Consider the following 72,089-nt stretch of genomic DNA (forward strand, 5'->3'; position numbering starts at 1 on the left):
GTATTACTCTACCCAGCATTCACATTTTTCTCATTGCTGTCCTACCAATCATACTTAGCAATAAGGCAGAAAACTCAAACCCAAGTAATTTCTTTTTCCAACAAAACTCAAATCAGTAGTTTGAAAATGGGAATGAAATGTTGGTTTTTCCTTTAATTTTGTGTTTTAATGTTGGAACCTAACAGGAGTTTGAGGTGACCATCTTTGCCCCCACTTAGAAGAAGCTAGTCTGAGACAGAAAGCTTTAGTAAGAGAGGAGACACCATTGTACACCACTTGGGACAAACAGAAATAAATTTCCGCTCAGATCATCAAATCTGCAGGATCTAGATGAACCTGAAACTTTCTAGTTTCTAAATATTCCAGAGAGGTCAGACAATAAATAAGTAAATATATTGTGTTTCAGCAATAGGAATTCAGGTTCTAATCCTTCAAATTGAAAAATTATGATGGCTATATCAGTCTGTTCTTCGCAGAATTATGAAATGAGAAAGGAATGGAAAGGAAAAGAATCAGTAGTCATCCTCCTTGGGAAAACAGTCATTTAGACTGGGAATTTACGTGGAGTCTAGTTGTCTATGTACACACTCCCTGCTTACAATCGCTCTCAGAAGCAGGGCCTGCTTTTCCAGACCCGACACATGGACAGTGAATTCAGGGCCTCCTGGAAGTGAAGCCACAGCTGACTTGTAACGGACATCACACGTAAACGAGGAAATCCAATACTCACCACCAAAAAGCTGCACTTGTCTAATCTCTGTTGATGTTTAAACCAAGAAGAAAAGTTGTTCAAATAAACAAAATTTGAAAATCTTTCTACAGAGATCACAAAGAATGAAACCAATGTCCAGTGCACGCCAGGGCAGTACAAGAAGAGCAAAACCCTCTTGGTCTCGGACTTACTCTCATCTTAGAATCAGGCTCTAGTCCTTTTCAGGTCATCCTTCCTGTGTTCCTTGCTCCTTCCTGCACAGCAATCAGTCAACATATTCCCATGTGCAACTGAATAGGTTTCAGGTACACTTCACTAAAGGTACATCTTCCCTCACCCCTCCCTCCCCTGCTCTCTTCCTCCCTCCCTCCTCCCCTTTTACAGAAATGGTCCATTTACTTTAGAGAAAACAGTTGAGAGCCTTTGAAAGAAAAGCTAAATCAATTCAAATCATAATTAATGGTGGTCTCTACTTTTTGCTTCAGTCTGTGCTCTGGGTAACCTCAACTTTAAAGGAAACTCCATAGGAAATCCGTTGCCTATGCACTGTGTGTTTATTTCAGGTCCTTAGATTTAACTACTCATATACTGATGACCACCAGATGAGCTGGTGCAGGAAAAGAAAATTAAAAAAACCAACAACAATAAAAACAGCTATTAGGACCACATTTTAAAAGCATGATCATAGACATATTTATAGGTAGCTGTTGCCAGAGTCACCTCTAAAACCCTGAGCCTCTCACCACAACCCTGCTTCTAGTCCTCTGTAACACCCCACTTCCTTGAACATCTAATCCAAGCTTACAGGTGTTCCATGCCTGCAACCTCTCCAGCGCAGCCCCATGGAGTGTGTCTCACTGGCACTACTCCAAGTACCCCAACTCTGGAAGAAGATTAACATATCCATCTGTAGTCTGGGGTACTGCACAAAGCTGCTCTTATAAACACAGATTCATATGGACTGTGCATGCTTGAGTGGAAAAACTCACACATTCTATCCAAATATCCAGAATTGACAGTTCCTGGTGAGTTTCAATATTATCTAACATACTCCTCTATTCTTACTGCTTGTGAGAATGCCTATCATTGATTAGTTGTTTAGTAAGTACCACAAATGTATGAATGAAGCCCTGTCTGTTCTGTGCCTTTATAGGAGCCTGAGAAGCAGGGCCATGGCCGATGCTTGCCATATCCCAGCACCCTCCTCCAACTGTAACTAACAGTCCTCTGCCTGGAAGTGTCCTGAACTAACAACCCAGGACTGCTGTACTCTGTAAGCACATGTGGGAAAAAAATGTGTATTGTATGTTATGTCTGTTTTCCTGCTTTCCCTTCTTCCACGTAAGATGGGAAACTCCTGAGGTTTCATCAGTGTTGGGCTCCCTCAGTAGCTCCAGCTACTCAGTGTGAGATTTGAAAGAACACAGCATTCAGTGGGCAAATGATCGAGTGAATGAGTCTTGAAATAGACACATGGCTGTCACCACTGGGAGTCTGTTCTGATCTGTACTAAACACATGTCGCAGTAAGGAAACAAAAACCAGGTCTGTGCCTCTGCTGAAGCCTCACTGGTGATCTCTCCAGAAAAATGGAACATTAGTGAAGCTATAGCCAGAAAACCTCTGATGCAAAAAGTCAGTTTTTGAAATTCTGTTAGCAGGGAGACCTCCGCAGCATTAGGATTTCTCACTGCTCTATGACTCACACTTCAGCAGTCACACACCAGAATGCTCCCTTCCCCAACCTTCCCCAATGCCAGGACTTTCACAAAGGGATTTCCAACTTTATTTTCAGCACAACTAAGCATTGAAGCATCTTGAGAAATTAAACACCAATGAATTACTCTGCCATCCCCAATATGTTCTCTTTTAGAAATATCAAAAAGTTTGAACAGTGACTGATGTGGTGTGGGTTACAGTACATAGACTAACAGCCATGCCGAGTGCAGAGTGTAGGACTCAGCAGTCAGAAACCCCTCCAGCATTCCTGTGTCCTCCATAATCTGCGACACTTTGGGGAGTCTGAAAATTGTTTGTCTGCCAAAGAACAGGGGGGAGGGGGCCGTATGTCTGCTCACCTTAGAGCAAGCACAAAAGCGCTGTTCTCTCATCCAGTAAAACACTAAGATTAGCTCTTTTATCGCTATTTTTCCACTCTCCTCGCCTACTTTGTAAACACGGCATGGATGACTTTGCTTCTTATCAGCAACAAACTGAATCTGCCTTTGTTGAAGCACTGTCAATCAGCAGGCTTTCTGTGCGTAAACTCGGTGATATGCCCAACTGAGAAAAGACAGACTTTACACAGAGAGAGAGAGAGAGAGAGAGAGAGAGAGAGGAAGAAAATGAATGAAAAACCAAAAGACCCTTACATATGATATAACCTGGGGTTCATTTATTCTGCCAGACATTATGAGGTTAAAAACCAATGGAGGTCAAGACTATTAACATCTGGATGAAAGAGCATTGTGCCTGTTAGGATCTAGTTCGAGTAGGTGTCTGTAATCACCCTGTTTGTCTCCACCATGTCATGTAAACACTAACATTAGCCGCAGCCAGGGTGGCCTCCCCTTCAGTCGACAGCTGTATCTTTGATTAGAAGCAAAAACGTGGAATTGGAGCAATTCGAGTTGTCAGTGAACCTCAGGTTTTCACAGGTACTGCTTGACCGTGACATTCCCAAAGGGGCTTTGACTTGACTTCCCTTTAGAATCCTTCTGCCGTTCATTTTCAAAGTGTATGACTGACAGCTCCCTTGCACACGAGGGCACTTTCAGGACCAGCACATTACATTTAACAAAGGAAGCCCTTGATCATCTCTGAAGAAGGAGGCAATGTGAGCGTTAGTCCAAAAGACAGGCCTTATGATCAAAGAACCGTCATCACACGTGGAGAAGTTCCTTCCTCAGACTCTGGCAGAAATCCTTCCCTTTCTCAAAGGTTGACTCCACATTTTTAATTCTAAAAGCATTTTCTAGTCGAAATTTACCATTGTCCATTCTTATTGCTGATCCAGGTAAATGATAAATTGGAAAGTTATATGAAGCTTCGAACGTGTGCCTTAAGGCCATAAATTTGAGAGAGGGAAAAGGGATGTATGAGAGGAGGTAGAAAAAGGAACAGGAAGGGGGACTGATGTCATCACATTACAGTTTCAAATAAAATTTAAAATCGTTTTAAAATGCTGAGTAAAATTTACGCACCTGTCTATCTTCCCGTGTAAGGTAGGTGCTTCTCTTTTCATGCCCCACTTTCTTCTCTACCCACACCCATGTCTGTATCTTCACATCGCAAATCCCCCCAATCCCAGCAAGTACAGCTGCGTTCCAGTGTCATGTGTGTTCACACCACTGCCAGGCTCCACGTGCAGGTGTCTGTGTTGCCGTTGTTTCTGATTCACTTAAACTAATCTTACATTATAATCATTTCTTAAAGTCCACCTCTCTTGTGGACCCTGAGCTTACTCTAGGAAGATTTTGTCACCATCATTCTGTCATCAGGATCCAGCCTGGGACAAAAGCACGGAATTCGTGAATCTTTAGAAGAATAGAGAACATCTCTAAAGAATGTTACTTACTCCCAAGGACACTGCAGTAGTTATATTAGGCATTGCTGATTTATGCACTAGCAACGTTTTATGCTAGTCTCATTAAGTCACTTGAGAATTTTCCATGGAGCTGACTTAACCTTTGGGTTAATTTTAAAATCAAATGTTATTTATTGCATTGTTCTCACCACCTTGTTACAATTATATTATTTAGTTTCAATGAAGGAAATCTCAAATAAAGCTATATTTTAAAATACGATTGTGACTACAACACATATGTTTAAGTGAAATTGGAGAGGAAGAGCCTGGAGCAGTATGGACCATATTATTCATGCTTCAGTCCAAATGTGTTTCCTATATCAGTGCTACGTATGGGGGTTTCTTAAGAAGACACCAAAAGAGAAGATGGTCATGTTATTTTTAAGCCAATAGAAGTGTTGGGTACTAATCCAAACTTGTAAAATGGATTTCCAGATACCAAGACAACTTGTAGAATCGGTGTTAAGATAAATACAAATCTCCAGTAGGAAACAGGTAAGGAAAGAGTGTAGATGTAACCAATCGTCTTTTTAAAATAAGAAACACAGAGCCAATGTAAAAGAGAAAGCCTAGAGGTCAGAGCTCAGAGATAAAATCTTACCTCCTGCAATGCTCCTAGCTTCCCCGAGAGAGAGCTACTTCCTGTTTGTCTGTGTTTAAATAGTCTTTCTATTCTGCCTTCTCATTGGTTGTAAACCCAACCACATGACTGCCTCATCACTGCCTGTAAGTACCGCCCTCCAGGTCTTAAAGGCGTATGTCTCCAATACTGGCTGTATCCCTGAACACACAGAAATCTACCTAGCTCTTCTAACCATCACACTCTTGCTATGGCTCTAATAGCTCTGACCCCAGGGCAACTTTATTTATTAACATAAAATTAAAATCACATTTCAGTACAAATAAAATATCATCATAAAAGAGATCTCTAAACTTTGCTGTGAGGTGACAGCCCTCCCACCACACTGTGGGAATAGAAGGTGGACCAGCCTTCCCAAAGCCCTGCTGGGATAGAAGGTGAACCAGGCCTCCCAAGGGCCTGCTGGGATAGAAGGTGGACCAGGCCTACCCCATGGCCCTGCTTGGCTAGAAGGTGGACCAGGCCTATCACAGCACTGCCAGAATGGTTAGGTATTCACATCCAGAAGAGAAACTTCAACCCAGAGTTTTTTATACAAAAACCAGCTCCAAACAGATCATGGAGCTAAATATCAAGTGAAAAACTATGAATGCTTAGAAGAAAATGCTGAAGAAAAAAACGTCATGGCCTTGAGTTGGAAAAGAGGTATATGAGATACCAAAAATATGATCCATAAAAGATAAAGTTAATGTTGAACAATGAAAGCTTCACATGTCTGAAAATACCATAGTGAAACCTATTATTTTGTATGTTAACTTAAAAATAAAAAATGTAAGTCTAAATTAACAAATGGAATTTTCATTTTGTGATGACTAAATATATGAATGTCGACACCACTTACCATTGAATGTACTTACCATTGGGGGGAAAAGTTGGAAAAAAATCATTTTTCCCTCTTTTGAAAAAAATAAATAAATAAAAATTTGTTTTAGCCGGGTGGTGGTGGCGCACACCTTTAATCCCAGCACTCGGGAGGCAGAGCCAGGCGGATCTCTGTGAGTTCGAGGCCAGCCTGGGCTACCAAGTGAGTTCCAGGAAAGGCACAAAGCTACACAGAGAAACTCTGTCTCAAAAAAACCAAAAAAAAAAAAAAAAAAAAAAAAAAAATTGTTTCAATTCAATATACCTTCACATTACAAATGCTTTCTAAATCAGAATTAGAAAGACAATCTGATAACAACTCTTCAAGTCTTCAACAGAAAATATACTTACTAAATATTCAGATCATTTTCTCTAAAGATCATAAAAACCCATTTCTCTTCTCAGGATTCAGCCGTTCAACTTTGACCTGCAGATCTCAGCCAGAGTCATAAAAACTAAGCATGAGACAGAAGAATTACAAACAGGAAACCAATCACGACCAGTAACAGATAAGGAAATTCTCTTTTGTCGTCTTCGAAATACTTTGAATTCTCATTGGTTGAGCCTAGTGCTTGGACCACTGCTGGCGTTTTTCACTGTTTGTGTCTGACCTACCCATCAGTCTTCAGCGAATGTTAGACACTGTGCTCCCAACACGGTGAGACACTCAGCATTCATTTCTGGCCAGTAGTCAGAGAAGATTGCTTTTATTGCATTAGTGAAGAAGGTGTTACCGTCTCAGGCTTCCTGGCTTTGAGCTTTTGCCCAAGTACAGACTTCAGACCTCTTAATGGAAGCACAGGGTATTTATTCCCCAGGACCCCTGGTGGCATTCTCCTGTAGAACCTCGTTGGCCTATTGTATTCTTTTTTTTTTTTTAGAATACTATTCAGTTCTACATAACAGCCACAGATTTCCTTGTTCTCCCCCTTCCTGCCCCCCTCCCCTTCCCCCCAGCCCACCCCCCCTTTCCCACAACCTCCAGATCAAGCCCCCCCCCCCCCCCCGAGGACTGAGATCAACCTGATAGACTCAGTCCAGGCAGGTCCAGTCCCCTCCTCCCAGATTGAGCCAAGCGTCCCTGTATAAGTCCCAGGTTACAAACAGCTATCTCATACAGCGAGCCCAGGACCTGCGAGAATTGTTGAAACCAAGGTTGGATAAAGCACAGGGACAAATAGCCAAACAAATGGAAAAACATGAACTATGAACCAAAGGCTGAGGGGCCCCCAACTGGATCAGGCCCTCTGAATAGGTGAGACAGTTGATTGGCTTGATCTGTTTGGGAGGCATCTAGGCAGTGGTACCAGAGCCTATTGTATTCTTTATGGAAGGTGGTAAAATTCTAATTGTTATTCAGTAATAATAGAGATTCTTTAAATGTTTGGTTTTCATCTCTGTTGCGTTTTAATTCATGCTTTGTATTTTTCCAGGAGTTTCCCCACATACTAACAACTTTAAATTGTGCTTAACATCATAATATATCTTATCTGTCTTCTCCTCTGGTTCAACCTTCTCTTCTTTCAAAGTTGTGATATGTCCCACTGGAGGCTGTGTCCCACTGGAGGATGTGACCTAGTGCTTGTGTCCCACTGGAGGATGTGTCTCACTGGAAGCTATGTCTTTTCAAAAGACCAGTGTCCCCCGTTTCACTATATTGTACCTTCATTTCCCATCTTATTTTAAAAAGTCTTTCCATTTTTTCCATTCAGTTTATCTTATGATTACTTGGAAATAACCTTACTTCTAACATAAGAAACGTAGTTCATTAACTTTTCAATATTTTCTATTAAATAGTTAAAGTATATAAACCTATAAAGTATTTCTTGAAGCTCAAGCGATCCCCATAAGTTATAAAATACATCAATGCCATCAATATTCAGTTCAAATTTTGTTGATTTTATGTCTTATAGTTTATACATGACCTCTTATTTTTTTTATTTTTTTTTTGAGGCATTTTTAAAAGAGCACTGTGTTTTTAGCAGTCATAGTATAGACTTGTTTGGGTTATCTTTCTCTTACAACTTTAACTTAATTGTTTTCTGTCAGTTCCCTCCACATACGGGCATTTTGTTGTCCATTCTTTCAGAGACTTCTAGACTGTCATGTGTCCTGACCGTAGGAATGTGTTCCAAGTAGATTAGCAAACCCTTCTGCCTTGGGTGGAAATGGAGACTCATCTCTACAGTTCTGCTCTTAGGCCCTAGCATCCCACCATCCTCTGTGCTTATGTTCACAGAGCTGCATAATTTTAGCTTTTCAAGTTTTCCAAATTTGACAGATTTTTCTTAGCTTCCCTGTGAGCTAAGCTATACATTTAGATGACATTTGCTGTAATATAGTCCAGTCGGGTAAGTAAGAGTTTTTATGGGACTCTTTCTCTGTCAAGCCAGGAGCAGTTATGTGAGCTAAGACATCTTTAAGATTGTCATGTCACTGGTGTCTTTAATTTTTGTTGATATTCCTTGAACAATTAAAAAAAAGACCTTTTCTTTCTTTTGAGAGTTTAGTATCTACTATCTGCTAATTAGACTCATCCTGCTTATTTTGAAATCAAGGTCTCCTATGTTGATACTTCCTATCAAGTTGACTAATTATGGAAAGAACAAATATCTCCTTCTATACATTCTGTACATTACTCTTTCAGCTTTTTCTCAACTGTGTTTTACTAATGTAGGTGCTATGTTATTTGGTACATAGATCTCAACTACTGGCTTATAAAAAACATTTCTTTGTGTAATGATTTCTTTAAATTGAATGCAATCTAATATTGAATTTTTTTTTAAAAAAAAAAGCTTTGAAGAGAAAAAATTCTTTTTTATTTTGTAATTTAATTTAATTTTACATATCAGCCATGGATTCCCCTGTCCTCCTCCCCCCACCCCCCCCCACCTTCCTCCCAGCATACCCCCCATTCCCATCTCCTCCAGGGCAAAGACTCCCCTGGGGATTCAGCTCAACCTGGTAGATCCAGTCCAGGCAGGTCCAGTCCCCTCCTCCCAGGCTGAGCAAACCCAGGCAGTGGGACCAGGACCTGTCCTTAGTGCATGAGCTGGCTGTTTGGAACCTGGGGCTTATGCAGAGAAAAAAATCTTGATGTTGACTTTTTTCTTTTAGAATTTTATATGAAAGACATGATGATGATGATGATGATGATGATGATGATGGTGTGTGTGTGTGTGTGTGTGTGTGTGTGTGTGTGTGTGTGTGTGTGTGCTGTGATATATTATATACTCTGACCTGGTGAAAAAAATTATTTTTAGTACTGATTTCCTTCTCATTATCTTTCTTAATTTTATCACTTCCATAGTAACTATCTGCTAACACTTTCCCAGATGTGAGACTAGAAAAACAATAACGTCTCCATTTACCATTCAGCTGGTTTTCAATATGAATACAGAGAAGTCACCATGCTTTAAAGATACCACTTTTAAATTATATTTTATCTTTCCTGTTAACATAATTAAGACAAGCCAAATTTAATCTCTTGTAAATCCACGATCATCAATGAAATAGTCCAGTACCTCTTGTCTTTATTGTGTTATAGATCGTGATGGAAAAGTTGAGACCACTGTTCTGACCCACAGGAATTAAGATCATTCTGAATCCAAGAGGTCCAGCCTTGTGATGTGCCCACGACACAATAATTAGCAAGTTAATTCTAGGTTACTGATTAATTGAAACAAATATATTCCGAGGCATTTGTTCTTTTCAGTTACAAGTCCTAGGCTGTTTTTAGTGTGTTTCATTTGCCCTGTCTGAGAATCTCCCACTTTAGAATGTCACCTCTCTGTCTGACTCCTCTAATTTATTTTTATGCCTGTGATTTCTTTTACAATGTTCCGATCATTCATTGTCTCCATTTTAGGCCGCTTATGTTCTTTGCCTCACAAATGCACTGAGAGCTTTACATTTCTGCCGGAGAATAGCGTATGACTAAGTGTGGCTGCTGGGATACTTCCTAGACCATTTACCCCCAAATTTGTTTAGGGTTTTTTTTTTCTTTCTTCAGTTCTCTAGTCCACAGCCATTGTTTTCTTTTGCCCAGTAAGTCAGATGGAGCTCATGAAATTTATTGACCAAGAAGTACATTTAAAGGTACTGACCCATGTAGAGCCTATATTATTTTCTCATTATTCCTTCCCTGAGATATCTGTGGCCAAGATTCTAGGATAGATGCTAGCTAGTAATGTAAATTGCAACCTGGTCCATCAGAGTTGGAAATATTGAAAAGGCTACTGCATCTTGACAAACTGTTAAGTCAATTGGAATTATAGGTTTATAGAGGAGACTGGTCTAATTTTAACTTACCTTCCTACTGGGCAAAACAAGGCACAGTAAGAACCAAAAATAAGCCTGTTTATCCCTAGTCAATATTTCTTACATGAAAAATAAGGATTTTCTTCTTTTAAATTGGAAGTATTTTCTAAATGATGTTCTTCAAATATTTAAACAGATCTGTATGTTAGCAACTCAAAGAATCCTATGTAATCATAGAATAGTCAGAAATTTGAAAAGAAGTAAAGGACATGAGAGGAGTTGGAGAGATGAGAGAAAATAATTAAATTATTATTTAATAAAAATGAAATTAAAAATGTTCATTATTATAAGTATATATGGAAGTATTTACACAACTAGTTCTCTCTTGTGTGCTGCATCCCAATTTAATTTTCTTAGCACACAAGGAAGACAAATTTGATAGACATTGTAAGACTAAGAAAATGAGCTATCACTTAAAGAACTGAATCAAATCATTAATGCCCTGATCTAATTTATACTTGGGCCATAGATGTGCTTAGTATTTCTAGAAGATTGTACCTTACACATTCTTTAAAGTTAATCAGGGCTCTAGGTTTAAGATAGAGTTCTAGTATATATCAGACCATAAACATGAAGTCTCTTGTTGAATGGGTTACATTTCGTAATGATGTCTAAATCTTTCCTCATCGTTCTTTCAAAGAACAGGAAAGTATCCACACTGTTGTGCTCTGTGCACTCTAATTGCCATGTGTTCTGTGCAAGGTTGAAGTTGCCTAATGAATTACAGAAGTTACACAGAGCAGTGCATATCTCCAGTGTGATTCTAGACACATACAATGGTGAGTATTCATAGTCATGTAGGAGGGAACTGTTGTGAGGGCACCAAGTAGCTCTTTATACTCTGTAGACAGATACCATGAATCCCCCAATGTTCTCTGCCTTCAATGTTCTTCTCAGAATCACTTTGAAACTAACTTTAAAAAGAAGGCGGAGACTAGAGAAATGTCCACTCATCTTGAGACCTAGGCAGCACTGTGAAATAAGGGCCTTCTTCCTTCTTAAGCACCTGTGACCTGTCTTATCTTTGTCTTAGTGCTTCCTTATTTAAAATTTTCACAACAAAGGGTTTCATTGTGGAATTTCAGATACCAGACAATGAATTTGTGTTTTTTTAGATTGAAGCAAAAAAAAAAAAAAAATTGTCTAAGTCTCCAGAATGTAACTGCGTAGAATCGTCAATGCTACTAATGCATCCAAGTTGTGGCAATTACTATGTAGAAGGAGGGTTTAGTAATAAAGGGGGGAAGGGTCTCTTCGATCCTGAGTGAGGGAAGGTGAGGGAAGGCAGAGGAGGTCAGTGGAGAGGAGAGAAGGGGGAACTAAGACATATTCTTGTTCTCTGGAATCAAAAGTCACCCTGATCCCTTTTATTTCTAGAATGAACAGTCTCAAGAAATGTCTGTAATGGGCTTTGAGATGAGGTCAAGAATGAGGTCACATGCACTGTTCTCAATTTCTGGCTGTGAATTGTGCTATAGATTCACCTACACCTCTCCCCACAGACGTCTGGGGTGATAAAAGCTATATTTTGATACAGTACTTTGGAATATAAAACAAGTATGGAGAATACAAGCAAAAGTGCTTAGCTCAATAAAATGGGTTTTCTCTGAACCCTCCTTTAAGAAGCAGAGAACTATCTATGTATTAGATACACTTCAAAACTTAATTTTCTAACACTAAATAGTAACAACATGCATTGTTCTTTATAGTACCACTATGCAAGAACATACGAATCTGTCCTCATCACCAGTTCATTAATCCTCCATTCCATCATGGGGGTACTTCAGAGAGAGGGAAGACTGCAGGAAATGCCTGATGGATGTGCTCCATGGAGAAGTGGAGCTTCTTAGCACTGATTTCACTTTTGTCCTCAGATGTCAAAAAGCATGTGAGTCCTACATGAACCAAGAACAGCAACAGTCCTGCATTGCTGCTTTTGAACAAGTTTCTTTGATCCCTCCGTCTGAGCTAGACACATCTCTGAACTAGCAGCGTTTTATAAAATGTCTAAATTTTATCATGCTTTGATGTGTTTAGATGAACAAATCACTGCAAAGGCATTTGGCTCCAGGAGGTGCTTTCAGATGGCTAACAAAATATCATCCTAAAATATGTATAGAAATTGAACATATCCACTGAAACACAGAATTGTGATTGCGAAGAGACAGCCCCATGGAAAGACCAATATACACAAGTCCTAATAGTCTCTAACGATAAAAGAGTACAGGGTATATAATTTGAATAGAAAATATACCATGATCAGGACAAAAAGTTTTTGCTTTCCTCTGATAGTGTTTTTATGGCCCTCTTCTGATATTTTGACCTGCTCTGATTTCACACTTTGTCTCATATGATATATCAGAAAATATATATTATATTGATAAGTTTTTTGCACCCTGATAGGCTCTCTGCCAACGCAGCAATCCAAATCAGACCAAATTAGGAAAAGCTCCAGTTTAATGGGTAGAGCATTCCCAAGCCCCACAGAGAGTGTTCTCCGGCCCCACAGAGAGGAAATGGGGATGAGAGAGCCTGAAAACCATGTGTCTGTTTTCTGAGATGCAGCTTAAATACACTGTGGGAGTGGTCTTGAGCCTCTCCAGGGGAGGAGCTGTGTTTGGTGGGCTTTGAAGGGGTGGGTTTGGGGAAAGAGATGGGGGAGGGGAGTTGAGGTGGATCTTCCACCAGAACATTCCACACTCTTTGGTATAGGATGCCAGGGTGCCAGGGGCTGAGGTGGATCTTCCACCAGAACATATACATTGATTAATATATTATAGCTATTATATGTAATAATATATGGCATATATTGGTATAAATATTATATGCTATATTATATATCATAAATAATATAGTATTATTATTAAAAATATATAAAAATGCTGGTGTGAAAAGTGCAGATTCTTAGATGTACCTAAGTCCTGACCAGCAATTCCAAACTTAAAGGGTTCATGATGACCCCCCCAAATCTAAGCACTATAGTGGCTGAAGGGCAGCAATAATGACAGCAAGGGTGAGGTTACACAAGAAGCTTCCCTGAGGAGGCAAAACCGTGCAGTGGGGGCCCTGTGAGCTGCCTCAGTCCCGAGTGCCTCCTCCCATTTCTCTTCACAGTTCATTTGCAAAGTGCAACTGCAAAGATAAAATGAGGGAGCATTTCAAGATAGTCAAGCCCGCAATGAAGCATTAGCAAAGGACCCCCTTCTAAGCTGCTTCACTGAACTCCTGAACCATTCACTGACCCCTGAAGCTGCCTTGCCCTACATCATCAATAATCAATTAGAAAAACAAAAGCATACTATTTGCAGAAAAAATTGATTACTCTGAGTCTTTCACAACTGTGTGTTATTCTATACATACCCAATTAAATGTATAAAAAATATTTGATAAGGTTATTAAATGGGTTTTTGAGGGACATAAATAAAAAACTGAATAGGTGAAGAGATGTGTTGTGTTAATGAATGAGAAAAGTCTCTATAAAGACACGAATTTTCCACACACACAAAAAAAATGTTATATAGAAATTCAAAACACTGCAGTGGGATTTTGAAATGGAATTAGGAAAACTCATTGTTAAAATTTACATGGCAGAAAAATATAACAACGGTAGCAAAGTTAATTCAAAGAAAGAATAGAATTTCTTTTCCAAATCAAAATTTGATGTTCTATCCAAACAGAAAAAAAAGAAAGGTAATAATAGATCCATGAAATAGGTCTCTACAGAAACTTGGTTCCTTGGAGCTGGTTATAGACTGGTTTTCAGCTTAGCTACATCTATCTTAGTGAATCAGAACCCAGACAGGCCAATGAACACACAGACTCACTGCTGCCCCAAGTTACATAAAGTGGGTTTCTTGCTAGCAAATTGGCAGCAAGGACCAGCAAGAAGTCGGGGCCCCCTGTGAGAAGATCCTTTGAGATCCAGGAAAGCTGTGGAGGTGGGGAATCTGCACTGTTCACCCGCCACTTGAAGCACAGCTGAGCTGGAAAGGCATCTACCCAGACCGAGGTATCTTGCTGGCTATAAAACCCTCAAGGGTATTTGTGTCTAGAAGAGGGCTGGGACCAAGCCCAGCCTACCGTGTTCATCACTCCCCGTCAGGATGCTGCATTCTCAGGACACACTACAGTTAGCCTTGTGGACTATAAACTACAAAGGGCTAAGACATGGCTTGTTCAAGGCTACCTCTCCCCTCAAGGCTCAGAGACGTATGTGGAAGATGGAATGGAAAGACTGTGAGAGCCAGAGGTGATGGAGGACTCCAAGGAAACAGCATCTTCCAGACACAGGAGGGCAGGTGCAAATACAAACTCACACAGTGACTATAACAAGAACTGTACCAGCTCAAGCTAGAAGAAAAATCCCAGATCTGAAGAGGGCAAATGGGTGTGAAGTTCCATCCCTAGCCATGAAGCTATTCCTAATTGATAGCTGTTGAGAGAGGAGAATGTTTTCTTCAATGGAGTGACATTGAGTACAGCAACCACAGGCCAGGGAAGGCCCCACGCACAATAGCTGGACAACATAAACCATTTTCTGTTGCTAGAGTTTTCCGCCTTGCCCACAGTCAGGACAAACCTCTGTCACCCGCCAGTCCCACAGCCGCTCAGACCCAACCAAATAAACACAGACACTTATATTGCTTTCAAACCGCATGGCCGTGGCAGGCTTCCTGCTAACTGTCCTTATCTTGCTAACTGTGCTTTTATCTTAAATTGATCCATTTCCATACATCTATACCTTGCCATGTGGCTGGTGGCTTACTGGCGTCTTCACATGCTGCTGGTCATGGCGGCGGCTGCAGCGTCTCTGGTCATGGGTGCGGCTGCAGCCTCTTTGGTCATTGCGGCGGCTGCAGCGTCTCCTTCTGCCTTTCTGTCCTTTTATATCTCCTCTCTGTTAGTCCCACCTATCTTTCCTGCCTAGCCACGGCCGATCAGATTTTATTTATTAACCAATCAGAGCAACTTGACATACAGACCATCCCCCAGCACAGCCAAGTGCAGACCATCTCAAACACCTGCACTCAGGCCCATGGTCCTAATCATCCTCTATACGGACCTGCTGGGTAACGCCACAAAGAACCTGAGAATGGGCTCCCACAGGACATACAGAACATCCCACAGCACTTCCCCTTTCTTTTTTTTTTTTAAAAGGAAGGTTTTAACTTTTACACATCTCCAAAGTCAGCTTGGTATATTTGGGAATTTGGGCGTAGCTTCTCTTAACTACTTCCTGCTGGAGGGGGGCGCTGTATCTTATGGGGATGCAAAGAAAATTTTAGGATCATGGAGTAGTCCGTGAGACTGTATCGTCTGAGCCAGTTGCCCCGAAACGACTCTGGATGCTGGATTATCTGGGCCATGGTGTCATCGGAGACCTTTCAGGTGGTCTTGGCTGGTCAAACCTGATGTATCTTAATCTGGAACAAATCCATAGGCTCTGGATTTCTGTAGAGACAAAAGCAGAGTCTCCTTTCCAAAGTAACACATCCTTATATCCAAATTTTAAAGTCAAGATATCTTTAATATATACATATTGGTTTAACTCAACATCTTTTACGATCAAATGTTTTTCTGCAGTTAAAAATCCCAAAGACAATATAATCCAAACTCTCTGTGTGATATCCATCTTTACATGGCTTATTTTTTATATTACTTTTACTTTCTCTTTAATGACTTTATTTTTTTAAACTTTCTATTTCTTTATATAACTGTCTATGTTCCTTTTCCTCTCTCTTCCAAGCCCCAGGAACCCGCCAGTAACTCAAACCGGCGGCTGCCGCTCATTTGAGAGAGAGAATTAGGAACTGTGGGGCATTTACCGACGTCACCGTTCCTGGAGAACTTATCGACGTCACCGCTCCGTGTGTTGAGTTCTGAATCCTCTTTACCACCACGCGAGGATTCTTCTCAGATCACACTTTATTGGAGCGCCTCTTGGTTAAGGGACTTTGTCTTTAGTATTTATTTATTTATTTCATAACACCGGCCTTTATCCCTGTTCATTTGTCCTTTTTCTTTAGTCCCTTTTTTTTTCTTCCCTTTTTTTCTTTAGCCCTTCTTTTCTTTAGCCCCACATTCGGGCGCCATTTGTAGCTTGATTTTTCCGCCTTGCCCACAGTCAGGACAAACCTCTGTCACCCGCCAGTCCCACAGCCGCTCAGACCCAACCAAATAAACACAGACACTTATATTGCTTTCAAACCGCATGGCCGTGGCAGGCTTCCTGCTAACTGTCCTTATCTTGCTAACTGTGCTTTTATCTTAAATTGATCCATTTCCATACATCTATACCTTGCCATGTGGCTGGTGGCTTACTGGCGTCTTCACATGCTGCTGGTCATGGCGGCGGCTGCAGCGTCTCTGGTCATGGGTGCGGCTGCAGCCTCTTTGGTCATTGCGGCGGCTGCAGCGTCTCCTTCTGCCTTTCTGTCCTTTTATATCTCCTCTCTGTTAGTCCCACCTATCTTTCCTGCCTAGCCACGGCCGATCAGATTTTATTTATTAACCAATCAGAGCAACTTGACATACAGACCATCCCCCAGCACAGCCAAGTGCAGACCATCTCAAACACCTGCACTCAGGCCCATGGTCCTAATCATCCTCTATACGGACCTGCTGGGTAACGCCACAAAGAACCTGAGAATGGGCTCCCACAGGACATACAGAACATCCCACAGCACTTCCCCTTTCTTTTTTTTTTTTAAAAGGAAGGTTTTAACTTTTACACATCTCCAAAGTCAGCTTGGTATATTTGGGAATTTGGGCGTAGCTTCTCTTAACTACTTCCTGCTGGAGGGGGGCGCTGTATCTTATGGGGATGCAAAGAAAATTTTAGGATCATGGAGTAGTCCGTGAGACTGTATCGTCTGAGCCAGTTGCCCCGAAACGACTCTGGATGCTGGATTATCTGGGCCATGGTGTCATCGGAGACCTTTCAGGTGGTCTTGGCTGGTCAAACCTGATGTATCTTAATCTGGAACAAATCCATAGGCTCTGGATTTCTGTAGAGACAAAAGCAGAGTCTCCTTTCCAAAGTAACACATCCTTATATCCAAATTTTAAAGTCAAGATATCTTTAATATATACATATTGGTTTAACTCAACATCTTTTACAATCAAATGTTTTTCTGCAGTTAAAAATCCCAAAGACAATATAATCCAAACTCTCTGTGTGATATCCATCTTTACATGGCTTATTTTTTATATTACTTTTACTTTCTCTTTAATGACTTTATTTTTTTAAACTTTCTATTTCTTTATATAACTGTCTATGTTCCTTTTCCTCTCTCTTCCAAGCCCCAGGAACCCGCCAGTAACTCAAACCGGCGGCTGCCGCTCATTTGAGAGAGAGAATTAGGAACTGTGGGGCGTTTACCGACGTCACCGTTCCTGGAGAACTTACCGACGTCACCGCTCCGTGTGTTGAGTTCTGAATCCTCTTTACCACCACGCGAGGATTCTTCTCAGATCACACTTTATTGGAGCGCCTCTTGGTTAAGGGACTTTGTCTTTAGTATTTATTTATTTATTTCATAACACCGGCCTTTATCCCTGTTCATTTGTCCTTTTTCTTTAGTCCCTTTTTTTTTCTTCCCTTTTTTTCTTTAGCCCTTCTTTTCTTTAGCCCCACATTCGGGCGCCATTTGTAGCTTGATTTTTCCGCCTTGCCCACAGTCAGGACAAACCTCTGTCACCCGCCAGTCCCACAGCCGCTCAGACCCAACCAAATAAACACAGACACTTATATTGCTTTCAAACCGCATGGCCGTGGCAGGCTTCCTGCTAACTGTCCTTATCTTGCTAACTGTGCTTTTATCTTAAATTGATCCATTTCCATACATCTATACCTTGCCATGTGGCTGGTGGCTTACTGGCGTCTTCACATGCTGCTGGTCATGGCGGCGGCTGCAGCGTCTCTGGTCATGGGTGCGGCTGCAGCCTCTTTGGTCATTGCGGCGGCTGCAGCGTCTCCTTCTGCCTTTCTGTCCTTTTATATCTCCTCTCTGTTAGTCCCACCTATCTTTCCTGCCTAGCCACGGCCGATCAGATTTTATTTATTAACCAATCAGAGCAACTTGACATACAGACCATCCCCCAGCACAGCCAAGTGCAGACCATCTCAAACACCTGCACTCAGGCCCATGGTCCTAATCATCCTCTATACGGACCTGCTGGGTAACGCCACAAAGAACCTGAGAATGGGCTCCCACAGGACATACAGAACATCCCACAGCAATTTTCTAGTATATTTGGTTTTGGTTTTGTTTGTTTGTTTGTTTGTTTGTTTGTTTGTTTGTTTGTTGGAGTTTGAGGTTTTCATAAGACAGAGAAAGAACATGAAGGCAGTCAATCTGGTAGGGAGGTAGAGAAGATTCTAGAAGGAGTTACAGGGGAATATAATTAAAACATGCATGAAATTCTCCAAGAATACATAAAAAAGAAAAAAATAATTAAAATTTCAAAATGTAGAGCCAGAAAATTGAGGCAAGACACAGACTGATGCAGAGAATCGGAACTCCTCCGCATACATTAGAAATGAGGAGAACACAGAACAGAGAAACGGAAAAGGCCAGGAAGAGGTAATGCACATGAAAGAAAAGAGTATTTCCAAACAAAGAACTACTAGATCTTTCTCCCTGTCAAGGTATCCAAATCAAAACAGTGATGTGATGCCAATTTCACAGCTAATTCTGACAAAAAGATGTTGTCAATGGTTTGTGAGAGTAGTCATTCTGTATTCTCTGCTATGACAGTATTCCCTGCACAAACACTTTAGACATCAGCTCAATGATATCTATAAAACAAAAGGTATCCCACAAATGGTAAGATATAATTTCTAGGTATCTTTACCAATAAACATTTTTATTTGTGAGCTAGGAGCCTTATGCAGCTTTGACTATAGCAGCAAAGGTAAATACTACCAACATCTCCTACATCTACTCTCTCTTTCTCTGTGTGTGTGTGAGAGAGAGAGACAGAGACAGAGACAAAGAGATAGAGAGACAGACACAGAGAGAAAGAGAAGGAGAGAGAGAGAGAGAGAGAGAGAGAGAGAGAGAGAGAGAGAGAGAGAGAGAGAGAGAGAGAGACTGGCTCATTATGATTTGGTTCAATATAGCCCAGGCTGCTCTGAAACTCTTCACATAGCTGAAGCTGGCCTTTAACTCCTGATCTACCTTTCAAGTACAGAGATTACAGGTGTGTGTGTGTGTGTGTGTGTTAGTCACTGTTCTATTGCTGTGCAGAGATACCATGACCAAAACAACTCTTACAAAGGAAAGCATTTAATGGGGGATTGCTTATGTTCAGGGGTTTAGTATAATATCATCATATTGGGGAGCATGGTGGTATGCAGGCAGCCATGGTGATGGAGGAGTAGCTACGAGTTCTACATCCAGATCCACAGGCAACAGGGAGAGTGAGCCACTGAGGCTGGCATGGGCTTTTGAAACCTCAAACCCCATTCCCAGTGACACACTTCCTATAACAAGGCCATCTCTACTCCAACAAGGCCACACCTCCTAATCCTTTTCAAGTAGTGCCACTCTCTGGGTGATTAAGCATTTAAATACATGAGCCTGTGGGGGACATTCTTATTCAAACCACCACATTGTGGCATACTCAGCTTTCTCCTACCTTCCTGATAGTGTTCTTTCTACCCAGGTTGCTTCTGACTCAGAAGTCATGCTTTTTACTTCACTATATTACCACATTCGATTTCTCAACATAGAAAGTATCTAATAAATTAATCTCCTGTTCTCCTGGGTAGTTAGAGCTTTGACTCCTGGCTCTCAGGTCTGTTTTCTTCATTGCTGTTTCCAGTACCTTGAGTTCTCCTGGTTCCAGCCCAGCCTGCAGTCATTATTTCTGTTTTTCCCTCCCTTGTTTTATAAAACAGCTTCCAGCTTCTCATATCATCATGACTTTTGAATTTCACTTTTCCTTTCCTTGCCTCTACAATCCTCTCCTGGTTTGGAGCTCATTTCTGCCCTATGTTGTCAATGGAAAGCTGACTGCCAGTCTAGTGACCACTCTTTCATAAGGAATCTGTCTTTGGTCACAGTTTGCTTTCGATATTTGTTTCTTATATTTGCTCTGATGGTCTATTGTTTATCTGTGATATATCTGAGTAAATATTTGTTTTGTTTACCTCCAAGACTTAATATGCTTTATTAATTTTGTTGAGGAGACATGCTTTCACCTAAGCCAAGAAAAGCCTCATCTATAGTGTCCTCAATCATCCCCTCCTCTCTAACTTTCTCTGGAAGCCAATGTAAGAATTCTTACAATGCCAAAGTATGCCACAAGCCATGGGGACAGTTGCAAGCCATAATTTTTCAGTACACTGATGCAGTTGTAAGGATCAGAATTCTACTCCTATAAGGATCTGAGGTCCAAGTTTCCCATGCCCATCAGCTAAGTCTCTAGAGAAATCTAACAGGGTGTGAGCTCTTAGAGTATTTACTCACTGCTCTAACTTCATGTTTCCCTTAACACTGGTCCTTGTGGATATTGTAGTGTTTATTCCCAGATGAAATGAAATCAGTTATTTTGTGTACTTGGAAGCATGCATATATGTTGTAGGAGGTATCTTTCCTTTTGCTTCATTTTTAAAGATACTATGCTCCAATTTTTTAAATGCACAAATTTTAAAACATAATTGCATGCTATGGTATATGAATTAACACTTTGTGCTTGGTAGCTGAGTAGAATTTATGACCATGAGCATGATTAAAGAATTTCCTTCTTTTTTACCCTCTTAGCACAAGATAGAGCTAAGTTTCATCAAACCAAGGGGAAGGGAATTCAATGGTAAAACATAAGAGCATTTGCTCTCACTCAAGATAAGCACGTCCCTAAAGATTTTAAGATGTGGCTTCTCATTCCTGTAGGTCATCAGGCAATGGAGCATGCCTTCTTTGTGTCCCATTCAAGAGTCATTAGTAACAGTTTTCCATGTGGCCTCTCAAATGGCCCTCAGCATTTGCTGTCCCTCCCCATATTTCTTTCTTTACACCTCTCTTCCATCCCCCTCCCTGTTTAACCCTCCACTCCAGTCTCTCCATAACAATATATTCTATTTCCCCTTGTTTGGGAGATTCTCGCCTTCCCCTAGTCCCTTACTAGGTGCCCAAACTCTGTGGTATACATATTTTAGCATGCATACCAAAGAATTAAAATATATATGGCATATATATTACATATATGAAGGAAATCTAAATGGAGTCACCAAATAACAGGGGAGACAGTGTCCCCAAGTGAAACCTCTAGGTGCTAGGAATGGGTTTCAACTAGTTCATTTGTGGACCAAAGGGGTACCATAGAAACCCCCAGACACCTCTGGCTATTGCTAAGACTATTAGTTGCTCTTCACAAATTGATGGTAGAGCCCTATTGCTGAGGACACTAAGGTATCTCACTGAATAGGTAAAGTTGAGCTGGTACCTAACTAGAGCCTTTACCCCTACTGACTAGTGTCCATAGTACTGGAAGGTACTCTGCACACTGCTAGAGGAGAAAGGTAGTTTTCAACCCGGCTACAAACCCTGCATCCTACAACAGTGACCTGGCTGCAAGATATGCTGGCACGACACCAGCACAAGCATTGTGGGAGTGACCAACCACTCTTTGATGGGATTTAAGACCCACTCCATGAGATGGAACCCATACCTCAAACTGCTAAGATGACCAAGAACCTGAGACTGGATAGGCCATAGGCCTAGAAGAAAACCAAATACTATTAGTCTGCTAAAGAAACATAGCATTAAAATGATTCAAAATGGTATTCTGCTATATGCAAATCAGTGCCTCTCTCAGCCGTCATCAAAGAAGCTTCCTCTTGCAGTTGATAGAAACTGACACAAAGCCACCATGTGGTAGAATGTAGCTTAATAAAAATATGGGTTAATTTAAGTTATAAGTGCTAGTTATGAACAAACAAGTTAAGGTCAGGCTTTCATAATTAATAATAAGTCTCTGTGTCATTTTCAGGGGGAACTGGCAGTACAGAAAATCCGTCTACAGAGAAGGAGAAGGAAAAGAGTCATTAGAACCACACTCCTTTGAGAGGCCCAGCAGGCCTGGGCCGGGAATGGACTTCATGGAACATTGCTATCATGAGACTCAGGAACTTTAGAGAGGAGTCCACAGGGGTGATTTGAGGCACCCCTAATGGAAAGAGTACAGAAAATGAGAGGGAAATTGGGGTAAATCACCCGCCATTTACAAAGCAGCTCCTATCTATTAAGGTGGCTCTTTCTATTTGAATGAAGCCTTTACTTTCTCAACTCAAAAACCAAAGGACAGGGGGGAAATCGGACACAGTGGAGAAACTATGGACCCCGAGAATGCAGTGCCCTGGCCACCCCTCATGACTGGGAAAGGAAATGGCTGAGGCTGTCCAGGAGCCTGGGGCTTCTCATTTTAACCTTGTATGCAGAGCGGCTAAGCGCTCCCGACTTTTCTCAGAGTAAACACTAGAGGACTGAAGCTAAGTACTGCTGCAATTGCTGCCATGGCTGAGCTGCTGTCCTTCTTTTACAAGGAGAGAAAGGCTCATTTAAGCATTTATTCCTCCATTCTTCATGCCTGTTTTTTTTTTCAAGCCTCAGATGTCTCCAGCATTCTTAATATTGCAACAAATATAACATGCAGCAAACTGAAAGCCAATTATAAGGAACTATGTGTTTTTGTTTACCTTTTCTCTTGCAAAAATAAATAATATTCAGTCCTACTATTATAAAAAATTACTTTCCAGCAGTCAAGCCTGCGATCAAGTGACAATTTGCACTGTAGAGTTTTTGTCTTAAGATAACCATACATGAATGGAGAAGAATTGGCTGTTAGTGTGGTATGTCCTAAAAGACAACAGTAGTCTCACCGATAGCCAAGCATAAAGGTTCCATTCCTTCCCTTGATCAGGCCCATAAAAGAATCAGGGCAAGGGATAGCAGATGTCTTCCCAAGGGCATAGAGAAGTGCAGGAAGCAGTGTTCTGGGAGCCGCCCAGTGGTGCTTCATTTACTGCTGGCTCATTAAACCCTTAGAATACCTTCCCAGAAATGAGACCTGTGAAGACCATGAAGAGATCCACAATTATCCAAAAGTATGAGCAGAGAAGAGCACAAACAAGTGTGTGATTAAACACCAAATCTCTGTTCTGTTTCCATCCTGTACAGCATCACACATGCGCAACACACACACACACACACACACACACACACACACACACACACACACACATGCACATATACATGTAAGCAAAGAGCTCCTGGATATTTATTTCACCCTCTAATGATAGCCAGTTAACCCAGTTTTGGTGTATTAGACCTGCAGACAAAGGGCAACTTATCCCAAGGAGCCTAATCGGAGACTACATCACTCTAACTGAAGGACCCAAAGGGCAAGCTGCCTCTGCCACTAGAGGCAGGAAGCAGGGGTACTAAAAAGGCACCAACACTTTGCCTTTTTTCCCTACTTGGATACCCAGTTTTTTCTGCATTTTTATATTTCCACATCTCTCATCTTTGCAGCTTCTCCAACATTCCTAAATTTCTTTCTATGACCCACAGTATTGAGACCCCAACATATTTAAGAGCTCATGTGCACATTTTTCTCTGAGTTCACCAACAAACTTTCAAAAGGAATATAAGCCTTTTATTTCTTCCTACACATACTCTTTCTTTGGATCATCCAAAAAAAAAAAAAGGGAAGCAAAATCAATTCTATTTCATGTTTGGTTTTCAGCAAAGTGTGAGAATTATCTGAACCATTTCCTTGTCCTATATAAGGAAATATGTTTTCCATGGCATGGTTGACTGGAACCACATAGGTAAAATAAAAATCTTCAAACTACTTCCCTTCAGATCCAGAAATGATGAGCAATTTGACATCCTGTATCCCCCGACTGCAAAGTAGAAACCTCTCTGTCAGAAGCTGTTCTAGCAATATTATTCCCCTAATGTTATGGGAAGTTGTTTGAGGCAAAAGGCAGCTGTAATAATGGGATTGTGTTTCAGAAAAGAGCTGGCTGTAAGGCCGTGCTGTAAATGAAAAGCATCATAAAAGAAACGTTCCCACTCTTAAGAAACAGTGAGACTGCTGGAATAACTCATTGCTGGCTGTTTTTACAGCCCTCTAATTCTGTTTTTAAAATCAAACGCGACTCTAAAAGAATAGCTCACTCTGAGTCGGGAAGAAAGCCAAGCCTGGGCAATTTATACAGAATCTCAAATCTTACTAAATACAAGCCATTCATTCAGTCAATCAAAGAAGCAAGTATTGAGCACCAACTATAGATATTTAATTACGTGATGAGGCACGCTTCCCCCGTCCCCCAAAGACTCTTACAGTTAGGCAAAGACAATAAGCCTAATGAGCTACATATCCTAAAAGATGAACAACAGACCTGGTAATAAAAGAAGCAGGTAAGGTAAGAGTCAGAGCTGGGAAGGGTGGTGTACTAGAGGAAGTAGCATGTGCCTGAGCCTTGGAAGATGGGAACAGAGAATATTCTGTATAGAAAACACAATGTGAGAAGGTGAAATGATATCATGTAAGGGTAAACTTAAAAGGCAAACTATGTAAGGCATGTGGGAGAATCTGCCTGTAGCCAAAAGAACTGGTGAGTGTGACCTGGAGAGCCAGTGCCACAAGGAACTGCTGCCAGGCCCCATCACGAAATAGGTGGAGCTTTAGTAGTTGATGCTGCTGGAGTCAGTTGCTCCCAAGAGGGAAGGTTAATGAAGGCCTCACAACTCTGGGATGTAGCCAGAGAGTAACAGCAAAGACTCTTCCTTCTAGGCCTAGGGGCCAAGCGTTAGGACATTCCACAATGCTAACTGCAGCATCCTGGCCAAGAAACAGGATTCTCCTCTTTTGTTTTGTTTACCTCACTCATTTCTGATTTCATCTCAGTTTTTTTTCAAAGTCTCATTTTCCCCTCTTTCCTCATTTCCTCACATAAAGAATATACTTCGTATTACACATATTTTGCTTGTAATCTTACAAACGAGCATACCATAAAGGTTCAAACAACACAGGAGGGCACAGGAGAAAGGTGCCCAACAAGTACACTTACCAGAAGTCAAATTAGAAGCCACATTTTCTAAGCAGACCACCTTATATATCACTCCCTGACAATTCCTGCAAGTCCTACGATTTCCACAGCTCAGACATTTTTCACAGAGCGGATTCTATCAACCTTAGGTCTACAGTTAGAAGGAAGCATGACTTTCAATAATACCTTTTCTTCTAAACAGGAAATGAGATTTCTGAGCATGAATGTGTGTAGACCATAGGCAAAAATGTTTTGCACCAGCACCAAAGCAACAGCCACACTTCCTTCTGGGGTACACGCAGATCAGTGCTCATGACAGCACCCTACACTGCTAAGCCAGAAAAGCCTGGCATGCCTAACTATGACAAAACCATGTTAGGAGTAGTGTTGGTGAGTGAGTGATGCATTCTGGGACATCAAGGACCCATGCATCATCAGATGATTCATCATCCATAGCACTCCAAACACATGGTTAACTTACGTTTGCTAAACTGTAAATCTGAGGACTAATCTCTTCATGCATGGCCCTGATTCTTTCTGCTCAATTCACTTTGCTTGAGTTATAAAATAGCAAATATTGGAGACTACATTTAATTATACACATGGTAACATATGGTAAGAAGAAACACTGGGGAAATGGCGCAGTAAGAGCACTCGCTGCACAACCATGAGGACATGAATCTGGATTCCCATCAACCACATCAACAATAGCCAGGAGCAGCCAGGAGCACCTACATCCCCAGCATTTAAGTGGAGGCAGAGACAAGCGGATTGCTGGGGCTTTCTGGCCAGCTAGCCTAGCCAAGAGTGGGATCGAGATTTGGTGAGAGACCCTGCCTGTCTTGAGGGAAGAAGGTAGAGAGTGAGAGAGAAAGGCACTCAAAGTCTTTCAATGGCATGACCTCCTGCACACAGTTACTTATGTGTACACACATATAGCACACATACACACATGAGCAATCTTTTCAAAAGTGTTAAGGCAATGAGCAAATGGTTTGCCTAATAGTATGTATGTGAAACAACAATGAAAAGCAAAGGGAATTCAAGTTGAAATTTCTGTAATTCTGTAAATATTTGCTGTGTGCAATGGGAAGAAATAGTTGATTTTACATGTGTTTGGTTGGCTGGTTGTTTTACCTATTAGAGCACATTATCTAAACATCTACTGAAAGAGACACTTTGTGGTAAAACACATGCCTTTACTCCAATGTTTGGAAATGTGACTGGTCATGGAATGTTCTACATCAGTAAAGGAAGTCCCTGCTTTGAAATATAAATAAATGTATCATCACAGAGAGTCTCTAGCAGTCAGCTTGGCCATACATAATCCTCAGGCAGTACTTCTTCTCCCAAAAAGTAATGGAAAAAAAAAACTAAAGGCAGGAAGCTTTCAAACTTCCACCTGCATTAGCATGGCAGGGCATAACAGTTTGGAAACCATTTCTGCTTAATGAACACCCACATTTGCATTTGAAGAGGACCTCGGGGGGCCATAAAGTCAGCACAGCATAGATAATTTGGAAGCCAACCCTTCTCTCTCACTAAAAGGTCCTTTAACTATAAAAACCAATTTTAATAAAAGGCATCTGTACTCAAGATCTTCCATTATACAATACACTTTATCATAACATAAAATGTTTGGCCCGGAAACTAACTTTATGGATTCCAGAGTAGATTAATGTTATTATTAGTCATGACTGCATACAGAAAATCATATGTTCATACCTCATCAAACAAGGGTCACAACAAAACCCTGGATTAAATTTTATAGGCTAATTTCTCCATTGCCCATCTTCCCGGTATCTACATGAAGGACAGGATTGAAGAAGAAGGCTGTCGCCTCATCTTCACAGACAATGACTGTAAGAATGTTCAACAGAAAGTTCCTGAAGGAACATTTGGAGTTGCACATAACGAGCTTAAGTTAACACTCTGAACAGAACTCCAGGGTGGTTTAGATCAAAATAGCAAACAGGAAAAATATGAGGATCAGTCATCTAGATATGCAAGATCTAGGCTGCTAGCTCCCCCAAATTCACTTAGCTCATAAAGCACATATCTGTCTCAAAAATGGAAATCAAGAATTCCCAGGAATTTTCTTCCACATTTTAAAAATAGCACTTCTTCCGTAAGCTCTTCTAAGACCCTATCTAAAACTAGCTGCCTCCTTCCATCTCTATCCTAGAACCTCCTTCGCTTTTCTACACATGTAACCACAGCTAGTATTTCATGCCCTCTAGGATGATGCTGGAGATTGAGCCCCTGACCTGATGCATGCTAGGAAAGGCTCTGCTACTAAGATACCCACCCAGTTTTACCTAATAACATGTTTGGACTTTTCATCTATGCTCTGTGTCTCTGGGGCAGCTTGTAAACTTTGGGGTAGTGAGGATTTACCTGTGCCTTAAACAGCAGTGCTGACATATAAGCACTAACTAAATATGCATTAAATAAGTGAATAAGTAAGACAAACTGAAGAGGAATTAAGTCAACAGAAAGCTCTCCCTCTTTGTCTCCCACTCTCAGTTTCTTGTATTATGGGACACATGGCTCCCAAGAAACACTGTTTGAGGCTAAGAAGTATATTGGCTTCCTATGGGTGCTGTTAAAAACCGCCTTAGACTCAGGTTTCTCAGAGTACAGGCTCTTCCTCTTGTAGACAAGAGTCAGGCACAGGCTTCAAGCAACATGTTGGCAGGACTTCACTCTTTCTATAGGCTCTGAGTCGGATCTGTCTAAGTCAGATCTGTTTCCTACCTTTTCTTTCTCCTAAAGGCTGCCTGGCTGGTTGCCCCTACCTGCCTTCTTCAAGGCCTGATGCTTTTATATCATAACACTTGACCTCTGATTAGGATTTTGAGATAAGGTCTCATTATGCAGCCCAGGCTGACCTAGAGCTCTATTAAACCAGGTAGCCTTGAACTAGTAGTAATTTTCCTGCACCAGCCTCTCAAGTGCTGAGATTACAGGCATGCACCACCATGCCTGGCTGGACCTCTTTTCTGTCATCATGTCTCCTCTGAAACTTTTCAGCCTCCTTCTTCCAATGAAAGCCTTTTAATTTTGATAGGTCCACTTGGAAAACTGGAATATTTCCCCATGCCAAGGTCAGTCAAAGGCCATGATCCCCATTTTGCCAGAGGCATGCACATCCTCAGGTTCTGGGAATCAATAAATAGTTACCTTTGTAGGGAAATGTTGCTATTCCAGTGGGTTGATGAGAAAGAGAGGGACATGTAAGTTGTAGTTAGTTTTCCTGGTCTCACCCAGCACCAAGGTCAAACAGCCATTTATAAAATTCCTGTGTCCTGCTGGTCCTGCAATAGCTCAGACCGGAGTGAAGACACAGAGGCTTATGTCAATTACAAATTGCATGGCCATGGCCTATGGCTCAAGATTCTTGCTAACTAGCTCTTATATCTTAAATTAACCCATTTCTATTAATCTATAAGTTGCCATGTGGCTGTGACTTACCAGTCTACTGGCATGTTGTTCCTTTGGTGGCATCTGGCATCTGCTTTTTCCTCTCCTTTCTCTTCCTGTCTGTCTGTTTGGATTTTCTGCCTGCCTCTAAGCTGCCTTGACATAGGCCAAATGGCTTTATTTATCAACCAATCAGAGCAACATATTTTCACAGCATACAGAAAGACATTCCCCCATCACTTCCCCTTTTCTGTCTAAACAAAAGGAAGGTTTCAACTTTAACCTAGTAAAATTACATATATCAAGCAAAAATTACAGTTATAATATCTAGTCTATTTGTATTTTATAAAATTAAAGAAAATATTCAATCTATCCTAGACTTATGAGGCTAAAGTTTCATATATAATTTATCTTTTATCATAACCAAGGAAAATTATAACTATCTAGCTTTCAACTATCAAAGACCTCAGAAGGGTATAATATTACCTAAGTAAACAGGAAGTGATTTGTAAGCAACTTCCAAAAATCTCGAATGACAGAGACAGCTGGCTGTCTGGACAGTCACCTAAAGTTCTTCTGCAATGTTGGGGCATCCATTTTTCAGCCTACAGGCCTAGAGTCTCTCAGTTGTTTCCCTCTTTGTCCTGTAGAATGTCTGGCAGTTTTTTCTGTGAAGCAGGAACCTGAAGGACCATCTCGCCTTGCAAAGTTCTGTGGTGGTATTGTGTTCCCCAAAATATTGTGCACTCTAATAAACTTATCTGGGAGAATAGAACAGCCACAATATTAAACATAGAGGTTAGGCAGTGGTAGCACACGCCTTTAATCCTAGCATTCCAGAGGCAGAGATCCGCCTGGATCTCTGTGAGTTCAAGGCCACACTGGAAACAGCCAAGCATGGTTACTCACGCCTTTAATCCCAGGAAGTAATGGCAGGAGGCAGAAAGGTACTTAAGGTGTGAGGAAAAGGAACTATAGTTGGTTAAGCTTTCAGGCTTTCAAGAAGCAGTTCAGCTGAGATTCATTCGGATGAGGACTTGGAGGCTTCCAGTCTGAGGAAACAGGATCAGCTGAGGAACTGGCAAGATGAGGTGGCTGTGGCTTGTTCTGCTTCTCTGACCTTCCAGCATTGACCCCAATACCTGGCTCCAGGTTTGCTTTTATTAATAAGACCATTTAAGATTCATGCTACAAAGTTCTGTGGTCATCTTCCTATGGGTCCTGTATGTCTAGTTGATACATCTTATCAAGCAGTCCAGGCAAGAACAGTTCCTCGCCCAAATGGCTATTTTTGCCAAGAAAAAGATAAATTCCACATACAGTGTGTTTGATGCCCATCCTCCTCTCTGAAGTAAATCAGTCCTGCCAGGAGCAGATGTGTCTCACTGTCCAGAAAGTCCAAGTTTTTAAAACATTTTAAATGCCATATTCTGTAGGTTTTGAAGTGTTTGAAGATTACCTATCTAACTGAAATATATCTATGTATACCTAGAAAACTAAACTAACATGACTACAAGTTTGATTATCATAGATGATTAACTATTAATTTGTATTTCTTAATGATACATTACAATTTTAAATGAATTGCAGACACATAATACCTTAAATAAGAGTAAAATATACATACAGTATAACAAAACTAACTTCAAATTTCTATCAATAAACTAAAATCCATAGCAATGTAAAACATTTTTAAACAAGTTGTTTCTCTTTAAAAGTAGGTCCATTAACCTACCCTTTTATCCTACCATATCTATACTATCCCCTTTTCTTTAGAAAGAGATTGCACTTATAATTAACTTGCTTTAAATAAAAATAAACACTTATAAACAATATTTTGGGAATTTGGGCATAGCTTCTCATACTACTTCCTTCTGGATGAGGATGCCGGCAATCTAATGGGGATACTGAGAAAATTAAGAATTATGGTCAAGTCCTGACTGGAGTAGTCTGTGACACTGTATTTTCTGAATTAGTTGCCTTGAAGCTGTTTTGGATGTTGGATCATCTGGGCCATGGCTATCATTGGAGGCCTTTCAGGGGGTCTTAGTTGATCCATCTATATTCTTTTGGGGCGGGGGAGGGTTGAGACAGGGTGTAGTTTTGGTGCCTGTTTTGGATCTCGCCTTGTAGACCAGCTGGCCTCAAACTCACAGAGATCCGCCTGGCTCTGCCTCCTGAGTGCTGGGATTAAAGGCATGTGCCAATGCCTCCCAGCTTGATCCATCCATATTAGCCTGGAAGCAAACCACAGGTCCTCATCTTCTGGGGAAACAAAAGCAGAACCTCTTTTCTGAAGCAACGTATCCTTAGACATAGATTTTGAAATCAAGATATCTTTAAAATACATACATTGATTTAACTCAGCAGCTTTTACAATTAAATGTCTCTCTGCAGTAAAAATCCCAAAGACAACATAATCAAGACTGTCTGTGTGATTTCCATCTTTACATGGCTTATTTTTTGTATTACTTTTACTTTCTTTTTAAAGACTTTTTTTTAAACATTTATTTCTTTATATAACTGTCTATATTACTTTTTCTCTTTCTTTCAAGCCTATGTTCATTTTTACATACATTGTAAACTGTTTAGGGTTTATCACATCTGAATCTGTCCTATTCTGAATCTATAATCCTTTTCTGGTCAAGAGAGACTTTAAACTGGTAAACTGCATAGCCAGAACCAAAAGCAGCAGCCTTGGCTGCTAACTCCACCCATTTCAGCTTTTCAATATGGCAGAGGTAGTTCACCTTCAGCTCTGGGCCATGTGTACCATCAACTCTTGTAAGCAGTGGGTCTATGCCTCCATTTAAGCAGCATGTAGCCCAGAAACTTCTTTTTTTTTTCTGTACTAGCAAAAGCTAAATCTGCCACAGAGTGTTCTGTGTGGCTTGGAGATGCCACTGTGTACCTTGGCGGGAATCTGCCACACTTTGCTCAAGCCCGAATGCTGAAGCGTCTCGCGGCCTGTGTGAGACATGAAGCAGGAACCTCTTTTTGGCTTTGTTTAGAATCGCTTATTAAGTATTTTCAGGTTTCATGTGGAAACTCGGCCGAGAGAAGAAGGAGAAACGCAGAGCTGAGGAGACACTGCCAGCTGCTGCCAAGAGAAGCAAGATGTAAAGGTACCAGTAAGCCACAAACCATGTGGCAAAATATAGATATATAGAAATGGGTTAATTTAAGATATAAGAGCTAGATAACAAGAAGCCTGCCATGGCCATAGTTTAAAAATAATATAAGCCTGCGTGTGTTTATCTGGGTGCTGGAGATGCTGTGAATGTGTTGCTCTGATTGATTTATAAATAAAAGGCTGATTGGCCAGTAGCCAGGCAGGAAGTATAATGTAGGCAGGATAAGGAGAGAGGAGAATTCTAGGAGGTGGAAGGCTGAGTGAGGAGACATTGCCAGCTGCTGCTGCCATGAGAAGCAAGATGTAAGGTACCAGTAAGCCACAAGCCACATGGCAACTTACAGATTAATAGAAATGGGTTAATTTAAGGTATAAGAACTAGATAACAAGAAGCCTGAGCCATTAGGCCAAAGAGTTTAAATAATATAAGTGTCTGTGTGTTTATTTGGGGTCTGAGTGGCTGCAGGTCTGAGCAGGACTGGAGAAAACTCTGACTACATCTGGATACAAGTGGTGGCAGGACCAGCAGGTGAGAGAGATTTGTCCTGACAGTAGGCCAGGAGGGACACAGGAAAACTTTCAGCTACAATGAGTGAGTGAGTGAGTGAACACATGCAGCAGTGAGAAGACTGTTCTGTGCATGTTGTGCCTGGGTTAAGTTATGGTGGCTGAGTTAGTAGCCTTCTGAAGCAATGCTATGACATGAAGAGGAGAGACAAGGATCCCTGAACCCATTCTTGAAGACAGGAGTGAGTTCATGAAATCTGGATTGGCTAAAGACTAACCAGAAAATAAAGCATGGATTTGGGTAAAAGGGAGTCCAAAGGCAGACATGATCTGCCAGTAACATGATCTCTAGGTCTATCCAGCCAAATTTTGGGTGAAAAGACAGGACAAATCTACCATCTTGGAGTTAGAAATAAGGTAGAGTAATAATAGCAAAGCTTCTTGGCCTGGCTGCAGCTTGGCACTCCAGTTTGTTTAACTCAGAGTGAACTTCATGAATATCCACAGTCCTTCACTCTGTTGTCAAGGTCGCCTCTCTCCTCCCTAGCTGGATCTTAGTGGACCAACTGAGTCTTCAAGAGAAGTGACCTGTGCTTCTCAGTCATGTCTCAATTCCTGCTCCAGACTCCAGTCAACCCTAACTGAATATTTGGGTTCCTAACTTCTGTCCCTGAGATATGATAGCTATCACAGATGTTCCTGGGACCCTGTTACAACTCCAGATACCTGAACTCTCCCTTGCTATTTCTCACATCTGTCAAATACCTCTGTAAACTCTCTAGGCCTTCTGCCCTTTGCTGTCTCTGATACTTCATCCACTGGATCCAGCTGTCCTCATCCTTAACCTGTACTTTTATTCTACTAACCTGAATTTACTGTTCTCTAGAGGTAAGTAACTCAGCTCCACACAATGCATAGAATAAAATCCAAATGGTATTAGAAAAAAAAAATTGGCAAGGCCAGTGGATTACAAGCGTGTCCTCAGAACACTCACTCTCCAGTCCCCTTAAGGCTTGAAGAGCTTCAGCTGGGAACTTGTATGTCACAATTATTGTGAGTGACCTGCAAGTGTCACAATGCAGAAATCACCTGCAAAGCACTAGTCTATATAGAAGATGGCAGAGAAGATGAAGAAAAGAAAGAGCAGTCACAGAGAAGAACAAATCAGGAAAATCGTGTCCTGAGAGCCAAAGGAGCAGGAGGTTTTGAGGAGAGTGGGAGCCGTGTCAACCACAGCAGAGCGACCAAGAAGAATGAGCTGAGAAAAGGCCACTGGGTCTATAATTGTACAAGTTCATTTTTCATGTCAAGCAAACAGTAGATTCAAAAAGGAAGTGTAAAGCTAAAGGGGGCTGGGAAAAAAGGTCAACTTGATGCCTGAAGAAGCAAAAAAAAAAAAAAAAGTTAAATGAAATATAAGCAATATGTTACTAGTAAGTCCTCAGATACAGCAAAAACTTAAATCCTTCTTCAATTAATAGCAACATAACTAACAGAAATCATTTACATAAGTGAGGGAGCTTAATAAGCCAACCATAACTGTCAACATTTGCTAAGTATCTCAAAACAAAAAGGAATGAGAGGCAAGAGCTTAAGATAAATGAAAACTAATCCAATTCACAAGCAAATGGAAATGCCATGGGCCCAGAGAACATTTATGTGTGGGATTTTGTTTCAAGATCCCAAATTTAACAAGCTAAAATTAAGAGGCATAGCAGTCAACAGTTTGAGATGAAGAATTTCCTTTTAATGGGCTATTTTCATTTAGTGTTTTAATAAGAGTAAAATAAGAACAAAGCATCCTAAACTGACTTAGTCTCTAGAGAAGCAAGTACTTCTTGTGCTAGAGAGATAAGCTTTGTCATGGGTGGAAGGGGTGGAGTTGTCCCTGGTGCCCCACCTCCTCCAGCCTTCCCCAGACCTTGAAGTCCAGCTTCTATCACTTGCTTGCAAATGCAGGTTCACTGCAGAAGCCGATGCAAGCAGATGGGGAAACATGAGCAAGCACTGGGGCCTCATGGGAAAACAAAAGCACCCCCTGTCTTCAACAAGTGTACCTCGCCAACATCAGTACACAGGGGATTTTTAATTGTACGCATTTATTTATTTTTTATTAATTATTCGCACCCAGTTGCCTGTCACTAAAGGAAAACTGAAGGAGAAACAGAATTCAATGAGAGTCTTGCTTTCACACTGAACTTAGAGCAAATGCTGGCTCCAATACAATACAGCCAGACTTTGGTCAGTTGCTTACTGTGGTAGTTTGAATGAAAACGTCCCTAATAGGTTCATAGGCTTGAATGCTTGATCTCCAGTTAATGGAACTATTTTGGAAGGATCAGGAGGTGTGACCTTTCTGGAGTAGGTGTGGCCTTGTTGAAGGTGTCACGGGGGGCAGGGGGGTAAGGTTTCAAAAGTACAAGCTAGGCTCTCTCTCTCTCTCTCTCTCTCTCTCTCTCTCTCTCTCTCTCTCTCTCTCTCTCTCTGCCTGCTGCCTGCAGAACAGGATTTAAAGCTCTCAGCTACTGCTCCAGTGCCACACCTGTCTGTTTCCCATCATGATGATCATGGATTAACCCTCTAAAACTGTAATTAAATTAAAAATAAATAAATACAAGCTCCAATTAAATACTTTAAGAGTTGCCTTGGTCATGGTGTCTCTTTACAGCAATAGAATATAGTAACTAAGACAATCCCTATCTCTCTTTACCACAATCCAGTCCTCTCCTATTCTCAGTCCCCTCCTCTCCTCCAAATCACCTTTCAGCCTAAGCCCATCTCTTCCTGCCCTGACTTGTCTCTACAGCCCATATCTGGTAGTATAGCTGTGCACAATCTGGCCCTTTCTGATGTTCCAACCTAAACATCTTGTATTTTACATCCTTGGGATGCAGTATTTCTACAGAGACAAAACTCCATGAAGAAACAAACAAATTATATGCATGCCCATGGCCATTCAACCAGAATTGCTGGAATGAAGCTTGGTGATGAGGAAGGCAATTCTAGCTAACCATGCAACAGCCAAAAGGCCATGTAAAAACTTTCTTTCACTATTTGGAAAGCTCTTCTGGCCAACTCCTAGCTCACAAGTCACTGCAGGAAGTATACAGATATCACAAAACTTCCAAAGTCCTCAATAAATCTGAAGGGTTCCTTCTGCATTAAGTCCCTCTCATCTGGTTTTGGGTTCCTCACCTTAATTCAGACTTGCATGGAACCAAGCTAAGACTGAAGCTAGAAGCAGAGGAAGAGCATGGGGGAAAGATGGTAACTTGGTTTTTAGCTTCTTGCCTGTTAAATTGATTCCTCAAAATCTAGTAAGTGAAATCCTAAGAATGTCTTAGAGTAAAGAGTGTCTGAGAGGAAGTGATTGGATGAGGACCAGTATGTCTAACAGTAAAGGGTATCTGAGAGAATGTGATTGAATGAGGACCAGTATGTCTAACAATAAAGGGTGTCTTAAGAGGATGTGATTGGATGAGGGCCAGGGCCAGGTACAGCAAAGCTGCATGGAGAGGTTCAGCAGTCAGATGCTCTTTGCAACACTTAAGTTCCTTTGTTTTCAGGAAATTTGACAGACTACTCCAAAACCACCTTAACCAGTAGTAAGTAGTTCAAACTGTAAAACTCAATGGAAGAAAATATGTTTTGAATCTAGTTCCCCAAAGCTGAACTCTTTTGAATCAGATCAGTAATTTAATTAAGAAACTTACTAGCAATAAAATAAAAAATTTGGGGTCACACCAACACTTGGTCAGTACATAAACATGATTAATGACTGTTGGATAACAGAAAGACTTTTCCTGGAGAGAATGTGTTATGCTAAAGTATACTCTTTGATTATCCAGGACAGGCTATGATGGCAGCTTAAAAACATTCATAATTGTACATATCCTACAAATAAAAATAAGATAGAAAGATTCACAGAAAAGGACTCAAAAAATTGAGAAAAAAGCCAAAGTTAAGACAGAGTCTAGAATTTGACCTCTATTTACTACAGAAAAGAGTAGGACCTCAGCTGTTGCACATCTAATTGGTGAAGTCACAACTTACACATGATCTCTCAGAGCTGAGAACAGACTGTGGGTGTTCTTGTTTACTGCTCTTGAGTGGCTCAGCCAGTATCTGGTGGTCAGGGGCCAGGCTCTGCGCTAACTTAGTCAGCAGAATGTATCTAAGCTGTGTAGTCCTAGCTCGTTAGTCCACCCCAAGGCCATTCGTCAGTTTAACCAGTTACTCTAGCTTCCACACAGACACACCAATCAAACCACAGCAGAATATAGTGAAAACAGAAAATTTCCCACCCTTGTCTTCACTCGGAATTCCACTACCGTCTGAAGTCAGAGTTTAGTCACTGGTGGTCATAAAAATGCCCAACATCTTTTTCCTGATTTCCCAGTTGCAGATGTTAACTTTTGACTCTGTGATATGGAAGCTAAGAACATCACCTCATTTACACCTCCTTCGTTCTCAGCTACACTACTCTAATCCCTCTCCTTCTGAGCATCATGGCTTCCAAGAGTAGCCCTCCATGCATGATTCCACAACATTTTAATTGTATCTCCTAAGTTCCATCATGTTACATGGAGAAATCATGATCTATCCCTGTGCTCACATCACCTCACCTTCTGCAGTTGTCAACTCAGCCACCACCTCTAGTGTTTCTAGTAGGCACATCCTGTCCTGGATCTGTAACTAATATTCAGAGTGCTATCTATAGATTCATTGTAAAAAGAAAACTGTGTACAGTAAACACAACACTCAGGGTATTATGAATACCATGAAGTCAGGTCACATTACCCAAACAGAAGAATGAGCTAGGAATGTGGCTATTATTTTCTGTAGATAGAGCCAGCTGGTGGCTCTTAAATTTCCATCTCCAGAAAGTAATAGCATGATAGTCTGCAAAAAGACAGGCTTCCTGATGAGAGTCATCTTTTAATTTTTATTACATTTATTTATTCTCTACCCTCCATGCATGGGGAGTGAACAACTTGTAGGAGTTGGTTCTCTTTCCATGCGTGGATCCCCAGGACCAATTTCAGGTCATCATGCTTGGCAGCAAGTATCTTCAGCCCCTGAGTCATCTCGCTGGCCCAAACATCATCATTTAGGAAATCATTTTGCTGGGACTGCAGGTGATTCTGTGGGTAACGACAGCACTTACTGTGCAGACATGAGGACCCGAGTTTGAACTTCTAAGCAGCTTACTCACATAAAAAGCTGAATGTGGCCACATGGTTCTATAAACCCAGAACGATAAGGAACGGAGACAGGGGGATCATTAAGGCTTGCTGCATGCCAGCCTACTTCCAGGTTCAGGGACTAATCCTGTCTCAAGAGACTAAGGCAAGAGTGATAGAGCAGGACATCTGATGTCCTCCTGCCTCTAATGTGCACTGTGAGTGCATCCTCTCATGTGCTCATGAACATACAACATATACATGTACACACACACACACAAATGCATACATTTCATTTTGCAACATCAATATTTGTGTGTTCAACAAACATGAAAAACTATTCATTGCAGCCACTTAGCTCTAGATATTTAAAACGATATCTCGGATTTGGTCTCATCAAATGAATATTTTTTAATAAAAATTACCAATTAAAAGAAGAAGTTCATAAAAATAAGGGTATAATAGCTTCAAGTTCAAATTCTGATGATGATGATGATGAGTAAATTACCACACTCAGTTCCAGTAACAAAATCCATGAGCCTCAGCTTCCTCATCCACAAAACGGCTACAATCGCCTATCATAGAGGTCCATTGCAAGCATCAAGTTGGAAAACACATGTGAAAATAGATTGAGATTTATAAACTGCTACACACATACAAGGCACTGCTGTCATTGCTGAGAAGCACAGGGTGCTGCTTCTGACTAACTGGAAATACAGTGGAGATGTCTGATATCAAAGCAAGGCCATTTGGAGACAAGAGAATCAAAACAATGTGTACACAACTTGTGTGACATCCCAGAAAGGACACGGAGGCTGTACAACCAGTCAAGAAGCCTGCTACTTGGGACAGTTTGTTGAATACAGCAATAATTTTACTCAAAACACAGACTCAGCTCCTTCCTGTGACTTGTAAAGGCCAGTAGTTGCAAGGCTACCACTAAATGGAATGTTTCATTGATCAAGTGAAGACAAAATAAAAACAGGTTTGACATGTTGTGTCATAGACCCATCCCTGAGTCCAAGCTAATATAAGGAATTTACTGGGTTCAAGTGCCTTCAATTGGGATTTGTTTAAATGACCTTTGGTGTTACTCTTTCGGATGGCTTCACAAATGTGAATAAGAACTCTCATCAATTTACTACATATAACACACAATCCTATGATATAAAGGACAATAGAAAACAGTCAACAACAACAACAAAAAAAAAAAACCTTACCCTATAAATGCAAAGGGGTAGGTATGAATTATCTATGGCTCAGATTACTGTGTATCCCACTAAAAACTCTCAGCACCAAGCAAAGCAAATACCAAGATCCTATTCCTCTAACTGATGGGTGGCAGGGGGTGGTGTTGACTTAAAGGCCCTATGTCAATGTTAAGACCAGTTCCTTTACTGTTTGTCTTCTCTTAAGGTTAATACAGACAACCCTGGGGAAAGAGATCATTAAGCTGATTCTGGGATCTGCTGAGACCCAAATATGCCTGAGAAACATCTGCATACCAATAAGCCAGTTGCCATCCAGCGCAGGACGGTGGGACTCATTACATCAGCAAACCTGCTGAACTCCGGCCATCTCCACTCATATTAAGAGGATGTCTCTTTTACCCTTTATGGCAACTGGATTTTTCCTCAGCTGTTGATGAGAAGAATCTCCGTCTTTATTGAGTGGATATTTCCCTCAAGTGTTGCTCTCCTTAATGGCAATTTTACCCTATTATGTGTATTTCCCAGGGAGCCTAAGAATGTTAATGAATGTCAAGCCCACATCTCTCTCAGTGGCTGGATTTCCAAATGTGGTTGGAGCAGTGGCCTGCTGCAAGCGCACATGCTAATCAGGCTCCATCTGCACAGGAGGCTGCTTGCAGAAACAGACAATTATTTTGCTCCATGCAGGGCTGCTTGGGGAGGGAGAGTAGCTGCAGAGAAGTAAATTCCCAGGGCTTAGGATGATTAGGGGCCCCCCAAAGAACACTTAAGTCTTTGAAATAAATACCAAAAAAAAGTTTCTGAAAACCATGAAAAGAAAATCTTGGTCTTTGGGTCCCTTCACCACTTATTTCAAAGCCTTTCCACCAAAGGAAATACATGTCTCCAACTGATTCGGGGAAGAGGGCTGAAGCATGGGGAGGACTCCCGCTGTGTGCTCAGTAGTAGGTGGGTAGGCGTCCCTTTGAACTAGATGGGGGAGTCCTAAACATGAGGCCACAGACAATACTGCCGCACGGCAGATGCTGGAGAGTGGGGAATATTAATATCTCACCCACGGAGTAATCGCTTCTTTCTGGCAGTGTGCCCACGGAGAGAAGTCACAAATGAATTACTGATCATCATAGGAATGTTGAATTTACAAACTACGGCTCATATTCTCTGGTGGCTCCAGTTACACAGATGGACAAATTTATGGGTCTTTAGGCACCGAGAAATTTTAACCCAAGTAACTGACATCCTTATTTTGAAATTGAGAAAGCAGCAGATGACTCTGCATCTCATGTTTCAGCTCAGCTTTGAAATACTTCGAGAGAGGAGAGGGACATGCCACCAGCTAGAAGGGAACATGCAGGTGATTTGAAACTGTTTATGCCACCATATATGACTTCAACAGAATGGAGCACCTGCCACGTCTTCCCAACATCCAGGAATTTCTAATATTCTTTCATATGTCTAAAAAAAGAGCAAGACAAGGCAAGACTGGCAAGGTGTTTTCTTGAAAGCCTGAGGTTGTCCTTAAATGGGAGAATCCCTGGACAGGTAAAGATTTGGTTAGTGTGCTATCTGGAGAGATGAAGACAAGCCAGAACAGATAATAAGTTAGCTAGAGCCTGGCGTTTCCCAGGCACCCCAGGAGCAGAGCAAAGTCCCCCAATCTCACCCCAGCATGGCTCTAGAGTTACTGTTGTTCAGGTAGGGACAAGGATCCCAGTCTGCTCTAGTCCCAAGTGTATTTCCAGGGGTTGCCCAGGGCCGGAGAAGGCTCTGTCTGGTTGGGGAAGAAGTCAGAGAGGGTCCATCATAAAGAGAGGTACTTGACACTGCCAGAGGCTCATTTTTAAAATTTACTCTGTCAGGGAAGGCTCCTGACCACTCAGTAAAGGATGAACCCTGCAGGGGAGGGTTAACACCGCCTTGGGATGAACAAGCAGAGAAACTCAGTGACTGGAAAATGGCACAACCCTGTGATCTGTCTTCTACTCTCTAGCCTAGAGGTGAATAGGAAAAGAAAGAAACTAAGATGGGAATTTGTCCTCAAAGACACTGACAAAAAAAAATCAATCTGTGTATCCACATAGAAATGTGTTGCTCAAATGCACAGCCTGGGAACAAGTCAAAGTCTTCTCAGACCAATGGAAAGGGATTTAATTGCTAGAACAAGACTCCATGCACCCTACACAGGAGGGTACTTGTATTTGAACTTCACTCTGGTGTGGAAGTGTGTAGTGCCTCTGTATGCCTTGCCTCATTTAATACCTACCATGATACCCAAAGACTGACTTCATGTCTTGGGGTTACAAGTCTTATACCTTCACTCTGAAAATTAAATGAGCTGTCTGCGGCTGCCCCTGTTGTACTTTGATGACAGTGATGGCGTCCAAGCTGACACCACCAAGGCCTGGTACAGCCTCCATCCATCAGTGCATTCGCAACCCAGCAAAACCTCAAGGACCCCTGTGAGCAACAGGAGCTAATGAATGCATGAAATGCTGAGCTGCTTGTGATCCTGAATTCTTTGTTTTGTTTTGTTTTCTCAAAAACTAAAGTATTGCCTTTATTTTTCTTGTTTTAATTTATGTACTTTTATGACTTGGGTATTTTGCCTGCATGAATGTCTGTGTACTGATGTGCGTTCCCATGGAGGCTTGAAGAGGGCATTGGAGCTGTAGACGATGACATGAGCCACTATCTGGGTACTTATAATCAAACCCAGCTCCTCTAGAAGAATATCCAGTGTTCTTAACCATCTCTCCAGAGCCAAGTACTACCTTTAAAAAAAAGGAAGAAATAAAGCAAGGGAGGGAGGGAGGGAGGGAGGAAGGAAGGAAGGAAGGAAGGAAGGAAGGAAGGAAGGAAGGAAGGAAGGAAGGAGACAGAAGAAGTTATATTTGACTATTACCAACGCCATTTGAAGTAAGCTTTCACTGCACGTGGATTTGAAAACTGCAGCTGATCCATGAGCACTCTATGAGACCAAAGGGAGATGTTATGAGGAAATCCAACAATGGCAGCATTGCTAGATGCAGTCATCCCCGACTGTTGTCTGGTTTGTTGACTTTGCTTCCTCATTTGTCTAACAATACTGCTTCCCCCTGTCACACACTGACAGTTTCCCCCTTTCCTTTCTCTAATAGCAAGGGCTTTCTATGTTCTTCTGTTGCTCTGTAAAGGGCCACAGCCACTCTACATTCTCCTTCCCCAGTTCCTCATTAGGAACCCTTAGGCCCTGCTGATGGGATCAGTGAAGAGAGAAAGGCATTCCTATAGTTCTCTGTTGGAGATGGAGCTCTGTGAAGTTTCGCCCTTTCTATCCATTGATGTTGCCATTGTTCTGGCCTTGTTTATGCAGCCATTTCTAAGAAAGACTTTTTTTCAGCAGACGTCCAGGAATTCTGGCTCTTACAACATTTCTGCCACCTCTTTCTTACTGTTCACTGAACCACAGATACAGGAGCTATGATGTAGATGTATCCACTGGGGCTGGGCTCCCCCAATCTGTTGTCTTTGCATTGCATGAGCCCCCTTATTCTGTATCCAATGCAGAGTGGTCAGCTTCGAAACTGTGTATGCACCAACAGTAAAGCCAAACCCAGCATGTTGTACTTTCATATATTTGTGTATACCTACATACATATGTAACAATAATGGTTTTTGTAAAAGGCTGCCAACTTGAGAGTTGAGGGAGCATGGGAGGAGTTTGAGGAATATTAGCTGAGAGGGAGGAAGGGGGAAAGGGAGGGGGAAAAGTGACACAAATCTGTTTCCTTTAAAGACATATTTAAAAAAGAAAGAAAAAGGAAGCTCCAAGTGTCTTCCCGGCCTTTGTATTGTCAAAGTTTTGGTTGTCCCAACACTAGAACAGAGAGATATTCTTATATCTCTCAGTTCAAAAGGACAGAGAAGAGTAAAAAGAACGTTTTGCCTCCCTTACAGCCCATAGGGCTGAACCCTTTGTGTTAACTGTGTGCTGACGTCCTTACCCCAATACCTTCAACTGTGACCATAACCGAAGACAAGGCCTTGAATAACCTAGCAAGCAGTTCAGATGAGCCCCAGTCCAACACAGCTGGGCTTTATGTATGAAGAACAAATGTGGACACAGAAGACTTGGCGAAGACACAGCAAGAAGGCAGCTATCTACAAGCCAAGCAGAGAGTCCTCAGAAGAAAACGAGCCTGCCAATCTTGGTCTCAGCCTTGTCACTGTGGAATTATGAGCAAAGGCTGCAGCAGATGTAGCTACTCCATCTGTAGCACTCCGCTGCGGCCGTTCTAATGAACTGTTATAATCCTCAAAGAAAAAAGCCAAGTCTTCCCCCACACAGGCTGCAAAGAAGACTCTTAGAAAGTGGCTTAGCTTTCCTATGTCCCTACTCTTTCATCTGCAAAATAGGATAATAATTAATACTCAGCCCGAAGTGTTCTTATGAGAATTAGTGGGGATAATGACTATAAAGAACTACCCACTTAGCACACACTCAAGGACTGCCTGCTACAATTAGAGCTCAGAATAAAAACTGAACTTTCACCTTCCTGGGACTCCTCAAGGCACCTACACTCAGCAAATCCCCAATAAATAACTGACTAAACATTCCTAGGATTAACAGTTTTAACAAAGGAGAGATGAAGACCAAATAGTCCTGAGAAAACAGTAAGTTCATCTGGGTCCCTGCAAAACAGATGTTTGGAATCACTGACCATCTAGCTTTTAAAATGAGTGCAAATGAAATTCAGTGATTACACTAGTAATGGGGGTCATCTATTTAAAACAAACTGAAATAGGGCCCTATTCGCAAGCCAGTGCCATTATTTAGCTGCTGATAAGTACTCAAAATATCACATAAATGAAGCACACTTGCACTCAATAACCATACACACACACACACACACACACACACACACACACATATACATACATGTATGTATGTAGTTACCTAGGAAATGCTGCCACTTCAGAGAGGAAAATAAAAAATAAGGGAATGTATTTTATATTGCTCCAATACACGACATTTTCTACCTCAGGAGAGTAAAATTTGAAGTACCGAGTTTGTCTTTTTAGTTGTTTGTTTTCTATAAGTGTGTACATGTGTGTGAGCATACACTAGGTGAGCAGATGTGAGTATTGCCTTCTTTCTCCACAGTCTTACGGTTGGAGGTAATGATTGTGAGTAAAGTTAATTCTTAGAAAGAACAGCCTCACCTTATACATATTAATAAGTGCTTTCTTTGAGAAGCGATGACAGCCCTTGATACATTTTTGACGAAAATGAAAGGGAGGGAAAAAAGCCTGGTGCTGCTATTAAGAACACCCTGAGGTGACGGAGAGCCACATCTTTGATACATCAGCTCCTGGTCTCAATGCACACACTTATTAACTCACCTGTGCACCAAGAATTAGAATGAGCTCCTCCTTCAGACACGCATTCTTAACTGCGGTCCCGCCAGACAGCCTGGAACCAAAAGCAGGCCTTCCGTGTGGGCTGGGGTGTAATTTTCTCATGGTCTCACAGTGCAGTTTGTAACGACAGCATCTCTCCACAGATTAGAGACAAGCAACGTGGAAGCGTGCGATCGTTAAAATGCTCAGCAAGGCCAAAAGGGTGGAAAAATAACTCGGCTCCAAGCAAAATGCTCTCCTTTACTAAGGGAAGGGCACAGGGTTGTGCCTTACAAATTATTGCCTCAAAGATACCAAACTATGTGAATCAGATACGCAGGGACAAGTGAATGCCAACCCCAGATACCCACGTTGATATGACTGCCGTTAGAGCCTCAGAGCACTTTGCAAACACTGTCTCATTAATCCCCTCCTACTCTGTGACAGGAAGTCGGGTGATGCTATCATTAGGCCACTGTACTTAGAGAGAAGGAAGAACATAAAGAAATCCAGCTATGTACTGAAAGGGTTGCAAGCATGTAACGCCTCAACTCAGACCAAAAACATCCACCACAGCAGGCTTGTAATTTAGAAGAAAGACTGAAAGAGAGCGGGCACATTATTAGCCTAAAAGTACATTCCCTTCACTTGGCTTTTTTTCATGACCGTATTTGTCAAGATCCTTGGAATTGAAAGAAAGTGGCACCCTCAGGGACCAGAGCTGATTGTGAGAACTCGGGAATGAAGGAGGCAGCCTGGGGAACTGCTTTGTCAGCTGCTGGAGCACTGGGAGTCCCAGGGCTTCTGAGCATGGGAAATAGAGATGGGGACTCAGCACCATTCACAGCCATCACCTGGCTCAAGGGGCCTTTTAAAGAACTCATCCTGCACCTGATAACAATTGAGCTTTCTCCAACAGAACAACTCAATAATAGCGAACGCCGCTGGTCAGCTACTGCTTCAAGACAAGACATCGGAATCTGTGGTTTGCCAGGCGATTGTTCTTGGCACAGAGCCATCTGCACATCACCCATCAGCTGGTGCTTAGAGAAGAGGGACTGAGGAGTGACTGCTACGAGGTTTATATATCTTGTAGCTTTTTGTGGGAGGGAGATATCAGCAGTTCTCAGAACATCATTCGACCTTTATGGTACTGGATGAATTAGAGACACTTGGTAACTTACAAATATTGTTTAAAACCATGAATTTTCCAAAACAATCAAAGTAGTCTAAAAATTTCAGGCAGTGTTGCAGGAAATTTGAAGAGGGACTCAGACCACCTGATCTCAACTTAGCAGTTTCTCCTCACTTCTCTGTCTAGAGCAGGGATTCCAGAGTAAGCCGTGGGGAAATTAGGGTTTGTCCTAATAACTTGATAGCTTAAATTAAAATAAAAAAATCCTTTTCTCAGAAATAGTTAAATACTTCTAATTAGATAAACATGCCCAGTGTACACATAGAAGTTAAGGACCAGGATTCAAAACCATTCAGATAAGTTGTTGGCTCACTAATGATCTGTAATGAGAGATAAAAGAGCAAAATGACACATGGCCTGGAAGCAAGAACTAACCCACACATCTGTACCACCACTGGAACATCCTTTCAAGGCTTCTGTGTATTCAAAAAACAGCTAAGAATAAGAAAAGACTCCCACCTTCCAGACATTTCAAATCAAGTAGGTTCATTTCACAGCAGAAGAGACTTTGCTCTCCTGATGTCATTTTCCTTGAGAGTTTCTGGGGACAACAGAAAACATTTCTAAGTCTTGGGCTTAAAGCTCTTGATGTTCTCAAGTGTGCCTCCCGTCATTTTTCACATAGATTGACCACTTTCCAGATACATTAAAAGTTAATAAAAGAGCATCCAGCTTGACAATGAGGAGGCAGAAATCTTTCAAAATGGTCAAAAATGCCACAAAGAACAGTAAGAAAGAACTGGATAAAAATGCATTCACCATTCAAACTTCAGCTCATCTCCCAAACAAGCACTATAAAAAGCCTGCGCAGACTGGGACTCCCTACCTTTGCCTTCTCCTTCATCTGAAAACCTTAACTGAAGTTCTAACACTCTTGAAATTACAGGTAGTCACAGGATACACCATAATATTCACAGATTTTTTTTTTATTTTGTTACTCTTTCATATGGCCACGCAACCACCATGGCACAGGTCTGGCCCAGCTAAAGGCTCCATCTGTTATGGAGGCCTACTTTCGTCCCACAAGTTCCCACTGCACTGCTCACATTTTATTTCACTGTTGAACCGGGCCCTGTATGCCATTTAATTAAAGCCCGAGGCACCAAATAATCTATTTTAAAACTAATTCTATAACTAATTTACTTTAAGTAGGTATTGAAGAACTCAATTGGTACTCGTAGCAATTCTGACGTTTTAGGGTAATGAACTGTAACACAATTGTATGGTACCCAGAACTTATTACTTGACCCCTGTAAGCAGGTGACCAGATTTATCTGCATCCTGAAAAGCCACTGTTGGTCATTCTCTCCCAAGGAAAGAAACAATGAGTCTGAGTCTGCAGATGGATTTCCAAGCTTTCTACATCTGACCAAAGCTAAGAATGATTATAAGACTGTGAGCAATTATTATCATTTATCATGTTCATTTTCTAATAAGGGAGATGGTGTAAGATGATTAATTAGATGGATTTTATGCACTTCCAGAGAATAGAAAAAAAAGAAAGAAAGAAAGAGTTTCAAACTATGCTACAACTTCAGAGCAAAAGCATCCTTGAAATATCCTTAGGTGAAGTAAGATGAAGTCCTTGGACCCAGTGCATTAGAATGTTAACTTTGCCTGAGTATTAATGCTCTGTGTAGTCACGGGCCAGGCCAGTAGCACAACGCTCAATACTAAAAATGCAAATGCTGAGCAGCGTGGTGGTGGCACACACCTTTAATCCCAGTACTTAGGAGGCAGAGCCAGGCATATCTCTATGAGTTCAAGGCCAGCATGGTCTACAGAGCAAGATCCAGGACAGGCACCAAAACTACACAGAGAAACCCTGTCTTGAAAACAAAACAAAACAAAACAAAACAAAACAAAACAAAAATGCAAATGCTACTTCCATTCTGATGAGCCTGCAAAACCCATGGCTTTCCACACTATGGTCAGTTTATCCTGTGACTGAATGGTTGACCAATGGCATCAGCTGACTCTACAAGTCCAGCATCTTGAGAAAGCATCTCATTGAAACCTTTAAAATTCAAAGTACAGTGTCTACTGAATGCATATTGTTTTGCCCCAAATAAAGCTGAAAAGTCCTAAGTCCAGTTATCATAATTCAAAAAAGCCTATATTGTGCGGGGAACACTGCTCTTCTTTGCTTTTTTTTTTTTTTTTTTGGTGCTCTGAATGAGCTACCTGTACTGTATGTACTTAGTAAGCCATAAATATCTAGAGACTTGCTCAATTTAAAAATGACATCAGATGAGTTATGATTTTTAAAACTACCAGTGCTCTTAAGTATAATTCGTATATTTTGTAGCCATTATACTTTTTCCTACTCCCTACCATCAAACTTTCCTCTGCTGCAATTTTAAAATCACTGGGAACAGAAAAATCTTAATCAAAATCGGAAGAGAAGCATGATCTCAAGGCCCAGGCCTGTCCCACCTCTCCAGCAGGCACCCTACAGAGAGTCAAGTACACATCAGAAAAGAGTACAGATCTCAGTTCGCCATGAGCAACTGTCCTCAGCCTTCACACTAAGGAACAATGAGCCGGAGACTAAGGACACAGCCACAGTGCTAGTCTCCTTCCTGTTGTCATGATAAACAGGATGATCAAAAAGCAAGTTGGGGGGCGGGGAAGGGTCTATCTCAATTTACAAATAGAACAGTCCAGTCTATCTGACTGTTCTATTTGCTGTGAATAGACACCACCACCAAGGCAACTCGTTAAAAAAAAGCATTTAATTGGAGACTGGCTTACAGTTTCAGAGGTTAGTCTATTATCATCATGGTGGGAAATATGATGGCACACAGGCACACATGGTGCTGGAGAAGAAGCTGAGAGTCCTAGGCAGGAAGAGACTCTGGGGCTGGCATGGGCTTTGGGGACCTCCGGCTCCCAATGACACACTTCCTCCAGCAAGGCTACACCTATTAACCCCTGCAATCCTTTCAAACAGTTTCCCTCTCTGATGACTAAGCATTCAAATGTAAATATATGCAGATATGGGGCCATTCTTATTTAAACCACCACACCATCATCAAGGGAAGATCAAGGCAAGAACTGTGTCTGACACAGAAACTAAAGCTGAGACAAAAGCTGCTCAGTGGCTTGCTTCCAAGTTCATGTTCCTTTCTTACACAACTCAGGACCACGTGGCCAAGGGTGGCATCACCACCGTGGGCTAGGCCCTCCTCTGTCACTCACAAATTAAGAGCATACCTCACAGACATACTACAGACAATCTGATGGCTGTAGTTCCTCAACTGAAGTGTCCATTTCCCAGGTAAATTCAGTTGGTGTCAGGTTGGTGGCAGAAGCTAACACCTACTGAAGAGAAAAGTATGGGCCAATTGCTCAGCACTAAGGAGGTTATTTGCCCCAGAGGGACAGAGGGCAGGAATAAGGGACAAAGATGGGATGTATAAGAAGAGGAAGAAGGGGAAGGAAATCAAGGGAAGGGGACAGGGGTATTTGTCCTAGAGAGACAAAGAACTGCCTCTAGATGGAAGGGAGATTGGTAAGTAGGGAAATGGCAGTTATAAAGGTAAAGGGGAAACCCTGGGTTAGGATGAGGTGTTTAATTTTAATTGGGTGTGTTAACTAACTGATTGCTAGATTTCAATACTGTGATAGCTGGACCTTGGTGGCCAGCCTCAGGAGGAGTAAGTGGTCAAATAAGGCAACAGTTATCAGTGGCTAGCTTTAGGAGTGTAATCTAAAGGTTTTTAACAAGACAGAGAGACTGGGAGAAGGGCAAGGCCTGCCAGAGCCTTGTTTGTCTGGCCCGGCCTGTCTAGAGTCCCTTCACCTACCAAGTTCTCTGACCAAGAGCGTGCCTTTAAGATTGAAACAGGGCAGAGGTTCTACCTGCTGATGGCACTGGTCTCTCTCTCTCTTTTTTTTCACAGCTGGAAAACGTTTTATTTTCTACTGCATATGACAGTGTTCAAGACCACATGACCTCAAAGGTCTCTTTCCCACAACTTTTTATGGTTAAAATGTACTACTTAAAAAATATTTACTAATGCTATAAATATTATTTTTCCTATATATTAATATGAAATAATTCTTATTCACAAAATATATTTCTGAATAGCCTAAAAATTAAGATACTAAATCTGATGCTTAAACTTTCCTTATTTTGGTCATTAATGTTTTTTTATTTAAAACTTAAAATTTGTTTTTAAATTGTGTGTAATTTTTGAAACAATAGTTGCTATGTGGATTTGGTTTGTGTGTCTGTGCTCTTAAAAAAACAGTTTTGAATGTCTAAACATTTGATTTAAAGTTTCTGTTTATCTTTTTGACCAAAGCTCTAAGAGATATAATTAATATGGCATTTATTAAAATCATTAATATATAGGCACTGGTCTCTTTAAAGGAACACTTGAGAAGACTAACTCTTTTTTTCCCCTAGATATGCAAATGAAGATGGCTGTGAGAAGGGCTGAAGCTGATAAGAAATAGAACAGTCTCTCCCAACTTGTTGAAGAAAATAATGAGCTCCATAAAATATTCCAAATTATAGGAAAAGATTCCATCTGAGCAAGGGAGCAAGGGCCATTGTGGAGATGGGGAAGGGTGTTTACATGCTGAAGGAAAAGGAAATATTTGCATCTTCTCTAGCTAAAATGAAACCACTACAAGGTTATTCATGGGATCTCAAAAAATCAATATTATAATATTGCAACATTCTGCATTCCCTGTAGGGTCAGCAAAATGCTCTTGAGGCCGTAGGTACTTACCAGGGCTGGAATGAAACCTAGGAGAAACTCAGTAAGTGAGAGCTATTTCATCAACAACCGTTATGATCATCTGCCTTTCCCCTAGCTTGAACGCAGCAATTAAGGCTGTGAATGGATGTCTCAGCCCACATCACTGCAGATGCTCCCCTCTGAGGCACAGCAAGCTGTGATCTGGCTTTAAGGATGTCTTTCCAGAGCACGGATGTCCTTTTCTTTTTTAATCTATAGATTTAAACAAAGCAACTTCGATGCCATTGTTTCATAGATAGAATTCGTGGCAACACTTGTATTGTATGACTAAAGATGAGTGCTTTTAATAAAAAGCAACTAGGATATAAGTTTCAAATCAGCTACTTAACCTCATGAGGGAAAAAAATGAATTCTGCCCTCTGTGGCTAAGTCTCCCAGAAGAGAGTGGCTTGGGCTCTTCAGGGATGGGTTCTGGGATGTTCTTGTTCTCATGACTCCACCCATGCACTCTAACTTTCCTCCAGAGCAGCCAAGTGAACTGCAACTGTCTAAATTTTATAGTTGATATAAAAAGGAAAGAAAATCCATGGTCCACCTGACCCTGTCAGGAAAGGATGGTCCATAAGCCTATTGTTTTAAAAACATGAGACAGAGCACGAGACACAATTCATCTCCTGAGGCCCAAATTAAAGGCAAGTATGATCTTTCCCATATAGATCTTTTGCTCAAAACAGTCTCCTTTCAGCTTTTGTGAATAGTCATTAGGTGTTGTTTTGTTTTAACATATTGAAATGTGTTTGGTGGTACTTTACTAAACACCATGATTTATATCCCAGGTAGGGAAATGTACCTTCCTTAAATGTATTCATGGATTTTTTTTCTTTTCCTCTTGTAAGCAACTACATATTTTCCCTCTGTGGAAAATACATAAGGCAATCTCATCACATGGAAAACCTCTCCCTTACTCAGCACATAGCTTCAGGCTGACTAGTGGATGCCAAAATTGCTCAGACACATAAATCTTTGGGACTCCGGTGCCTGACTTCTTTGAAACAAGGTCTGTTTAGTCTACCAATTAAAATAGCTTTCAACATGGTAAGACAGGCTTTCTACATTATGACATAGCTGAAGACTATGAACCCATGTCTCCCTCGGTATTGCCTACAAATGAAAGTAGAAATATGCCCTAACATGTTCATAGTAAAATAAGATTATTTTCTTATGTAGTTAAGGATACATGTATATCACTTAATGAATTACACACATAGGTGCATATCATCCAATACAAAAACAGAAGCCCAGGCCATCCTTATCATGCTGAGCTACACAATCTGAAATACAGTTAAACCAGAATTATAGTCACAATTTCAAAATATGTAATAGTATTGTGGAGTATAAGTAGATTATTTTTCTTCCACCAAGTTGCCTATTTAGATAGTCGTTTAAATCTGTTTCTCTGTCTTAGGGGAGGACTATGGTTAGAAACAGAATTATTTCTCATTTGATTTCCAAAAGTCTCAAGCCAGTTGAAAGACTATGCAGAGCGCAAGAGACAGGGGAACACACCAACTGAGTTGGACAGAAGAAAGGTTGGGAGTCAAAACCAAACGGTTTTGCTTCAAGGAACCACACAGGCAAAACTGAGACAGTTCAGTAAAAGGCCTCCAGAGGATGCATGCTTGAGTACCTCAAGCCGTACATGTGCATGGTAGTCATCTACCAACTGCTCAGCCTTCCCTTCCCTAGAGACAGCATCACCCCATTCCTAGGTCAGGAGGCAAAGCCTCCTCTGGATCTTCCCTTCAAAGTCTGCTAGATGGTCCCTCATGAGCGCTGTGTCCCCAGGAGATCTATCTCCCTGTGTTCTAGGCTTGGCTTAGTCTCTGTCTTGCACACTCAGAGGCCCTCCTGCTCCCAGCATCCCTCATCCCTGAAAGAAAAGCCTATAGGCCACATGTCTTTCCAAGTGGTAGAGTGCTTGTCCTCTGAGAGGCCTCGGCAGACCCATCTACCAGTGCTGTTAGTTAAGGCTATGTCAAAATTAGTGTGTATCAGATGTCCTAAAAAAATGATCGTACGTTTTTCTTGCACACCTTCATCCTGGGGACATGCACGTAAAGAAAAGTGTGAGAGAGGGGAGAGCTCAGCCTCTACAGCAGTGTGTGTGTGTGTGTGTGTGTGTGTGTGTGTGTGTGTGTGTGTGTGTGTGTGTGTGTTTGTGTGTTTGTGTGTGTTCCTGAGCACACATGTAGTGAGGTTTACATGTACAGTATACATGCTCATTTGTGTGAGGGTGAGCAAGAAGAAAGAAGACATTGAATGCCATTCTCTGCTTTTATTCCCTTAGAACAGGGGTCTCACTGAGCCTGGGGCTAGGCTAGAACCCAGCCAGCCCCAGCAGTTCCCTGTCCTGTCTCCGCCTGCCTCAGCACCTTTTGTCAGGCCTGGTTGTACATGGGTGCTATGGGGACTTGGACTCAGGACTCATGTTTGTTCAGTAAGCACGATCCCCCACTGAGTCACGAGCCCAGCACCCTGTACCCTACACCCTGCGTTTTCTCAACACAAATAAGCATTGCTTTTTTCCCCTCCCTTTCCCACATTTCTTTAGTGTGTCTGATATTTCACTGGGGCTTCATGTCTTCTGGGACACCTTTACCTCAATAGCCCAAACCACAAAAGTTTCATCGACAGAATGTCTTAATGAAAGGGGGTGGGGGCCGGGACTGGCTGATAGATGCTTGCATAGGAAATAAAAAACAGTACCTTTGACTTTATCTCCAAAGCCCTGGTCTTCAGAGATTCTAGAGCCCACTCATGAGCACAGGTACTTAATTACTGAGACAGATGACATCCCCACAACCAAACATGCCTCACAGTTCATTTGTCTTCTGGCTAGCTGCCTCTGTGCTGAATTATTTAGTTTTCATCATTTTTGATTTTGTAAAGGTTAGATGTTAGATGCTGATAGTAATATTACAGGGGATGAAGAAATCAATCTTTTAGTCATTCTGAAGCCAAATGAGAAACATGGTTTGTCAAAGTTGGCCTAGTAAAGTGTCACATTCCCTCAAACCCTCGGAGGGAGGGCTCAATTCAAAAAGTATAAGTTTATCATCGCGTCTTTCGAGGGCAGATGACTTTGAGAATTCTCTAGAATCTTGGTGCATAGAGAGCGGCAACAGGCAGACCGCTTGTCTGTTTGCTGTCATTCATGCATTTCATCATTTACTTGTTCATTCAGCAAACATACATCCCGCAGCTGCGTGTGCCTAGAAGGTCCACAGTGGGAAAGATGGCTCGTGCCGTGGCTTTAAGATCAAATGAGGAAACAGGGAAGGATTCCAGGCAGAGAGAAAGGCATCTGCAAAGGGACAAGGCACAGCAGGGCATGTTGGGAAAACTCCAAGTACGTAGGATTGATGGGCCATCGAATTGCCAGGTTAGAGACCAGAGGGAGATGTGCCTGGAGATGACAGCAGGAGCCAGACAGTGAGAGCAGTCTGTGCCGCACAAAGAAATTAGTAAGATCACTGTGGCCTCGGTGGGGTAAGGTTTGATGTGGCAAGAAATGTTAGAAGTCTGTTGCTGGCAGCAACAGGAACGATATTTAGAATCTGACTTTCTGGAACATTCTAGTAGAGGGACTAAGTGCTGATTCTCCCCTTTGCATCTCAAGATGATCGTTTCAGGCCTGGGTCTAGCTCCTGTCTGTGTGGGCTCTGTACCTGTCTACTGTACACAGTTTTTAACTTGGATGCCAGTGTGAGGGCTTCCTGGCATAGGGGCTTCTTCTTAACAGCCACACTGCTAACATGGGATCTGTCCAAGGCAGCCACATGAGTCAACTGACAGAGGGCTCTTGGATGAGCCATGCAGATTTTCTAAATGTCCAAAATAGATTGCAAATATCTTTTCAAATCCTAACTCTGAGATAATTCCAGCACTGCCTCCTCACCGTTCTCAGTGGGCCAGTGGTGAATTCATCAGGGAAGTGAGTAATCACAGGGCATGAAAAGTTGCACACCTCCCTTTGTTGTGAGTTTCTAGTTCCCAGTTCCCAGGAAAGAGCTGTTTGCCATCCTTCTGAAAACAATGTATGTCACTGTCTCCTCTATGGCTTCTGCAGAGCATCAGTGTCCATGTGTTGGTGCTAGTAATAGGGAAAATATCTCTCTCTCTCTCTCTCTCTCTCTCTCTCTCTCTCTCTCTCTCTCTCTCTCTCTGGTGTGTGTGTGTGTGTGTGTGTGTGTGTGTGTGTGTGTGTGTGTGTGTGTGTGTTCACTCAATGATCTAACAGGAAAATCCACAGTTTAAAAATCTGTGCTAACCCAGGCAGTGGGACCGGGACCTGTCCTTAGTGCATGAGCTGGCTGTTTGGAACCTGGGGCCTATACAGGGACACTTCACTCAGCCTGGGAGGAGGGGACTGGACCTGCCTGGACTGAATCTACCAGGTTGAGCTGAATCCCCAGGGGAGTCTTTGCCCTGGAGGAGATGGGAATGTGGAGTGGACTCGGGGGAAGGCCGAGGGTGGGGCGGGAGGTGGAGGACAGGGGAAATCCATGGCTGATATATAAAATTAAATTATAAAATTAAAAAAAAGTCTGTGCTATTTGTGTTGTGGTAAAGAAGGAATCTGTGCAGATGCAAAGAATCCAAGTCACATGACCTTCAGCAATTCACTAGGAAATGAGCCTGCTGCCAATACCAATCCCTGTTGTGACTGTGTGGTAGGAAGGAACCTTACATGAGCCTCCCCAGCAAATTCTATCTGATCACCAACTAAGAGGGTAATCTCTACATTTCCTCTCTCATCACATTACCACCAAAAGCCACTAAGCCATCTGTGTCCTCTCAAGTATGCATCCCAGGGCCACAGCCTCTCTCTTCTCTATCAGTAAAACGGAGAAGGAGCTTTTACACCACGCCATTGCTACCAATGTCCCCACTTCACAGAAAACGTCAATGGAAACTGAAAATGTCCTCGTCCTTGGTCAACCAAAGCAGATAGTTTGCCACCAGTAGTAGGAAAAAGACTGCTCAATTAAGCTCCAAGTTCTTAGGATGTCCTCAAAACATCTGAGCTTAAAGGCAGAGTTAAGGGAAGAGTGGCATTGGGACAGTGACCCAAACAATAGGTATGTTGTAAACTGTTAGAAGCCTACTGTCTGAGCAACACAGTAAATTAGAAGAAAGAAATTAGAACTAATTTCTTTCAGCTCTGTGCAAGAGTGCCTCAGGACAAGGAGAAAGGCTTAGTGGCAGGTGCCCAGCATAGAGATGCACTCCATAGCAAAGTCTTTCTCTTTCATGCATGCCTTAGTGTGGCCAAGAAGCAGATTTTCCTGTGGGTGGAAACCATATGCTTCTGCGTAACAGCAGAAATAAAATTCCACTCCTTTGTCACAGCCTGCTCCTCCAAGCTTCCTTTTCAGAACTCTGTTTTGAGGACAGTTCCCAGGTAGATGCTGACTGTAGACCCTTCACTTCCCAGATTTTATCCAAGAACTTGGTGTTGGGGCGTGGAGAGAGGAGATGGCGGAAGAATGTCTTAGCTCAGTTTGATGGATCCATAGAGTAGTTATTTTAAATGGGCTGTTGTGCAAGGCTTGTCTGGAACATCTATAAAACATGACAGAATTCACTATCTCCCCTGAATTCCCGCCCCCCCTTTTTTGGTCAGTTATGAGGATACAGCATTTTTTAAGTAAAATAAATCACACAGAAAAAGCTTTTATGAGACCTGTCTATAAACTAAGAGTAAGTATGAGAGCAAGCTAGGGAAGCCTGTCTGTCTGACAAGCAGTCATTACTTGGTGAGCATTCATGTCACCAGACACATGCTGATAGCTACAGAGCACGGCTCTTGATACTTTACTTTTCCTAGAATAAGTATGCTAATTATCTCAGTGAAAAAAAATTGTTTCAAATCTTTGGCTCAAAAGTCAATCCTCCCACAATTCATTTTACCTTAGATTAGTTTGCCAGAGGACAAATCCCTTGACAATTGACCCTCCCACATGTGAGGAACCGGGTCCTGGGAGGCAGCCCTTCTGTGTTAAAGTCAGACCTAAGTACTTCCTCTTGAAGCAGTGACTCCTTCCAGCCACATGGATCGCAGCAGAGCTCCTCCGCCAGTGTTTCCGGCGGGGACCAACATGTTCTCTGAGAGTTCTTCAAGCAGAGTCCCATCCTAAGGAATGAGTAAATTGGCCTATTAGCCATTTTACTATCTAACAGGATAAAATTTCGAAAGTCTCCCGAAATGTTTGTTTCTGCTGTTCTCTACAGACACATAATGCAAATGGTCTTTATGTAGTCCCACTTCAATTAAAAATTAAAGCTGGCTTTGGAGTTGGAGTGTGGCTCTCTTCTCTAAATAGAAGCATGTTTGTTAAAAGGAAAATGCAAAATCAGAAGAGCCACCTGATATGGGACAGAAGAAAAAACAAAATTAAGGGACTATTCTATTGCTATTAATCTCATGATCCTTTGGTTTTATTTTGACTCTTTAAATTTTTTCTTAAGCTATAAATTTTATATCAAAATTTATAATATCTCTATGTACAATTTTAACTTTTGTCATGATATTAATGATCATATAGAGTACTAACTAATTCTAGAAAGAAGGCTTCATCTAGCTTTCTGTACATGATTTCAAGTTTGAGTCTATCAGTTTTCTACAGTGAACCATGACCATGCCTAATATCAACTTTTGAAGTCTCCAAAAAGATGATGGGACCCCACAACAACAATTTCATCAGGACTATGATAATGCCACCAAGCTGACAAGCACCACCCAAAGATTAGCTTTGAACTATAAACTACACAGGACAATATTGAGATGGCTAGCTGAGATGATACAGCCTCACAGACTATTCTAGGCAGGACTTGAGACAAGCCCTATATTTTCAAATTATGCAGAGCCTGGAAAACAAATGATATGGCTACCTCTCCCAGAACTTGACAATTAACCCAAAATTGTTCTTTTCAGGATCCCCTAAAGATGCCTTTGTCCCAGACAGCAGGAAGTAATTTTAAGAACATGATGCTCACATTCCCAAGAGGTGGGGTGGATGGCTTTTGGCCTTTCAATGGGTTATGGATAATTATTGTTTAGGATGGTTGCTTACAAGTTGTTAATTGATCATGGTCAGGAAAAAAGCTAAACAAAGGAGATTAGACTCAGGGTTCTTGTTTGAAAGAAAAAAAGAAAAAGAAAAAAGAGAATATAGATAAGAGGTGGATTATGAAATCTGAAAGAAAAGCTACAGAAATGACAGGATAAAAGGGTAGATTATTGAATCTATTCTGAAAAGAAAAAAGGGAAGACATGGATATGATAAGATAAAAAGGTAGATTGTTGGATCTACAATTAAAAAGCAACTACTAGTTTTAAATATTTTACATTGGATTGGATTTTTGTATATTGTATACAAATTATGTATATTGATACAAATTTGAGACTGATTTTGTTAGAAAATACTGTACATATATTTCTAATCTTGTTCAAGGTATTGTACCTATACAGTTTGTTTAACAGTATAATGCAAATTTCTAGTCTTTGAAAATTATTATTACCAATTAATTAGGATATAAAGAAATGCAGGTTAATAGTCACCTGTTACAATCAAACTTGTAGTCAGGCTAGATATGTTTTCAAACAGATATATTTTAGAAAGACAGGGAAGTCATCTTCAAACACTTCAGAGATCTACAGACAATGGCATTCAAGATGTTTTAATAACATAGATTCTTTTTTTATGACTATGAGACATGTCTGCTCCTGGCAGCACCAATTTCCTTCAGAGAAGATGATAGGCTCAAGGAAACTCTATATGGAGTTTGCTTTCTTTGTGGCAAAAGTTAGACATTGGCCAAGAAAGTGCCCTTGCCTCAACTGCTGTCAGTGTGCTGTCAAAATAGACAAGCAGAACACAAAAGAAAGGACTGTTATACCTCACCAAGACAATTTAGGAGGGCCCTTTAGAAAATCCCGATTCGGCCGGGCGGTGGTGGCACACGCCTTTAATCCCAGCACTCGGGAGGCAGAGCCAGGTGGATCTCTGTGAGTTCGAGGCCAGCCTGGGCTACCGAGTGAGTTCCAGGAAAAAGCTACACAGAGAAACCCTGTCTCGAAAACAAAAAAAAAAACAAAAAACAAAAAAAAAAGAAAGAAAGAAAGAAAAAAAAGAAAATCCCGCTTCACAAATGAATCTGTCAGATATTCTAGGCCTATAGGCCAAAGATGGGTGCCTCAATGTTGCAGAAGAACCTTGGGTGACTGTCCAGGCAGCCAGCTGTTTCTGTCATTTCTCACATTTTTTGGAAGTCACTTGCTTGTACTTCCTGTTTACTTAGATAATATTACTTCCTTCTTGGGTCTCTGAGGAATTGAAGACTAGATAGTTATAGTTATAGTTTTCCTTGTTAACAAATTCAGAAAGGAAATTCACTAAAGAGGTATAAAGTGTATAAGTTTGAAAGACATCAAAAGATAGTTTTGGGTTGGTAATACAAGTTAGGATAGAACGTGAATTAGGTATAACATGTTGAACTCACTGAAATAGGATAAATAATGGAGTATTTCTTCTCTGAATCTGTAAAGTGTTTATGGGCTAGATATTGTTAATGTAATTCTTGACTGAATATACTGTATATACTTATTGAACTTATTATACATAGGTTTTGTTACATTAGTTATAACCTTCTTTTATTATTTTAGACAAAAAGGGGGAAATGTGCTAATATATTGCGTACCCTGATAAAATTTGCCTGCAGATCAGAGAACATAACAAGCCACTAGATTAAACATAGAGGCCAAGCAGTGGTGGCATACACCTTTAATCCTAGCATTTGGGAGGCAGAAATCTGTTTGGATCTCTGTGCATTCAAAGCCACCCTGAACTACACGAGATTGACTCAGTTTAGGAGAGAAACAGCCAGGCAGTGGTGGCACACACCTTTAATCCCAGCACTTGGGATCTCATGCCTTTGCTTAGGAAGCACAAACACACCTTTAATCCCAGGAAGTGATGGCTGGGTGGAGAAAGGATTACAAGGTGTGAGGAGACAGGAACTAGAAGGCTTTTCAGCAGAAGCATCCCTTTCAGCTAGAGGCTTTTTCACCTAGAGCCTTTTGGGTAAGGACTCAGAGGATTTCAGTCAGAGGATTCGTGGAGTTGGTGAGGTGAGATGTGGCAGTGACTTGTTCCTTTGTCTCTCTGATACTTCAGCATTTACCCCAATATCTTGCTCTGGGTTTTTATTAATAAGACTTTTTAACATTGGAGCTATATCTGGCGCCTAACAATGCCACTGAAGAGGCTATTGTCATCATATAGGACCCCACAGACACACCTGCATGGCAGTTCTCAGATGTGGGGCCTCTGGACATTTACACTGGACATTTACACCAAATCCCATAAGACAAAGATTTTCAAAATTTGTTCTCAATAACTTTTTTTTTGTCTTATTGGCTTTAAGATTCACAAAGAAGAGGGAGGGAATTGTAAGAGAGAAGGGAGGGGAAACTGCAGTCAGGATGTAAAATAAATGAAAAATAAATTAAATAAAATGAAAGATTCATAAAGTATAAATATGGCTAATTTTTAGCTATTCAAACACTGCATACTAGTTTCTAGCCATTTTGGTAATTCAGGCAAAAATACCTTTTCTTCAAAATAACAAGTTAGTGGAATAAGATTTTACCTTTTGCTTTTTCCCAAGCTTCCACTTCTTAAATAGCCTGAAGTTTTTAGAATGTTCATATCATGTCCCACCACTGGAGGATTGTCTTGATGACTCCAGATCACTGGGAAAAGATATAGAAGCAATTTGTAGACACAAAAATTTATTTGCGCCCACAGTTCAGAAGTTCCAGCTCATGGTGGTGGGGAAAGCATGGTGGCTGCAACTCTATCCATGCCATGGGGAGTTGATGGATCCTTACAGCTCCTTGAATCAGAAAACAGAGAGAGCTTAGGCCATAAACAAAGTGCACCTGAGCCCTCCAGGTTAATCCCACCCCACCCCCAGCAACCTGCTACTGTGCTTGGCCTATCTCAGTGACTTTTCTGTTGCTGTGGAGAGCTACCATGAGCAAGAACCATTGATGGCAGGAAGAGTGCATTGAGCTTACAATTTCAGAGGGTGAGTCCATAACCATCAAGGTGGGGAGCATGGCAGCAGGCAAGCAGGTATGGCACTAGAGCGGTAGCTGAGAGCTTACATGCTGAAACAATAACTATGAGGCAGAGACCAAGAAACAGAGAGAGAGAGAGAGAGAGACAGAGAAAGGAACCATAGCTGAGAGCTTACATGTATAACTATGAGGCAGAGACAGAGAGACAGAAAGAGAGAGACTCTGCCATGCATGGGGCTTTTGAAATCTCAAAGCCTGTTCCTAGTGACAGCCTAGCCACACCTTCTAATTATTCCCAAAGAGTTCGACCAAGCATTCACATTGAAGCCTATGGAAGCCATTCTCACTCAAACATCCACAATATAGAACTTTCTAAAAGTTCTACACCCTCCTCAAAACAGCACCACCAGCTTGGGAGCAAGTGCTCAAACATTTCACACCTACATCATAGTAGGAATTGGGCATGTAAGAGCGGTGCAATCCCTCGTGGTATGTATCAAATAAAATCGCTAACGGTAGAGCTGAGAATGGAGCAGAGATAGAGCACTTACTCAGCACACATGAGGCCTCCATAGGCCCAAATGTGAATGTCTGGTCCCCAGTTGGTAGAACTCTTGGATCTCCAGTACTCAAATAAAAAAATACATAATAAATAAATGTCTATAAGTATCCCAACTGGAGCAGGCCACCAGCTGTCAAGCATAGTGAATAAACAGAATAAGGTGTGACTAACAGAAACTCCTAAGTTCTCTTCCCTACTCCTCTTGGGCCTCACACCATCTTCCTTGACAGTCCTGAAGCAACACCATTTAATAATGTGTAACTTGAAATTGACAAATGTTTTGAATTGAAAACATTTTTTTGCAATGTTCTTAACCATTCAGAGATCCTAGAATTACTCTGAAAATCAGATGAACGTTAAAGATCCCTTCTATATAGACCATTCTATAGCATACTGGAACACAGGTCCCCAATCAGAAGTCTGCCTATGTGGTTAAGAAATGTAGCTGCCATGTCTGTGCCTCATCGGATGTTTTCTCCCAGAACGTAACTGGAGAAGTCTAGTGACAGAGAAAATGGATGGAGGAGGGCAGGCTGCTGGGAGAATGAGCTTCAGGAACACTTAGAGCAGTACCAACAAGTGACGGGGGAAATGCATTGACCTCACACAAGCTTCAGAACCAAATTGGCATACATACCTGGAGTGTGCTTCTTAAGACGCTACATTTTTTTTAAATAGGTGAAGTGAGACTTATTTTTAAATGTATGTATTTATTTATTTTACAACCCGCCGGCAGCCTCCCCTTCCTCCTCTCCTTCCGCTTCTCCTCCCACTGCCCCCCCCCCCAATCCACCATATTCACTCAGAAAGAGACTGGCCTCCCATGAGCAGCAGCAAAGCATGGTGTATCAATCTGTCATAAGACCAAGCATCTCTCCCTGTATTCAGGCTGAGCAAGGCACTGCAGCATGAGGATCGGGTTCCTACAACCCAGCCAAAACACCGGGGACGGCCCCTGCCCCGACTGCCAGGAGTCCCACATGTCTGGGGTTCTTATATCATTTTACACTTTAAAAAGTTTTCTATCAGTCTTGGGCACATCAGCATATTTTGTTCTTTGGTTCTTAAGTTTAATCTCAAGCAGTTAGAATAAGGCCTCATGATCAACAGAACAGTGCCTGGACCAGGTAAAATGAAGTCATTGCTGTTTATGTCAACAGTCGGTGCATCTTAACAAGGACCAGTTTGTTGAGGGCAAACACAGTGAACACATCCTTTTACTAAGGAGCTGTTGAGAGTGGCAGGGTGGTGGGACAGTGGCAGTGTGATGCTGACTTTTATTTCTAAAGAAGCTCCTGCCGTACAACAAACACTACGTTTTCATGATTTTTGATAAATTATTGAAAGAATCATAAACTTTGGTCTTTCTTTTTTCTTACATTTTCAGACTCACAAAGATTAACGAGAAAGACATTTGAGAGCAGAAAGTTCAGAAATCTGGACATTCTAGGGAGACATGCCCAAGAGCTGGCACCACCGCATCAGCCCTGATCTTTTAAACACAGGTCATTTCTGTTCTCATACTGTCTAAATGTACCGGAGCTGCCTTCTTCTTCTTCCTTTAGAGATTCAGACTTTTGAAAAGAATTTTACAAGTTCAAAGACTCGTGCACCGCAACTCTGCCGCCTTGTGATATGTTCCGCCGCCTCAGACCAGTGGCAGCTGAGGACCTTTCAAGACAGAATGGATTCGATTTTACATGCAGAATGAATGAACAGAAAATACCGAAGGCTCTGAGCAGCAGCCGCCCGCAATGCAGCCCGTGCCTGGGAGTTTGGGGCTAGACAGGGAATGCAGGTGCCACAAAGAGAAATTCAACAGCGGGGACTCTGTCCCCAAATTCCAACTCATGTTGGTTGGGTGTGAGAGCTGTAGGAACAAATCCAGCAGGGCAGGAAATGAAAACAAGTACAATGAGGAGCGGTGTCCATGGCGAGGATGGCAAGTCCCAGCTGACTTCGATCTCAGCATAGAAGCTGACTTCTTCTCCCAGCATAGCCATCCCTTCTGACCCTCTCCAATGGGAAGCAGAGACGGTCAGAAGGGATGGCTATGCTGGGAAAAGAAGCGATCACGACTCAGATGTCACAGAGATGTCACATTTATTTAGACAGACTGTAATCTTTTTCCCTCTTTAAAAAAAGAAAAAGAAAAACCCACAAGCACACGCTGATAGAGTGGATGGTTTGATATCCACTCTGAAACTATCAATTTAACAATCACTGAAGCAAGAGTAACGAGACGTCAGCTTTCCAGCCTTTGGGCTTACTCAGTGTTCCACCATGAAACAACTGGAAATTGTAGAGAGAAGAGGATGGAACGAAGTGTCTAGGAGGAATAAATAAAAACCACATCAGATTGATCTTTGCAATGAAGGCAAACCTACGAAAGAGAATAAAAAGTCCAGAGCCTTTCCCACCGTAATTAAAGGGACCGCCAGTCAAGACTACATTTGGAGGAGTGGAGCTTGTGTTTCTTCCCCTTCGAGCTGAAATTGCTTTGGTTCGTGTATAACTATAGTTCTGGGGTTTTATTTGAGACTGACAATGATAAAATACTCTCTAATCTGTCATTCACACCAGGAAGCTATGGACAGTTAGGACAAAGCAGGCTAAATAGCTCCTGGAAATGCAAAAAAGAAAAAATACTCAAGAGTGTACCTGGCTTTTTGCAGGCAAGCAAGCCGTGGTCATCTCTTGGCAAATAGTGCCAAAGTTGCCATCTTCCTCTGCAGACCCTGCCCAGTAAGGAAACCTCTGACCTCCTTCTTGCATCATAGTGATCAAGACAGGATGCCCCTGTGGGCATCTCTTTGTCGAGAAAGCAAGAAATAATAACTAAAGTCTTCAGAGTAACTTCCTGTGTGTACAGACCGTAAGATGGCAGAGGAAGCGTGCATGGGGGAGGAACATTCCGGGCCCTAGGGACAGCCTGTGCGGAAAAGCAGAGGAAGACCCACACCTGGCATATGTGACCAGTAGCCATGGAAGCCTTTGAGTGGAGCAGAGTGAGCAAGGGATTCATCCCATGCCTCCATAATTCCATGGGAGGCAGAATCACAGACAGAGCAGAGTCAGAAGGGGGCAGGTCATGAAAGTCTTTGCAAATCCTTGTCACAACCTGGCTGCGTGCTATAGAAAAGTTATCACAAGGTTTCACACAGAAGAAAACTGAGATATGACTTACAATTTAAAATGGATCATTCTGGCTTGCTCTATTAAAAATAGACTTGAGAGGATGTGGGTAGAACAGGAAATTCAATCAAGAAGCTATTAAGCATTCCAGGTTAGGAATGATGGTGGCTCAGACTAGAGGTGGTTCTGGTCCCAAGTCCCAGGGCAGTACTGCGTGCCACTGGAAACTATTGCTGTGTAACATTGACCAAGCTCATTACGTGCATTTTCACCCTGCTGGTCCTCCAGCCTCCCTGGAGCTGTCTTCTGTGTTTCTTTGGGAATCATGGAAATGTCTGGAGTCATCCTAAGACTCCAGGTGTGTGGCTTTCTGGACCTCACCAGGTGACACCACAGATCCTCATTTTCTGTCTGTCATTGCCTCTGCTTACCTCTGCCCCAGCATGCCAAACCGCACAGCTTGTTTGAAGCAACTATTCCACCTTCTGACTCCACGGCTTTTTTTCTCACCAGCCAATGCCCACAATGCTCCTGTTGGCTCACCTTTAGCTTCCTCTTCTCTTCCCCAGGTCCAGGCTTAGCAGCAACTGCATCTTAATCATACGGCACTTCTCTCCACGGGCTTTGTTGGAGCTGGCCCTTATTTTCTGTGTCTTTGCACAGCAATCAGTCTTAGTCGGGGGATGCTTGCGTGGACCTACTGATCCTGCTGCAGTGGAGGGGTCAGGAAGCCAGCATTCATTAATTCCTTCCCTTCCTCCCCCATCCTCTCTCCTTTGTCTGATTTCTTTCTCCTCTCTTGTTTGAAAATGGTCCTGAATTCCTCTTTTCCTCTTTCTTTTCCCTTTGAACCTCTGACAGTTTCTGCTTATTCATGTCTCTAACCTCAAAAATATATTTGTTAACCTTCATCCCGACCTTTCTTTGCAGGGACTTGACTTGCCTATTCATCCACAAGCAATTGGCAAGGTGGCTAGATAAGTGAGTGTCCGCATCCACCGTGCTCTCCTGTGAATGCCTCTTATCAACACCAGGAGCCCTTCAAAAAAAAAAAAAGGCAGCCTACAGCTGCCTCTCTCCACTTAATGGCAGGAGCCCAGTGAATGGCTAATATCACCCATGTATTCTCAGGAAGGGATTAAGGACAGTACAATAGCATTCCATCTAGAGCTCTGCAGTATGTAGTATTACCTTTCCAAAATACACTTTTAAGCTACAGAAAAAAATAACAAGGTTTCTGAGCAATCAAAATATGTAATAAAGCCCAGGCTCTAAAGCTGAGACCTTTGACTCACCTGAAAACCACCCGAGGTTTCATCATCAGACCTTTATGCTAATATTCCACATTGCCCTGAAGGGTGGGGAACTTATTTCTAATTCCATAGCTAATTAGAAAGAGCATATTTGAAGGAGGGGCATAGGGTACCTTAGGCAGGAAAATGAATGGCAAAGATAAGCTACAAGACCAAGTGTGGAAGGAGAATCAGTTGGAGATCTCAGACAGTGAACTGCACAGAGCATGGCGTTCTGTCATAGGAAAGCATGGCTTACACATGAACTCTGGTGTTTTGGCAATGTGGACTTGATAGGCTGAAGAGGAAAAGCTGGGATAGCAACAGCTGAAGATCTGAGGTACTACAGCTCTAACCTGTGAGAAGTGAATATGCTCTGTGTTTCATAGGCTCTGAGGTCATGCTCCAGATCTATTCTCTCTGGGCCTCATTCTGGGCCACTAATTTTCCCTCCTGACTATGTGTGTGCTCTGTAGCCTGCTAGTTGACCACTAACACAGAACACCATGACTTCTGCCAAGGGTACAACTCCCTCTTCAAACTCAGCCAATACAACCTGGGAATCCACTGCAAGCCAAGAACTGTTTCTTCTAGGAGCTGTCCCATGGTAACAGCATTTGATCCTCCCTGTAACCCACGGGGTAACATTGCACCTCCATTTTATTGGAAGCATTAAAATTAAGCAAATAATAGTAGATGTAAAGCTGAAAATCAGGTCTGTTGACACAAAGAATATGCGTGGTACATCATACTACCCCAAAGTACAAACAGACGTAATGCCAGTTCACTTCAGAACGGCTGTATATACCCTGGATCACACTTTTCCAATTTAGACTACATCTTACCAATTCTGCATCACCAATGATGTATTTCTGGATATTTCCCAAAGCTCTGTTGGAAATGAAAATGCCCCACGTCCGTCCAAACACCATGATGCAGGTGTTCAGGGTTAAAGGCATAGAGAAGTAACTCAGTACTGTTAAACTGCCACTGACTTAACACTCAGTTGTATTTAGTCTGCAAAGCTGGTTGTTCAGCCAAGCCTCATTTCTGGTGAGGTGCTGATAGAACTTGGATGTGGAATGTCCCCTAAAGGCCACTACTGTAGACTTTCTTCACAGCCAGGGGCACTACTGAGAGGTAGAGCCTTTGAGATATGGAGCTTTGTAGGAAGTCTGTGTCCTTAAAGGGGATGCTGGGATGCTGGCCCCTTCCTGACCACTTCCTCACCATTATGAGGTGATCTTGTTCTATCCTGTGCTTACAGGATAGCCTGATACTCAGCACAGGTCCAGAGCAGCAGAGTCAATTCTTCATGGACTGGAACCAATAAAATTATGAAGTAGAATAAACTTCCCCCTTTTGAAGTTGATTATAAGCAGTATTTTTGTTACAGTAACAGAAAGCTAAACAACATAGGAATTATCCTCAAATGCTTTCCCCATGACTTATGCTAGATGAGAAGGGGGCATAGAATGTCCCTTGCCAACCTTGACTGATCTAACGATGTTTCATTTGCTCACTGGAGCCTGGCTTTGTCTGTATGCTAATCATGGCCAACAGAGGGAAACAATTGACACTCACAGTACTGCAGTGAAATAACTTCCCCTTTCCTACCTGCATTCAGAGTTTTCTTAAAGCATTTGAATGACGTCAGTTTTTGAAGCCGTTGTATGCACTCTGACAGAGGCAGAAGGGAAAGAGGGAGGGGGTGGAGGGAGGGAAGAAAGGAAGGTGAGGGATATGGCTAGACAGGAATCTTAATGAATCCCCATAGGTAGCACGTATAGCCACAGTTGAGCATTTCTCATAGGCTTCTCTGCAAAGTGAGTCCTTGGGGTTTGCCCAGTTGGGCACTGTCTGCATTTCCTTCCGTACTCTTTCATCTTCTCCCACTGTAATGGATAGTGCCTTCAGCTTGCTGCAATGTTTACCCTGCTTAAAGCTCCAGTAATTCACGTGCTTGTAGAACAGCTGGTTTTTTCACTATCTGCCTTTAAATCATATGCTTAAAATATCTTTAAAGTTCCAGCATGACGTGGTTCATAGATTCACCTTGAAGTGCATTCCAAAAATCGTGTCCATTTCTCTTACCATATACACAAGGAGCATGGTATCTTTCTCAATAAGGACAGCTTCCCTAAGTGACCACAGAAGAATCATCAAAATGGGGTACAATATAATAGATACAATTTTCCAGTGCCAGGAAAACAGAGGGACAACTCATGCATTTCTTAAGCCATCACATAAAAAACCTCTGCAGAGCGCTTCCTGACCCATCAAACTTGCCCATGAATGATAACCAAGGCTCCTTTTTTGAGCACAGTGATCATGAAACTGAAAGAGACAGAGAAATAAAAGATGGCAAGGTTGTGTCCTTAATAAATATTCATTCAGTCACTGAACAAATATACCTTAATAACAAAAATTGTTAAGACATTGTTCTGATGTTAGGAGTGACGTTGGGAAATGGGCAGAAGAGAAAACAGATGGATCAGTCACGTTCTGCACTCAGGGTCCAGCCAAGAACACAAACTTCGCTGGATATTTCCTTGGGGCTTCTATTATAGCAAAGGGATGTCATAGCCATTGGAAGACTGACAAAGCCTTTTACAGGGAAGACTGAGGCAACACAGAGATGCTAATTGTGGAAAGCTATGCATGTTAGCCTGGAGAAATGCAAGGAAGGACCAAAACTAATGTTAAACCCTACGGATTGAGCTCTAATATCCGAGAGAGACTCTTCTCAGCAAAGCTTGAAGAGGGTTCCGTAAGGCGCTACGGTTAATATGTCTGAAAAGACAGTCCTCCTATGCTGGCAATGGTACCCTTGAGGTATACTGTGAGAGAGTTCTTGAGTTAGAGAAAGTTGCAAGCTAGGCAAGAAGGATGCTATCAATCCCTAGGAACATGTTCTATCCTGCTTTCAGGATCATGAAGAAAATGGGAAGGAGCCAGTTCCTTCCTGTCCCCTTTCCAGTCTCTCCTCCTGGAGTCCTGAGAACAGAAGAAAACCTGGACGTTTTAAATGGAATGCTCACCGAGTCACTTTAGTGTTGCCTGCAGGTACATAGCTGTGGGACTATCTACCCTAGTGTGGTAGCCTCCCGGGGCCCGAATCCCTGAAGAAAAATGACTCTTCTCTTTCAGTAGCTGTCAACTGTCAGTAGCTCCTTGGATAGGGATGGAACTTCATAGCCTCAGCCCCCATCTGTTCTGGAATTTCTGCGGGCTTGCTCTTGTGCTTAGGTGTGCTGAACCAATCCTGTGAATTAATAGGTGCAACTTCACTGTCGTATCCTGTGTATTGTTTTGCTAAATTGACTTAGTGAGCATTAAACTTAAAATATACAGGAAGAATGTATAAAAAGTTGAGTGGGGAAATGGGGTGATTGGGGGAGGGGCTGGGAAAGAGGAAATGGATCGGATCCAAACACATTATATGCACATATGCATATTAAATAAAATAGTTTAAATAACTTCATATGTTATGCTATTAATTACAAATTGGGAGGTTTGGGATAGAATCAACTTGGGGTACGTTTTTCATTTTGAATCCCTGTTATTGCCCTGCAGTATGCAAATAAACTGGTTTGGAGGGTGGCTGAGAAGAGCACTGATTATTTCCTGGTGTGGGCTGGTTTCTCTGGTGTGACTACTCACATAGTGACCAACCAACCACAAGCTACTCACCTCTGATCACTGCCTGGCACCTTACGAAAATATGTGAAAAAATTGATTTTCCTAAGCTAGTGTGAGTTAGCTGCTGCACAGCATTGGTAGGTGGAGGAAGAATGAGATTCGGTGACTGAAAAGAGCCTAGAAATAAGAATTTATAATTTAAGTCACACAAGGGAGAGCAACAAGACTTGCTGGAAACCCTGAAAGCCCCTGGAAAACCATGATCACCGGAGGGAGAAAAGTGAAGAAGTGACTCAGAATGACAAGCCCTGAGCAGGCCATCTACCTGGCAGTTGAGCCTGGCAAACTACCTGACCTACTTTATGGAGGAGAAGCGTGTTGCTCTCCCGTAGTTGATCCTAATATTTTGTATATAGTGCCTGGGAAAATAAATTGTATCTGTTAAAACTTCTGAAGCTAAGACGTGAATTTTATATGAGAAATGAGGCATATGTATAGCTTCCATTTTTCAGTCCAGAGATCAAATGCTTTTCCTGTGACTTTGAGAGATGTCTCCCTTCTTTGTACTGAGTAGGCTAATAGTACAAATAAATTTATTCCGGGGTGTTTCTGATACATGGTGTGACAGCCCTATGTAGTCCATTGCTAATGGCCTTGTTCACAAGCTCCAGTCTGGTAAAATATTTAATTCAACTATAAAATGACTACATTAAAAATTGAATTAATAATGATTAAAATTAAGTATTAACCATTCAGTTTAATTTAAAAATAAATCCATAGACTTTTAATTCTTCTTATGGAGAAAAACAAACAGAGTTAATAAGCTTGACAAATATTTAATAAATATTTAAGTTCACATGCACACCCTATATGGAGAAGATAAAAAGTTAAAATTTGATCATCATGTGTTACAAAATTCTCTGCTGCTGTGCTTTTATGGTGTCCTTGAGTTGAACTAGAAAGCCAGTGTAGGATAAGCTTGTGTTTTCAAAGAGAAGGCACATAAACCAGAAGCAGGACTCAGTCCACATTTTTAAGGAACCACTGAATGCTCATCGTTTACCATGCTTTCACGTGGAAAGCAAAGGATTAGGTTATTAAGTATGTGGCACATTCCACTCAAGCACAAATGCATCAGAACATGGGAGCAGGAGCAGCTGAAGCTGCAGCCACAAAGGTGGGAGTGAGAGAGACTGGTTCTGCTGCAAGCCATGCAGTACCAGCCTCCAGCTGCAGCATCACCTCGTGCATACTCTGCCACCTTGTGTGATGTATATATACTACAAGACAAAACATCTTCAGTCCTGCACACACAGAAACGCTGCTGCTTCTACACACACACACACACACACACACACACACACACACACACACACACACCCTTTCAAGGGTTGATAAATCATTTGTGAAGCTGAAAGGAAGTGATTTGACTTTGTGGATACTGCTATCTTGGGAGCGTTCGTTGAAGATGCAGGCATAGGGACACAGGCATGGGTGTGTTCCACAGTGCTCAAAGGATGCTGGCCCCAGGGTACCTTGGCATAGAGATGAACAGGGGCAGGGAGGAGCACTACACTTACCCCAGGTCTGCAGCCAACTGTTCTGTAGCCAACTGTTTTTGGCGTTATCCCACCTGCCTCGTCCACCACTGTGCAGGCATTGAGGCCAGCTCAGCTCCCACACAGCCTTGCTGTTTGTATACCTCTGCTTAGTAACCATGGCAGGAGTTTGGAACAAGACATAGCAAGTGACTTCCCTGACCCCTCTGACTCAACACAGGGGAATGCAGCTGGCAGCCAAAAGCTGGGTGATGCTAGGAGGTTAGAGACACTATGAAATGCACAGCCACAGAACGGGGCAACATTCGATCTCCCAGGCCATGCACTCTGAACAAATTTGACTGACAACAGGCCAACTGTCTTTAGGCAGAGCATGAATACTTGTCAGTATGATCTGTTTAGGCAAAGGAGCTGTACTGAATATGCACCAATTCCAAAGTCCACGTCAGCTCCAATTCTTAGCATTTCTGGATCCTGCTAATACCATCTTAAACAAGACAGCCCAGGAGGAGTGTCTGCTTGAATTGCCGTACTTGGAAAAGAGGATCACTTTACATACTACCATTTTCCCTGTAAGTGCTGCCACTGTTCTTTCAAGTCATTGTCTAAAGTCTCATCATTTATGACCAGGAGTAGACGCACTGTAAACATTTCAGAGAAGGCTACCTCTGGAGAGATGGCCCCAGAGGGGCTGCCACAATTGCTAGGTCTTGGCTTGGATCTTCATTCTACTACTCAAATGAATCTTCAAATGATCTCAACTGCAGCGTATAGGCGCTCACAAAGCTTGCTGTGTGAGACTTGGTATACACAGTCAATAACATACACCAGGCGCATAAGAGGCATGTATCAGATACCACCCCTAACGTTATAAATGACATTTGGTCAAATACAGTCAGAAAAAAATTAGAGAGAAGATGTGAATGATTAGACTGAGAAATGAAACCAACCCCCACCCCTGACACACACATAATAGGTCCCTGTATTTGAACACTTGGTCCCAGTTGGAGGCACTGTTTAGGACATTATGGGGCCTTAAAGAGGTAAAACCTTGCTGGGGAAGTGTATAACTGGGGGCAGGCTTTGATGCTTCATAGCCTGGCCTGGCTTCCTTTTATATCTCTCTGCATCTGTGTGTAAATGAAATGGGGCCAGGCAGCCTCTTGTTCCTGATCCCATGCCTGCTTGTGGCTATGCATTCTCCACCACGATCATTCAGTCCCTCTAGAATCACAAACCAAAACAAACCCTTGGTTTGTCTTCCTTAATTTGCTTTTCTCTGGATATTTTATCATAGCCTCAGAAAAGTAGCTAGTATAAGGAGAGAATCTTGAGTGTATTATGTTACCCGAGACACAATTATATAACCAAGCCTTATACACTGGTATGTTTCAGAAAAATGGTTATTTTTTTCTTTTAATCACATTAGCATAAATTTACTAGTAAGAGCTTAATAGGGATATTATGGTATATGTGGTTGTTTTAATGAGGATGGCTGCCATAGACTCATATATTTAAATTTTCAGTCCCCTGTTGATGGAACTGTTTGAGAAGGATTAGGAGGTATGACCTTTAGGGGAAATGTGTATATGAGGAGTGGGCCTTGAGATTTCAAAAGCTCACTCCATTCACATTTAGCTCTCTCTCTCTCTCTCTCTCTCTCTCTCTCTCTCTCTCTCTCTCTCTCTCTCTCTCTCTCTCCCTCCCTCCCTCCTCCTCCTCCTCCTCCTTCTTCTTCTTCTTCTTTTCTCTCTCTCTCTCTCTCTCTCTCTCTCTCTCTCTCTCTCTCTCTCTCTCTCTCTCTACCTGTCTATCTATCTTTCTGAT

The 72,089-nt window shown here is 41.8% G+C and overlaps 1 long non-coding RNA gene across 1 annotated transcript; it reads left to right on the forward strand.

The window, feature by feature from the left end:
* The first annotated feature begins 6,865 nt into the window (after positions 1–6,865).
* Positions 6,866–22,844, forward strand: LOC121827561 (uncharacterized). Its single transcript, XR_013048848.1, has 4 exons — positions 6,866–7,053; positions 10,821–10,897; positions 11,828–12,006; positions 22,116–22,844. It is a non-coding gene; the product is annotated as an uncharacterized LOC121827561 (long non-coding RNA).
* Positions 22,845–72,089: the final 49,245 nt, after the last annotated feature.

Source organism: Peromyscus maniculatus, chromosome 2 (genome assembly GCF_049852395.1).
Source record: "Peromyscus maniculatus bairdii isolate BWxNUB_F1_BW_parent chromosome 2, HU_Pman_BW_mat_3.1, whole genome shotgun sequence".
NCBI classification, from domain to species: domain Eukaryota; kingdom Metazoa; phylum Chordata; class Mammalia; order Rodentia; family Cricetidae; genus Peromyscus; species Peromyscus maniculatus.